The 72,089-nt window shown below is 39.0% G+C and overlaps 1 protein-coding gene across 1 annotated transcript; it reads left to right on the forward strand.

Moving 5' to 3' along the window:
• Window positions 1-24,133: 24,133 nt before the first annotated feature.
• Window positions 24,134-44,323, forward strand: LOC110173216 (protocadherin-17-like). Its single transcript, XM_020939209.2, has 4 exons — window positions 24,134-26,596; window positions 27,955-28,013; window positions 28,134-28,303; window positions 43,746-44,323. The coding sequence occupies exons 1-4, from the start codon at window positions 24,134-24,136 to the stop codon at window positions 44,321-44,323; spliced, it is 3,270 nt and encodes a 1,089-aa protein (XP_020794868.1).
• The last annotated feature ends 27,766 nt before the right edge of the window (window positions 44,324-72,089 follow it).

Consider the following 72,089-nt stretch of genomic DNA (forward strand, 5'->3'; position numbering starts at 1 on the left):
CAACTTTAATGTTACTTCAAATGCTAAAGATACTAGGGACATAATTAAGTCATTTTTCCCATATAAAACGCACTGCTTGTGTATATAGTCTAAACATTGTGATCATCAGTATATGGTAGGTGGCTTTAATATATGTGGAATCTGTATTTATCCTTCCTTTTTCATTGTCACCGCGCCGATAACATCACTTGGATAACCGCGCTGACTGTTCTGTGTGATGTGTTATTAAAAATGCAAAAAAAACAAGCAAACGCATCTCCATTAATATGCAGCTCTACCAAAGGTGCGATTGATTCCATCATCAGCCCAGTTATTTTCATAGCACCAGCGTTGGAACATCAAACGCCATGACCTCCATTATTCCCCCTCTTTGAAATTGCATTCGCTTTATTCGCCTCTCTAGCTCTCCAATACCTTGAATCATTTCTCCAGGGAGGTGTAACCTGCTGCTTCTCTGCCAGTCCTAAGAGCAATGTAACCAGCAATTCTGGTGCACTGTATGTGGGACACGAGGGCCCGCAGTCAGTCCGCAACCTTCACTAGCCCCTGCACTAGTTTGGACCAAGACAAATTTGAGACGCAAAACCCAAAAATAAGGTGGCACACTTTTTTGGATTTGTTCAAAAAATATCGGTCAGTCCATTTTGAGCATATTCACATGGTGCTTGAAGTCTGATTAAAGTCTTACAATGAATAAAAATGAGTGGCGCAGTGTCAGAGAGCAGCCACTCACAGCAAGGTCTCAAGTTCTAATCCCAGAATCAAAGTTTGCACGACTGGGATTCCATTCTTTGATTTTTCCACATCAACCTCCAAACCTCCAAACGATTTTTACTGTGGTACCAAAATACAAAAGTTGTCTTAAGACCATTTTCGACAAAAGCTCTTCTGGGATACACTGTTCATTTCAGATTTTAGTTTGAGAATCAAAACATTTTCAGAGCATGCTGGTGGCAGTGGTGGTAAGAGAAAAGGGTGTTTTAAACCAACTGAAACTGGTGGGGAGGTTTTTGCTTGGAGTAACTAGAGCGTACTGACCACATCAAAAACATGAATGATTGACTAGTCCTCCAGCTAGGTACTGAAGACTACAATGCTATCTGGAGAAGAGTCCCCTCACGCTGCAACTGTTGCCCGCTGTCCTGGACAAATTGAATGGATGCAGAGAAATTACAGTATATCTCCTTTTTAACTGTTGCCAAAATGACAGTCTTCAAGTAAAGGCTGCATGACTTTGGTGAAAGAAAATTGGGACTTTGTTTCTGTGTCCATATTGGATTTGCAGTTTGCAGTATGTTTCCAAATAAGATTTCAGTTCACAGCACACAAATATAGACACATCAATGTTGAGGCTAAACTAATATTTACATGCATTTCAGGAAATGTGTTAGAGGTCTAAACTGCTTGTTTGATATTTCTGACAAATAAGAGAATAAAAAGTGTGTGAAGTGGCAGCACTCGCCTCGCAGCTCGTTGATTTGATTCCTGATTTGTTTGTGTGTGGAGTTTACATGTTTCTCCTCGTGTCCGGGCCGGTTTCCCCCTTCAACTCAAAATATGTTCAATGGGTCAAATCCTCCAGTTAAAGTTTGTCCTGACCCAAACTAACTCAAGATGTGGAGATCCCCGGGGCGCCCACTGCAGGTTGCCCCAGTGGCATTGAAGGATGTAAATTCATTTTGCCTTAAATTGCCATTGGGCTGGCACTGAATCAGAGTGATCCCTCACCAATCTGAGTCTGAGTTTCGGTGGTTTGATCAACTCTCTGTTATTGTGTCCATGGGCAAAACACTTTGCCAATATGACTGCAGCGTGGAGTGATTGGTGGTGGTTAGAGGGGTCCAATGGCGCAAATGCCAGCCTCGCTTCCGTCACTAAACCACAGGCTCACCCCCACCAGGCGTCGAGTGAATGAATAATGACTTTAGCATAGTGCTGTGCGAGGCTTGTCAACCAAATGTGAGACAGTATTACAAGTTTATAGCCAAACACAAAACATTAAGATTAAGAAAGACATTCATGCTTTATAAAACTCCAGTTATAATCTCAAAAAGCCAATAATTTATTCATTCACATTTCGCCTTGCATAATATATATTGACTGTATACCAAGGAGCTGCGGCAGATCTTTTCATATAACTCAGGCTGAACCACACACAGACTCTGGACCTGTTGCTGCTCCTGGTGTTGGCAGTAAATCCATATTGCTCGCAGGGATCCCACCGCTGCTCCCTGAAACTTCACTCAAACATTTCGACGATGCAATCTGCTCCTCCAGCGCTCCTTCTCTAGTCTTTTTGGACAAACGGCCATTCTCCCTTTTCTCTCTTTTGTCTGCTCTCTATTTACTGTGTTCTACTTGTTTGTCTGGCGTTCTAATCCACTCCGGAGTGTCTGTGGGATATGAGGGGGGATATGTAGGATGTACCAGCACAAGCCTTCAAGGATAACTCAGCTTTGTTTTGCTGTAAAGGTATCCAGCGCATGGGCCAGTGTCAATGTGTGTGCTGTGCTCATACGGGACTGGGGATCACAACGGAGGATTCATTATCAGGGTAGTCTGCTCTGGCCCTGAGCATTTAGAGCACAGTTTGAGTTAGAGCCAGACTAAATGTTAACCTTATCAACAGAAAACAGAAATGTCTGCTAAACTTAATCCCTAAACAAGTTGGGGCACTGATACAAGTTGGTAACAATTTAATTCAAACAGCTAAAGTAATGATGTATTTTAAATGTATCACTGCAATTTGAGAGGGGATTGGCTTCCATTTTTTATTTTTTTTTTAGCCTATTCATGAGTTTCAGTTTTCTGTTATAAGATAATTTTTGAGGTCTTTTTCCACATGCAAAGATATAGGGCCCATATTTTATATAATATGTTGTTTCTCTCAAAAAACACAAGAAAATGCTCTGTTCCACCTTGCGCTGTCATGCCATACAAGATGTGCTCCACTGTGTTTTTAAACTCCATACACCTCCACTAGAATAATTTCAATAATTTCAGCCCTGGAATTGTCTATCTTTGCCAAACAAAATGTAAAAAGTAGCTGTTGAAACTTGAAAACTACAGAAAAAAGCATTTTGTGCTTTGGAGATGTAGACAGACTAATAATGAAGTTTTACTCAGACATGTGTGAATGGAACAAAACACTACTCCAGGTGTGTTTCTGAGGATGTAACAGCATTTTAACATGGCTTAAAGTCATGTGTTAATGTCTACAGCAAAAATCCTAAGTTTTCATCCTTCTAAAACTTACGAATAGACTAAAAGGAATGCACACAACTGAGAACATCCACACACCGTACATGTATAGGGTTTCATAAAACTTTATATAAGATTTTTTATCCTTGAACTGATAGAAACCTTGTAGTGGTCCTTCTACATATATATTCTTCCACATGGCTTTGTTACTCCAGGGTTGTTATGCTTTCATTAATAGAAAAAAAAAGACCACTCGATTTATAGTATTATACTGCATTGTGTTCCGGCCCTTACAGCTTTCCATGATACTGTCAACGCTAAGAAGACATTCAGTGTATAAACAACTGTTTAACATAACAATATCAATATTCATAAGATCTCCAGCACTAATGGGCTAAGTGCTCCTGCTGTAATTGTCCACGCCCTCTCAATAAATCAAAACAGGCTCATTTGTGAAGAACAGATCAACATATCATGCAACAACAACAAAAAAATAAATAAATAAATAAATGAATAAAAATCACAGTATCTAATTTCCATTGTGCACACTATGTTCTTTTAACTGGCATTTGACACAGAACAGAAAACTGCAGCCATTTTGAAATTTGAGTGGTTTACTGTTTGATACTTGTGCATGCTGTTTTTCATCAACACAAAAAACTAAAAACCATAAGAGACCCAGATAAACTTTTTTTCACCATGTTATTATCCCAACAACTGTTCCCTCAAAGGATTTCACAAACTGTACATGACATTAATAAGAAAATACACACGGAATACAAACAAGAGGTGTGCCACAAAAGGCTAGTTTGGTTTGGAAAATGGAGCCGTAATGTCCCTCAATATTGAAGTATCAGAGCTATAATGACAGCAAACAATATGAGGTTGTGTTTCTCTTTATTCTCCATTGCGGTGGCTCTCAATGGACTCAGCACCTAGTTTTAATCCCAGATCATTTTATCATGACCCACTTTCACAAAGGTTATTTTGATATTACCAGGCCTTTATGAAACAAATATTTTAAAATAGGTTTCACAATAGTCAGGCTTGGAATAGCATCTGCTTTTAACTTCTCTGTGTCTCTGTCTTAACAGTTTTGTATAACACATTAAAGACTGTTATAATGAACACAAAATACACAGAGATTTAATGAACGAGACTGGCACTCATGATAATACATGTTTTGTTATAGGGTAGTTTAACCATATTTCACATCTTACTTCATCTTGAATAATATAAAAATGGAAATAGTAATACTCACTTTTTTCATATGTTTATGTTCTAATAATAAACATTTTAAAAGTGATGTTTCCTCTAACTTGTAAATGTACAAAATGTAACTTTTGTGATAAAGCTGCTTAAGATGACTATTGCTTTGCCCAGAATGTTCTTTCGTCTGGCTGCAAATTTCTCAGTGGAGATAAGCAGGTCACACCACCAGGTCAAGTTACCAGTCAGATCTGTGGAGAGGTGAGCTTGCCCAATAAATGGTCAATAACCATGGCCATACTGACTTGTCAAAGCCTGATCCCGTCAGATCTCCCATCAGTACTTGGATGGGAGACCAGTGGGAAAATCTGGTGCCACAGGGGGGCGCCACGCACAAGAAACTGCAGTTGTGTCCTTAGGCAAGGCACTTCACCCACATTGCCTATTATGAAATTGGTGTGTGCATGAGTGATGGTGGTGGTCGGAGGGACTGATGGCACTGATTGGCAGTTGCTCTTTTGTCAGTCTGCCCCAGGGCAGCTGTGGCTACACTAGTAGCTGACCACTACCAGGTATGGAGTGAATAATAATAATTAAAGAATAATGCTGTGTAAAGCGTCTTTGTGACATATGCTTGTGAAAAGCTCTATATAAATAAAAAACTTACTTAATAAATGTTTTCATTGACCTGTAATTACATCACCTGTAATTAAATTAGAAAATGCAAAGCAACATAACAGACAAGGCAATACTATTGTCATGGAGACAATGGGTGGCGGAACCCCAGCAGAAAAGTTACATAGTACAACTTCAAGTTACATTTTTAATTGCTACTAATGAAGTCAATTAGCAACCTACCCTCCTTGTGCACTATAATGATGTTACCATAGTTAGAATGAACTGCACATTTTGCATACTTCCTCTACCCTGAAAGCACCCACTTGCGCCCACTAAATTATCACAAATTAGCATGAACAGCGAAAACATATGAGGCCAGTCCTGCATGCGTTACACTGATAGAGAGCATAGCTGTGATAATGCCTGCACTGTGGCATGTGCTGCTATTGACCGCACAGACTGAGAGCTCACTCACCTGCTGCTGCTGCTCGCACACATTTACAGCCCTTCTTTAGAAAGCATCAGTATGATTATAGCCTGGCGTGCTACTCTATCACAGCGGTAAAGTCTTGAGAGTATTATTCTCCTTACAAACTTCCTCCATCTCCAGCTGCACTTACTGTAACTGTGTGACCATCACGCTCCAGTCTCCCTTATCTTACACATCCCCCCAATACTTTTACTCCATAAACCCCGACCTCCGCTTGCGTTTTCCATTGCCGCTTGATATGAATAATGTTTCAGTCTGTTGGCCCACTATTTTTCACCCACTTCTGATTTTATCCCTTCTTCCGCAGCACAAAGCTCCTTCTGTAATTCCAGCTACTACTCTCACAATGTAAGACACAAAACAGCAGAATCCAGCGTGCAAACAGCTAATCAAAAATCTTGATTAGCTAAATTTTTCATATGCCTTGAAGATGTTTATTTATTTCTCAGATATTATTGTGCTGGGACTTTCATTTCAGAGTGTTTAGTGTTAATCAAACGCTGCCCTCTGTGTATGGGTTCAAGTTTGCAGGGAAGTTTTACGGCAACAAATAGCGTGGATGTGCTCAAAGTGGCTACGGTATACGATACAATAGCAAAGCGGGTAGCGCCGTACAGGCTAACAAGAACGGACACGAGGTCATTACCAAGATGAATAATCAATGCATTTCCAGCAGGAGCTTTCTACCTACTGTTGCAATACTGGAGTCCGGCACGAGCCCTTATAATTACATTACTAATGCTCCCAGTCCATTTAATGTGGAGGGAGTTTACGTTTGCTGAAATATTTGAAATGCATTTTGTGTTGCAATATTCTCGGCGGCCAAAGCTAATAGTTTACAGTAATGGATGCTGATTTAGTGTTATAACGTGGTCGATTTAAAGATCCATTTAATCACAAGGCCAGTAATGAGCCAAGCTGTAAAACACTATGACAAAGGGTGCAGACTTACAATGAGAATCATAGACTTAGATCTGGAGTTATGTAAATATTAGACATATTAAACAGCTATTTGTTTTTCATAATAATTACATTTCCATCTGTTGTAATTAATCTGCTCTGAGTCTGGACTTGAGTAATTTGGGACTGAATGACTGAACTGCTGTCTCAGTTAGTTCTTGGGCAATAAGACGCTGAATTGTGTTCTTATAAAGCTGGGCTAGAATAAAAAAAATACAACTGTAATCTGATGCTTGTGAAAATTTATGCTCAAGTAAGAGTAACTTTTTTTTTTTTTTTTTTTTTTTTTAAAGTAGACATTCATAATCATTCAAATTCAAAGAGTAAAAATGTGTTTTGGACAAAATAATACTGAATATTTATACTGTTTATACAGAAAATAAATTTAAAATCTAATGTATGATTTATGAGTTGACCCAATACGACAGCCAAGCAAAACAGATTTTAGAATAGGCACAGAAAAGACACAATAAATACAAAACCAAATCATATCTGAAGGTGTAAGATTTTCATGTTGTCAACATATTTTTTCACTATTGAATAAAATATAGATTACTAAAAGAAAGAGTAACTAAAGACAACCAAGACAAAACATATTACTCAAGCTGAATTTAAAGTATGGAGTCAAGAAATACTAAAAATATTACTTATTTAAGTAAATGTAGCTGAGTAATAACCATAGACAGTATATACCATATAAATGGACATAGATACTCTGTGGGCTGCGTTCCCAATAGGAAGTGAGCATGGGCGTGCTTCTGGCTCCACTGACTTTACACTGAAAAATTGTCACCCCTTTCTCTGTAACTGCTGCAGTGAGTATTTTGGTCTTAAAAGATTCGCATTAACCTGCCCTATGTTATCTTAGTGTTTTTGTTTTACAGTTTTGTCTGTAATAAATTCCTATTCCTAAAAGGGAACTCATCTTGAAATTTGCTTCTATATCTGCTAGCCTCCTGAGCTTCATTTGACTGGAGTTGAACGCTGTGGTTGACATCACACACATTCATTCCCCTTCACTTATTTTTGATACTAACCACCTCTGATTGCGATTCACTGCTTCCCCATTGACGTGCTGCAGCTCTAGGCTCCAACACTTTTCTCCGTCCACTCTCTATTACACTGGTCAGCCTCTGTCATGCTCTGAGGAAGTCTCACGTCGATTTAAAGTTTGTTACCTGTACTAGAAGTAGCTTACCACTTCTGAATGACTAATGTACCAAATTGTTAAGAAGCTTTGAATGTCAAAATATACCAAATAAAAGATCCCACCATGATATGAGACTTGTGGTGTTTCATTTCCGATTTGAACTGGGTCTGAGTTCATTTGGACAGTGCATGGTTTGGATGAGTCACGTTGATGTGCAGAACTGGACACAGATCTGTCTGTACTGACTCAGACTCTGGACTGACTGGGACTCAGTGGTGACACTTCACTACTAGCAACACATCCCATAGTGCTATAGCAGTCCATTTTATATGAAAACATGGCATCCCAAATAAATACACATTGTAGGAGGGCTGAGTGTTGTTAGGGAGCAGTATATTTAACAAAAATGGTAAAAGTACTGAAGAAATACATATTTTCTTTTGGTAACCAGTTTGGTGCCTGGTGGGTCCTGGGAGAGCACTGAAAATTACTAGTTTCAGAGTTGGCATAAAAGGTTAAATACTACAAATAAAATGAAAATGAAAAAAAAAAAAAAAAAAAGATTTATTGATTTTTATTTTTATGATTTTTTATTTTTATGGATTGTGCAGTTACTCAGTAATTAGGGCATTCCCAACAACCCAAAGAGTGACAGTTCAATTTGGCTTTAACCAGTGTATGCTGCTCTTTTGTCCAAGTCTTCCTTCTGTCAGTCTGTCCCAGGGCAGTTATGGCTCCAATAGTATCATACCAGCACTTTCTACGGAGAGCGCATGAAATATGCATGGAATGGTACAAAGACTTTGAAGTCTATTTAAAGCTTAATGCCATATAATGTTTTTTATTAACAGAATACATACAGCTGTGCTCAGAGTAGATTTTTCCTACGATAAGCTCCAATAATCACACACATCACGCCTGAATAATGCTCCTTTGGTTGGTAACAGTGCCTCCCTGAAGCACATCATAGACTTTCTATTTTAAACTTTTACGACACAAGAGACCTCAACCGCCAAAAACAAGCTAGGCAGCGAGAGTGGCCAACAAAATGTGTCTTCGGTACTGGTCTAAAAATATTTCCCATTATCCTAGAATAATGGACTTCAGAGTTTGCATTTCTTTACATTTTGGTCAAATTAAAGGAGCCATATAAAGCTTTAAATCTGAACCACTGACTATAAGACACTTTCAATTCTTATTTGCTCGAGTGACTCAGTGAAGACACCTGCAGAGGAAGCAGACTGCAGCTCTGCTGTGCTTTTTGGAACAGCAATTGATAGTAGTTCCTTGCTTCTTTAAAGGTGCACTATGTAACTGATAGAGGGTCGGCCACTTGCTTGTCTCCATGGAGAGGTTACTGCTCTGCCAATAATGTTCCACAGTATGGCATTAAAATGATCTATCACCATAGATACAAACAGAACAAAATTACAGTTTGGAGAGGCAAGCCCCCACTGTACTTATTATCTCCGTGTTATGGTTTTGCCAATAATGTTCCACAGTATGGCATTAAACATATCTATCACCGTGGAGACAAGCAGATGGCACCACTAGAACAAAGTAACATGATAAGAGGCAAGCTAACATTTACTATCAAATGGATGTTTTCAAGGCATATTTGAGCCAGAGCCAAACAAGATAAATCAGATTAATGCCATACCACAGAACACACAGAAAGAACATCTCCATGGAGACAAAGTACAAATAAACAAGCATCATAAACAAAGATCATTTCCGGGCATATAGGTAGAGACAAGATTAATGCCATACTATGAAACATTCCAGGCAAAGAAATAGTACAAAAAAGTACAAAATAAACAAATATCAGAGAGGCCTCCAGTAGTGAAAGGAGGTGTAGACAGCGCCAGAGAATACAAAACCACGACATTAAAATACGGAAGAGATTTCAACAAAGCAAACTGTACACTACTTCCTAACGTAAACACCATCCAGACACTATTGTGCTGCATTCAAATGTCAGCAACCCCCAATGTGAATAAGACGTTGACATGCTGCTTAAAACTTTGATTGTTATCTGATAAGGGTGTAATAGCTATGGCCTTCTCAAATCCCTTCCTGCTTCGTCCAACTCTCCACTGTGGCTTCCTTTTTAATTTCTCCTCAGTTGGCGTAGGCTCCGAACACATCCCACGGTGGCGCACTGTTTGTTGTCTTGTTGCTCATAATTATATTCATGATTTTGGCCCGTGACGTTTGATGTGAGTTGAATGTGAATTTGGGCTACATCTGGAAGTACCTGTTCCCTGTACAATCCTTACGCGTTCTGATCAGAGCGCTGTGTTCCGGGCTTGTTTTCCAGACTGATTGATGAGCAGCTAATTTGAGACTTTTTAGGGGCTCATTTGCATAAACCTTTTTAAAAAGCGCATTCACTGCAGACTGTTTCGCGATTAGCTCCTTCCACACCCCTAATACAGCTTGGAATTCATTACAAGCTACACAGAGACAGCCTCTCCAAATCTAGCTATACTTTCAGAGGATTTAGTGCAGAGAGTATGAGGGGCTATACCGTTTAGCATTTTGCAGTACCATATAGATTTAGACTTAGACAAACTTTATTGATCCACAAGGGAAATTATTTGGGCACAGTAGCTCACAGATCATAGCATCTTATAATAAAAAAGAGCAACAATATAAATGGCAATAATAAATTCTAAATAAGTACCACAAATAGATACTATAATAAGACTTCAGACTAGCCACTCTATCTCAAAGCTGTTGTAATTAAAATTCTCAATAAAATAAACAACTTAGGATATTATTAATAAAAATCATATTAAAAAAATCAAGACTACCTAATTGTTTTTATGTGTAGAATACTTTTACAATTTATTGTGCCTCAAAATTTTCATTAGTCTTGAGACAAAAACCTCTGCCTTTCTAAAATTTTTGCATGATTTGGCAAAAACCCCACAAATACACAATTGGACCAGAAATAGTGACGCCAACAGTTGCCAGGTGTCGCTGTGCACAAAGTCTGCTGGTACTAAAGTAATAAACATGGTACTTACGTGGGTACATTTTAGTTTCAATGACAAAGTTTATAAAAGTACTTAAAGTAAGTGAGTTTAAATATATTTGCATTCCATTTGGACTCAGGAACACTTCAAGGGGTCAATGTTAACATTTGTACAAGTTCATATTAAAGTTACATAAAAAGAAGATTATTTTTCTTCAGTTCAGTTATTTTGTTGTAGTCCAAAATCACAACGGGCGGTCACTTTTACAGGGTTTCACAAAACTGTTGATTTAACCAGTCAACAAAGGTTAGGAAAAGCAACCAAACAATAAAGCAACAATCACTGGTCAATAGAAGTCAAGGGCAGAGTCACCGACATTTACAGGAGACAAGGAAATGAAAACAAAACCAAAAAAAAAAAAAATCTAGCAAATTTTTACTTTTTCGCAACCTTCTATGGTTTGGGAAATGTAATCTGGAGATACTGTGTCAACAGAATGAAAAAATCTATTGACTCACAGAATTGAGAATCGAGAAAAGGTAGAATTGAGAAGAGGTCCGCAATTTTTTCATTTGTAACATTTCAGATTACACCCCGAGAGTTGTGTAATGGTTATGACATGTGGACTGTACAAGTACTGGTGAGGAATAGCTGCTGTTTCTCAATGATTTTTCAACTGGATGCCCTTCCTTAGTGCAGTAGCCACATTACTGTGATTGGACTGAGCAATGGGTGTGTTTTACTCAAGGTTTAGTAAAATGCTATTACAGACTTAATAATAATAATAATAAACTTAAAAGGTCCCATATTACGCAAAATTGACTCTGAATTTTGTTAGAATTTGTGTGTTAAACCTGTGTGAATGAAACAAAACATCACGCCAGGTATGTTTTTGATGAGGAAACAACATTATAACATAAGAAAATAGCGTAATATGGCCTCTTTAAACATTTGGTTCACTATTAGCGCCCTCCCCACTCATAATAGTTTAAAATTCATTAAACGCACCACACTGCCACTCTGCTCGTCTGACGCTGTCAAAGTCAGATTTTTGAGTTTGGGGATTTTTTTTTTTTTTTTTTTTTTTGTGGTTTGTATTAATGTGCGCCAAACCCTGGAGATTTCGCTGTAAAAAAAAATAAAAATTGAATGAAAAAAACATCAAGCGTTTAACCCCGTACAGGCGCAGGAGCAGAACCCGACTGCTGAGTTTCAAGTCAGAATAGAACTGTCGGTGAATTGGCACGGTAGCCCTTGAGGATTCCGCATTTACATGCAAATCCACATCTGGCCGCCCCAACAAAAATATAATTTATTCCACATGTATCATGATAACAAGGCTGCTAGAACGTGCCGGGCTCCTCCTTTGCTTCTTTGCAGTCAGGGCAGTGGCTGCTTTGTCGATACAGAAGACCAATATTAGTGTCAAACGTCAACAGACCAGAGACTTCCAGAGCGCACGGAAATACCAAAGGCCGTGTACTATGGATCGCCCCAAAACATCTCCCAAACCCAGAGCCACGGCAGGAAAATGTTACAAATTCTAAATGAGCTTTCAAATACATCTCATCCAGGCTATAACATATTATCCAACAATATTATTTCACAGCACTGGGCCCCAAATGGGAATTTAAAGCTCCTTCAAAAAGAACTATTTTAGCTTTTTTTCTGCCTCACTGGTTCTCCTTGGTACAGCCTGTGCTTTATCTGAGCTGTCTATATGAATACCCATCATCATGAAAGAAGCTAGACTCATTCAAATGCCGGAGACATTTGACATAATAATCAGCATTTTTCCATCTGAGATTATTGCGAAGAGCAGAAGCCTTAGCGTTTGTTTTTTTTTTTTTTTTCCGTATTTTCCTAAGCACTGGATTCCAAAACACTGAACACATGGTGAAGGTAGTGGATGTCTGGTGGTGGTGTGAGGTGTGAGGTGGGAATTACACGGAGCATCACCATTCTTAAGTACATCTGCTGAAGTATTGCAACAGGTTGTGGTGGTTTTCTAACATGGCTCTTCCCACCTGGAGGAGTGAGCTGGAATTGGAGCACGGAAAAGATGAGAAATTACGTCTGGAATTTGTGTTGCTCCACGGCACGCCATCACGCCAGCAAATAAGAAGGAGGCTGTGTGTGGGTTTAGTTCTCATAGGAGTTTGAATGTTGTTTTGAGCGGTGACAGGAGTAGCATAGTGTAACAGGCTGCTCTCTCTAAGTCTTGTGTTTGCATTGACATACTGCTGGGACTATATTTTCCTCTGTGGTGACTCTCAGCATTTTAAAGGTCAACTATTATGCCTTTTGCACAGTTTTCCTCTGTTTATACCATCTACTTATAGGGATTGTGCAAGATCTGATGCCACAAGATCTCATCGGATAGAACTGCAGGAAGATTGTGCACACATGTGGAAAATTATATTGTGAGATTTTGTTTACATTTGGCTTGGACAAAAACAATGTGGTGAGTTAAATCTCTCGAGAAGCCATAGTTCCTAAAAGCAGTGCTACTATGACAGCGATATATAAAAAATAAGAAGTGAGGCAAACTGAACCACAGTAACCCGTCACTATAAATTATTCACAAGTCTAAATTAACATTTATAAGTCCTATATTACACTAAATTGACTTGAAATTGTGAGCTTTAAGCCACGTTAGAATGTCGTTATCTTTTCAAAAATATATCCAGAGTTGAGTTTTGTTTCATTCACACATGTTTGAGTAATCCTTTATTAGTCTGTTTACATCTCCAAAGCTCAAAATACTCTGTCCACATCGTAATGTCATGAAGAGGTAGTTTTCAAGTTTTTACTTTTAGTTTAGTAGAGATTGGAAATTCCAGGGCTGAAATTGTGCAAATGATTCTAGTAAAGTACGGAGTTGTATGGAGTTTAAAAACACAGTGGAGCACTTCATTGATCTACATATGCAGGGTGTAAATGTAAAAGTGTGAATGAAACAAAACACAACACCAGGTATGTTTTTGATGAGGAAACAGCTTTATAACATAGATCAGAAAGTAGTGTAATATTGGCTTATTGGAAGTATTGGAAATTTGGAATTTTGGACATAGGACCTCATTTCCTACTTAGCCAGAGTGTGGGAGACATGTGGAGAGACTTTTTAAAATATTCCATCCTGTCCTTGTATTTGCTGAGGTCGCTGGTGCTAGACTAGTGCATGTCAATGGCCATAGTTACTACCACTAAAAACAGTCTTACCCACTCCACAAAGCACCCGAAACAAATCTATTATTACGCCAGACTATCGATGTAAATGTCTGTGTTGATAGAATAATGTTTGAAATAAAACTAACCTTGTATCGCATGAATCGTTGTGTGTTGAGGGACTATTTTCTCATATATCAGTCTGCTGCTGCCAAGCTTTTGATCAGGAAGTACAACTCGCTGCTGCTGCTCAGACATAAATCCTTCAAATGCAAGGTTGCTTTTACTTCTAAAGTTATTCTATCGACACTGACATTCAGTTTGGCGTTATAATTGTTTTGTTTTGGGTGCTCTGGGGAGTGAGTAAGACTGTTTTTAGTGGCAGGCTAACTATGGCCATTGACATGCACTAGCCTAGCACCAGCGACCTCTACAAATATAAGGACGGATGGAATGGATGGATGGAATATTTTAAAAAGTGTCTCCACATGTCTCCAATAGTCTGGCTAACTAAATGAGGTCCTATGTCCAAAATTCTGAACTGTCCCTTTAAGATAATAACACAATAGTTGAGTGGTCACCATATTTGCTTTTATTAAAATGATAATGTAATGTGGAAAAAAACAATTCTAAATTGTCTTGTTACTTTTTTTTTTTTAATATCTTTGATCATGTTTAACTGATAACTGTTTTATCTTTTGGGAAAGGTGTCTTCAAAAGCCTTTTTGGCTTCTGTCATTGTTCATTATACACAGGCATTTTTTATTGTTTGGCTGTCAATCCTTTTTTCTATGAACTATGCTGAATAAATAAATAGACTGTCTCTTTCTTATATATTTCCATGCATATAACATGTGTTTTGTAAATAAATAAATGCATACATACATAAAATCCGATTCAGTCTCATTTTCGTGGTCCCAATCTTGTGTCTCATTTCATCTTCAGGAAATAGTGTCTGGTCCCACCCTTACTTGATACCTAATCATGTAAAGGTGGGCTGCGTAAACCAAGGATATGCTTTCTTTTCACAATACTACACAACGTTTGAAACATCAATCAAAAAGTCTGACGTATTTTACATTCTGTCCACCTTTGATCAAAAACAGTCCAATTTTTCATGAATTAGAATTATTTTTGCTTTTCGGTCCACGCTGTTATTCATCACAGCTCCAGCATTCAGAATAGAAAGGCGAATGTTCTATCTGGCTGCTTAATAGAGGGTCGATGGGAGTAACCTCCACAGTTGGCCAATTACCACATTTGATTTGCTGTTTTCAACAAATATGAACATGCATACGAGGTTTGAAAATGTGGATTTGCCAGTGAAGAAAAGAAAAAAATATGCAGATAAAATAATTTGGGTTATAGTTTTTAAAAAAATCTAATTAACTTACTTAAATGTGGTCCCAGCTGCCCAGACATGCACAGTATAATTTTACACAACTTTCAATTTTCGCAGATGAACTACATGCTGTGGTAGTTCCTGATGAATTTACCAACAGCTTTTGATATCCACAAATTTTTGGCTTCCAAGTAAAAAACAAAAAACATCTTTTACTGTTATGCTCACAGTGGTAGACAGGAATATTAAGCACTCGTTCTTTGAGTTTTCTTGAATAAAAAAAAAAGAAAAAAGAAATGTGCATGTGTGGACAAAACAGCCTCACATTTTATCGATTAATATTTCTAACCAAGACTACCTCCTTCAAGTCTTTTTATCGACCAAACCCCGACACTTTTGAGAGCATGTGAACTGGAAGATTTTGTGTAAATATGTCTTCTCCAACCTCTCCACATCCCTCATTCAAAACTTCCAACCTTTCCAGCTCTACAGGAATTCATGCGCTTTAAAGTCTTTTATATGTGCATTTAGCAGCTCCCCTGCCTGCAGTGTTGATCATGCTTTATATCTATCAGTATTCCGGTGCGGTCCTCACTCGCAGTGCAGGTAGCAATGGGCGCTTAACCAGAATAATAAACAACTTAATCTCAGTTGTAATCGTGGTCTGTTCGCAGTACTAAGTGACTTACATGAAAGAGATGCCAAGATATGTGGAGCCAGAACCAGCACAGTCTATGTCAACCCCACTGGAGCTATTATGGTGTGTTTTTACGCAGGTGGAATTATGAGCTCTCAAGTAAAATGTATTTGTTGTGAAAAAAATACTACATGTTTAAAGGGAATGTATTTTCAAATTTAAATGGCCTACGCTATTTTCTGATCTATGTTATAATGTTGTAGCCTGATTCATCAGCCAGTTTCACTTTATGGAAACAATCTGATCTCACAGAATTAGGATTCATTCACTTGACGGTAGGTGTGTACTTTTTTTTGTTTATTCAATCACTGCTATTTGGTCGTGACGTATGTAATGCACCAAATCCCATTGGAAGAAGGGCAATAATGTCTTTCCCCTTGATAAAATTCACCAAACATTCTCTTTGGTCTGGCCTCAAATCCTCGATCTTGGGAATCGTTGCCAACACAGAATGTATGGCTTCGTCTACATCCATCATGACAGTTTTGTTTACTGTTGTGCTGTACCACAAAAGGGACCCAGACAGGCGCTTGAGTTTGATGTTAAGGAAGGTGCGCGGTCTACAACTTCTGAGCTATTTGCAAACCTTATAGTTTATTTCAATTCCTGACCTAGTCACTAGATAAAAATAAAATTGAGCACTAGGTGGCCCCCGCCTGGCTAATAATGTTGTTTCCTAATCACAAACATACCTGGAGATGTGCTTTTTTTCATTCACACATTTAACCCACAAGTCCTGATAATTAGGCTAATGTCTTCACTCAAACGGAAAACACTCTGTTCCACCTTGTGATGTCATGTGTTAAGTATGTGTGCAGTAAGTGCCCCACAGTATTTTTAAACTCCAAACATTACACTATAATCATTTGTATGATTTCAGCCTGGAATTGCATTCTCTAAAGATAAAAGGTAGCTGTTAAAGTGAAAATTACCACTTCATGACATCCACTTCACTTCATGGAGATATAACAGACTAATAAACCATGATTATTCATGTGTGAGCAAAATAAAGCTCAACTCCAGGTATGTTTTGAAGAGGTATTGGCATTATAACACCGCGTAAAGCTCACAAGAATAAATTTTATGTAATATGGGCCTTTTAAGTATAAAGAAGTGGGCAGAGGTAGAGAGCAGGTGATAACTGATATTTTCTGAGCACTCAAACCTTGAATACTGCACACAAAAGGATTACTCAGACATGCATGAGTCAATCTAAATGAAACACTGACTAAAACAATAATGAGGAAACACCATTATAACAGTTAAAAGCTCATAATAGTTGATTTTACATAATATGCCCCTTTAATTTTTCAAATTTTTTTCCGACAAAATAGACAGTTGGGTTCAGGAGCCAGATGCTGTGGAGTAATTACAGGTAGCAAAGTTGTCAAAGTCACACGCAAGCTTTTGCCCTGTTTATTATTATGCTAATGAGGCGTTTTACATAGCTAACATTTTGGAATTGTTTTGTTGGTGTTATCTGAGTAATTCAGACCATTATCTTTCGCAAAAAATCTCCCATAATACCTTTGTACATTCTTTTCTTTCTCTTTCTGATTGATCACATGCCCAGTACTGTGTGCAACATCTGAATAATGTTAATTAAGAGCACATAGCAGTTACAATTTTGTTGTAAAAATCTGAAAATGCCCATGGAGAAACTAATCATTTTTGACCAATGAATAAAGACAGCTGAATCCCCAGATCTTTTCATGTATTTCTTATCATTTTACAATCTGCACTGACATTTTCTTACTAATAGAAAAATGTATTTGTGGATACTTTGTGGATACCATTTCAAAATAATGTTCCCTGTATTTATTTAAATAGCTTTCTTTATTTTACATTTTGCTCTGTGCATATGAAAAAAATTCATTTAGCAGTCATAAATAGGTCTATTACACCATGTTTACAAGAGTACTGCTTATAACCAGTGTTGGGAAGTAACTAAATACATGTATTGTGAACATTAATGATGAGTAAATGTATTCCAGTACAGTTACTTTCTTAAATTAGAATACATAGCAGTACTTTATCATGTACTTTTGGCTTTGTATGTTATTAGTGAGGGGAAAAAAGAAAACACTCTTGCAGAGGTTGTGTATGCATTTTTTTACTTTTCAAATTAAATAAAAATTAAAGCGACAGTCCAAAATTTTGGACATAGGACTTCATTTCCTAGTTAGCCAGAGTGTTGGAGATGTGTGGAGACACTTTTGTAAATATTCCATCCAGTCCTTGTATTTGCAGAGGTCGCTGGTGCTAAGCTAGTGCATGTCAATGGCCATAGTTAGCCTGCCACTAAAAACAGTCTCACTCACTCCACAAAGCACCAGAAGCAAAACAATTATAATGCCAGACTGTCAATGTGGATGGTTGTGTCGATAGAATCATTTTAGAAGTAAAAAGACCCTTGCATTTGAAGGATTTATTTCTGAGCAGCAGCAGTGAGTTGTACTTCCTGATAGAAAGCTTGGCAGCGGCGGACTGATATATGAGAAAATAGTCCCTCAACATGCGACGATTCATGTGATGCAAGGTTAGATTTATTTCAAACATTATTCTATCAACGCAGACATTTACATTGATAGCCTGGTGTAATAATCGACTTGCCTCGGGCGCTTTCTGGAGTGGGTAAGTTTTTAGTGACAGGCTAACTATGGCCATTGACATGCACTAGCCTAGCACCAGTGACCTCTGCAAATACAAGGACTGGATGGAATATTTACAAAAGTGTCTCCACACATCTCTAACACTAGTATTTCTTTTTCTAAAAAATAATGCAATTTGGCATAAAATTATTCCAAGAATTATTCCAGAATACAGCACTCTGATTGACTGATGTATCAGAATATGTGTGTTCTGTGACTAAACACATTTTCAAATCTTTCTTCCCATAACTGCTTATAATTATATTTAGTTAGGTTTTGGGTCACGATGTGCAAACCTCGAAGCAAAGTTGTCATCTTAGAAAAAAACTACAAAATTCTCACATAAGAACTTGGCCTATTTAATGTGATGGATATGAGCGGGGCCTCTCACAGTTTAGATCACATTAACTGCTATAACTGTGACAATAAGGGACACTATTGTGAGTAGCAGCTCTTTCCTGAGGTTTTAACATAGACTGAATGATAATTAGTTTCCCTTTGTTGTCCTTATCTCTTACCTGCAGAAATAGCCAATTTATGCAGGCTGCACCCTTGGCCAGGCAAAGTTGATGCTCCCAGGAGAGAGGAAAACAGTTGTGTTCACAGACAATGGGAATTTGAACTCCCGGACAGCTCAAGGTTGATTTAGATCCAGACTAACATGGAATTAAAAGGGCCACGTGTGCTTTAGATATTAATAAATTAACCCAAATCGAAACAACAGATGGGGAGCCAAAAGCAGCAGAAATAAACGGATTTTGAAATAGCTACATAAAAATCTGAAATGTGTGTTCTGAGATGGTTTGTTTTAAGATTTGCTACAGCCAAAAGCATCTCTTTGAGTTTCATTAATATTTCAGTTTTTACAAGTTAAGCTGTATCATAGAACAATATTATTTTGTTTTATTTGTGCTGTCGTATTTTGCACTTTTATGTTTTTATGCATATTGTAGAACAGTTTTGAAGAGAGCACTGTGCTGTGACCAGAAGGGAAAACCAACAAATATAAGTAATATAATAGTTACGATACCATATAAACTAATTTTCCACTTGTAAACAATATGAAAAGGTTCAAATTAATAAACACACTAATCGCAAAGCCCACAGAACAACATGTATTAAGTATTGACAGTTTTTAATTTTTTTTTTTTCGCTCAGAATCATTGGTCTCATATGTAGGTCAATGGCAAACCATGGCTACAGAACCATTAGCGATGAGCAAGGGTATCAAACTTTACCCTTTTAATATAGGTTAATGTAGCAATTAGCATATTAATTATCATAGGCTGAAGGCAAAAATAATATTCAGTTTTTTCTCTTAGTGCTGGACAGAGAGACAAATTGGCAGTCAGGTTTATCTGGACACAGCCACTCTCAATTCTAGACTTATTCTGTAAAATTGACTCCCGTGAGCTTTATGGCATGTTATAATGCTGTTACCGGCTCAAAAACTTACATGGAGTTGTGTTTTGTTTCATTCACGCATGTTTCAGTAGCTATTTTATTATTATTATTGATATCACAACATGGAACAGAGTGTTTTCAGTTTCAGAGAAAAGCCTGAGCCTAAATATGCATGTTAAATGTGTGAATGAAACAAAACACAGCTATGTATTTTTTTGACAAGAAAACATAGATTATTAGCCACCTAGTGCCTCCGCTCAATTTCATTTCTCTCCAGCAACTAGATCAGGAATTGGAATACACTAGACAGTTTGCAAGAACCCCAGAAGTTGTAGACCGCGCAGTGGCCAATCAGTGAAGAGCTGTGAAGCCAAGACGTCAAATTCAAGTGCCTGTCTGGGCCCTTTTGTGGTACAGCACAACAGTAAACAAAGCGGTCGAGATGGATGTAGATACATTCTATTTTGGCAACTATTCCCAAGATCAAGGATTTGAGGCTGGAACAAAGAGAATGTTTGGTGAAATTTATCAAGGGGAAAGATGTTATTGCTCTTTTTCCTATAGGATTTGGCACATTACATATGTCATGACCAAACAGCAGCAATCGATTAAATACAAAAGTACCTGCCTACCATCGAGTGAATGAATCCTAATGCTGCGAGGTCAGACGGTTTCCACGAAGTGAAACTGGCTGATGAATCAGGCTAATAGATTATACCATAAATCAGAAAATAAATGTAATATGGGCCCTTTAATTAAATTGAACTGTGGGATACTCCTAATTCTCATTCATTTAAACAACCTTCTTTTCAAATGTATTCACTGTTTGTCGATGGGTCTTGTGGTCTATTGTCTATTTGCCCCAGTGGTCTCTATTAGAACAAGGCGGGGCATCTCAGCTGTCAATCACCACAACCATGATTGATGTGCTGTGGTGTGGAGGTTGGGCATTAAAATTCCACCCCTTCTATTTTTATGATTATTTGGGAATATCTGTCACAGGGAAATGACAAACAAAGGCTACGTCCAGAAAACGTGCCTAATTATCAAAAGAAATTATGCACAAAAATATGTCAGGTTTACCATAAATGCCCCGAAGCCTTAAATTTGCCAGCCCCTTGGCAATATCCAGCCTGGAATTAATAACTTCCTATTCTTTATAATTGAATATTAGCCATTTTAGCCTGACCTTTCATTAGAGTATACACTGGTGTTGTGAGCGGGCCAGTGTAATAAGATGGTGCACCAGTATCACCATGGGATTTCTATGGAACCCAGCCAGAGCGGAGTCACACAGCTTTCTGACCTTGCTCTCTCCCTCTTTTTGTGTTCTGTTGGTAGGAGAGTCAAGCTGGCCTCACTCATTTCCACACCCAAAAAACCCTTTGTTTTGAGCAGATAGTGCTCATGAACCACTGGTTGAATAAAACCAGCTGTAAGTAGGTTAACCTTGTTGGTGTTTTAAAAAGGAGGAATAATAAAATGAAAGGGGAGTTGGTGCCAGGATTTCTTTTTTTCTCCTTTTTACAAGCTAAGGATCATGAACATAACAATGAAAAATTAACTGTATATATTTTTTCATAACAGATGTGTAATTGAAGTGAATGTCTATGGGGATTCTGTAAAATATGGGCCATTTAAAATTCTGTTTGGTTTGTATGAGATCCTTTCCTATAAGGCTGCACTGAGGCTGCCTTCCTGGGTTTTGGCATTGAAGGATGGGTCAAATGAAAAGGACACTAATTTTGAGCATACAAAAACAGCTTAATTATTATATTATCATTATTGCAAAACAACATCAATGCCTTTGGAGAGATCAGTAATTCATTTCATTACTATACATCATCATCATCTTTATTCTGGATTCATGGTCCATTTTTAAAACAGAAAAGGACAGTGACATTACAAACAACAAACATTTATGTTTTTAAGACAACCATTCTAGTGTCTCCACATATTGGACTCATATCTTATTGCACTGAATCTCTTATTTCTGAGTGAAATTATTACTTCATTGTCCGATTTGTTCAGTCTGCAGACAAAACTGTACATTAAAATTCAAAGTGTTCACTCGCGCAGTAACAAACATCTCAGCTGCACTGGTCCATCGTGGCCTCCTCAAAAGCTCCGTAAAGCGTCATTGTAAGCCACCTGCAGTCTTTGCAAACTGGCTTTTTTATAATTAGTCCAGAGGAGGGCTGTGTACAACGGTGTACAATATCATTTAAACAATAGCAACTTTACATCCTTTGTACAAGATCCAGACTTACGCATAAGAGTATTCGCCTGAGCTCAGAGCATCCTACATCCTCTGTGAAATGTTATAATGTTGATTTTCCCTGGAATTTCTCCCCTTAGCTGGGATCAAAAGTTGCCCCACATCTAAAGAAACCACCAGTGCCACCAGGACATATCTGACTCTTCTCCAATATTGATTTATTTGTCATTTTACCCACAATTCAACAGGTCTATGGTATTTGAAACTAATTTCGGCAATCAAAATGAAATATAATCCATTAGAGCTATTCTGTATTGAGACCGTGCCCTCTTTGGACACTGGTATTCTGTCACTATCTCCTATATGGTTGTGCGTCATTGACTGGACAGGAGAAAATCAAAATGCTAATGTCATATTGTAGAGTGAACTAAATGTCATTCCATTTTTTCCCCCAATATCGGCGAGAGATATGAGATTGATGTCCACAGAAGGCAGGTTATACCAACAGCTGTGATATTTGAGCTCTCAAATAAACCTTTATTATATATTCACCCACTTTTATAAGCAAAAGCAACTGTCATGTGTCCTTTAGAGGAGATTATCCTGAAAATACCAAGCAGTCTGTCTTTGGGTTTATCTTGCACAAAAGCTAATGATAAGACGTGCTGCACAGGAGACAGCTGGTATTGTTTTCAAATATTGATAGGGATCTTTAGTTATGAATATCTCCAGCACTTCAGTGATATAGAGAAGTGAGAACCACTACTGCACCTTTTTCAAAACGCCAGCTTTAATCCAGCCGGCAGAAAATGACCACTTTACAAGCACATTTAATCGATCCGAGTCATAAGCCCGTAGCCTCTATTCATTCATTCACATGTGTTCGGAGCAAGAGGAGCGGTAGCATAGGAGCAGCACGTTTCTCCCTGCCTGTGCCTCTGATGCTGCGCGTACATCAGTAAATGAATCACGTAGCACTAGAACAGCCCTTCTTCATGCGATCTTAGCCCAGACCTATTGGATGGTAACACACATCCACACGCGCAAAACCAAGCCTCCAGGCAAGATCTGTCACCGCTCACTCATTTGCTTTGGGAGAAACTATGTTGAATGCGGAGAGGAATAGCAACGCGAGCTTTGGGAGGAAGGCGTCGAGAGGATTCCAGTCACTGCACTAAAGAAGCGAGAGCGAGGGGGCTCAACAGTTGACGCTGGGAAGTGACTGCGCGCGGGCAGCCAGCAGAAAAGCCATTAATTTTGATTATCTGAAATCTTACAGCGGGTTTTTTCCTCTTTTGTTGCTATTTTTCCCAGACAAGAAACGAGAGGAAAGTGTCCGGATGAAGGATGGAACAGCACCGGGTCCAATTGCACTGGATTATGGGATTACTGGACTGATTATAGGACAATCATCGGGCAAAAGTCGCAGCCGTGAGATAGACGCGTTTGAATGACGGCGACACAAAGCTCGTACTGGAGGGAGAGCGCTTCTTTTTGTGATTCTTAGCCCACTTTGTGCGTGAGATGATGGGGAAGAGGCAGCAGGGGCAGAGTGCTAAGGATGCAACAGTGTGCCGCACAGGGGTAAAAGTAAATGCATTGTGAATCGTAACATCGGAGAATGGTGCATGCTGCCTGTGTATAGCCTAGGTGTAGATGTCGCATGAGGGCAATGCGCTTTTGTGAGCCCCGCGCTAACCTTCAGCCGAGAGAGATCCAAACGCTTTAACCTTGGACGCAGTGGGGAATATTAATACTTTATAGTCATCGATTATTCATTAGCGCCCTTCAGGAAAAATAAAAACACAAAGCCGCTTCTTTGCACAATGTTGGAATTTGATGTTTAATTCATGCGTAAGGTGTCGTCTGCCGGTCAGCTTTGTTTACAGAAATGATTAGTAAAGGGAAAGAATAGCACTTATAGAATTGATGCGTAATTAGAGAGCGGGCTGCTGCAGAGCACATGTCTGCGTAGGGTTTCAACAGGTTGAAAGTCAACGAGGATTTTTTTCTTCTTTCCTCCTGTCTGCTGCCAACAGAAGGGATGCGTCTCTGTGTCACTGTTTTCCTCTTGTTGTGGGTACAAGCCCTGACATTGAAAAATCTTAATTACTCCGTCCCTGAGGAGCAAGGACCGGGCACAGTGATAGGGAACATAGCAAAAGACGCTGGATACGGGACTGTGGAGAGAGGTAAAAAATTCCGTGTACTCGAGAATTCCGCGCCACATCTCGTGGACGTTGACCCGGAGAGTGGACTTATCTTTACCAAACAAAGGATTGACAGGGAGACGTTGTGCAGGCGCAACCCCAAGTGCCAGCTCTCTATGGAAGTATTTGCCAACGACAAAGAGATTTGCATGATCAAGATTGATATACAAGACATCAACGACAACTCACCCACTTTCCCCGCGGATCACGTTAATATTGACATTTCTGAGAACGCGGCAGCGGGGACGCGTTTCCCCCTCACTATCGCGCATGACTTGGATTCAGGGGAGAACGGCATCAAGACATATCAGGTCACAAGAGACGATTACAATACGTTTTCTTTGGATTTAAAAGTCAGGGGTGATGGGACTATTTACCCGGAGCTGGTTGTTCAGAGACCCCTGGACAGAGAGGATCAGAGCCATCACACCCTGCTGCTCACTGCCATAGACGGAGGGGAGTATCCAAGATCAGGCTCCATGCAAATTAACGTGAGAGTGACTGACTCCAATGACAATAGCCCTATTTTTGACAAATCCTCTTATGTCATAGAAATCCCTGAAAACTCTCCTCCAGGCAAAGTGCTCATAGATCTCAACGCCACTGACCAGGACGAGGGCAGCAACGGGCAGGTGGTGTACTCCTTCACTGGATATGCATCTGACAGAATACAAGATCTGTTCTCCATTGACCCCAATTCTGGCGTCATCAAAGTCCAAGGAGAGATAGACTATGAAGAGAATCCAATTATAGAGTTTGACGTGCAGGCCAAAGATATGGGCCCCAACCCAATACCGGGTCACTGCAAAATTACTGTCAAAGTGCTGGACAAAAATGACAACACACCAATAATAAGTTTTGTCTCCGTTCGGCAGGGTGCAATAAGCGAGGCAGCTCCCCCAGAATCTGTCATCGCACTGGTCCGGGTGACAGATAAAGACGCAGGCAGGAACGGTCAGCTCCAATGCAGGGTGATTGGTAATGTCCCGTTCAGACTTCAGGAGAACAATGATAACTTCTACACGCTGCTAACAGACAGGCCCCTGGACCGAGAAATGAAAGATGAATATAATGTGACTATTGTAGCAAGAGACAATGGGATCCCTTCTTTGAACTACACTAAGTCCTTTACTGTGAAAATCCTGGATGAAAATGACAATGCTCCCCGCTTCACAAAGACAGTCTATGTTCTACAGGTGCCGGAGAACAATATCCCAGGGGAATATTTGGGATCAGTCTTAGCCCACGACCCGGATGTAGGTCGGAATGGAACTGTGTCCTACTCCATTTTGCCTTCGCATATAGGAGATGTCTCAGTTTATACTTATGTGTCTGTCAATCCCACCAATGGAGCTATATATGCCTCACGGTCCTTTAACTATGAGCAGACTAAATCTTTCGAATTCAAAGTTCAAGCGAAAGATGGCGGGTCTCCTCATATGGAAAGCACCTCTATAGTCAGGGTCAACATACTCGACGTGAATGACAATCTGCCTGTTATTATTCTTCCCCTACTTCAAAATGACACCGCCGAAATCCCTGTGCCGAGAAACGTAGGTATAGGATATATTGTTGCCACGGTGAAAGCAGTTGACCACGATCACGGGGAGAGTGGCCATTTGACCTATGAGATTACAGAGGGAAACGATGACCACCTGTTTGAAATGGATCCAGTGGGAGGAGAGGTCAGAACAGCTCACGCGCTTTGGGAGGAGGTGACGCCTGTAGTGGAGTTGGTGGTGAAGGTAACTGACCATGGCAAGCCCCCCTTATCGGCCGTGGCTAAGCTCATCATTAGGGCCAACATGGAGGCGGCGGCGGGAGGGGGGTCCAGCACCAGTGGAGAACCGCAGCACTGGGACGTATCTCTGCCCCTCATAGTTACCCTCTGCATTATCTCTGTCATGCTCTTAGCCGTCATGGCCGCCATTGCTGTCAAGTCCAAGCATCAAGATAAGGAGACTGGGAATTATAACTGCCGCATGGCTGAGTACTCCAATGCCCCAGTGGGGAAGGGCAAGAAGAAAAGGATCAACAAGAGTGACATCATGCTGGTGCAGAGCGAGATGGAGGAGAGAGATTCGGCCAGTCGCATGAACGTGGTGAGCAGCCCCTCTCTCATCACCTCGCCCATTTGTTTCGACTACCAGAGCCCGCTGCCCCTGACCCTCCCCAGGTCAGAGGTCATGTACCTGAAGACCACCCCCAACAGCCTCACAGTGCCCCGGGCCGGCTGCCACTCCAGCTTTGGCGGACTCAGCGCAGACCCTACAGCCAATAGGATGTCAGTGATACAGGTAAGGGTGCCACAACTGTACTCTTTATCTGCCCTTTTATTCTGCCTTATCTTCTCACGCTGCTTTGCAATACAAATCTGACAAAGAGAAAGTAATCGTCTGAAAGGGAGAACTCTGTCATAGCAGACATCATCATTATTACTTTTCTTCTTGGCCACCTTATCACTGACTAATATCGCTCTCATAGGAAGCACAATATGTTAGTGTCACAGGGGTTTTGATGGCATAAACAGCATTTTACCAAAGACCGATGCTCTCTCGTCCACACCAGCAACAGCAAGTCCAAATCATTTCAGTCCAGGCTTCATTGTAAGTCTCCTCTTGCAAAATGGTACAGGTGGTCTGCATAATCAGAAAGTCCTCGCAGTTAGACATGCAAACAGTGTGAGTCTTGAACAAGGCTGCTGTGACCCTGCCAGACTCCGGAGCTATAGAGTGAAAACAAAACTGGGCCTTGAAATGTGGGATTGGACAGGTGTTTGAGCAGCTTGTCCGATCACATTACCAAACCAGTGTGCACCACAAAGCAGGAGCGCACACAGCATAACCTTACAATCGCATTTCTCGCACTGCACAAATATGGGCCATAGCCATGCAGCCACATCCAGAGTTGGCACCACCAGACCATTACCGGTGTCCAGCCTCGCCTTGCGGTGATGGCGATGGCGGGTGGGTGCACGCAAGCCAGCAAACATGCTAATTTGACAGCATGGGCCCGGCGTAACGTTTAGCCCGACAGAATTAGCAGTTGTAAAAATCTAGGACAGTCTCGGAGACAGTCTCATTTGGAGATGATAAGGCAGATGACAGGGCCTGGCACTGTCACCAGTCACTGGGGTATGTGGGTGTGATCAACACAAACACATTATTCTCCAGATAGGGGGAAAAACTGAAGCCGATGACAGTAGCTAATGCTGCGCCCTTTCCCCTGCCAACAAGCCGCATATGGCAACATATGGGATTTATGTCAATAATGTAATAGATTTGGATCTCTTCTTTAAATAAATATGTAAAAATAGACACACGCTGTTCATATTTGAGAATGATCACATGACAAGATGTTTACCTTTTTCACAACAAACTAGCTGTATGCACCAATATTCAAATAAATAAATGTTAAATAATATATACAGTATTGTGCTCTTATAAAAGTACCTTGTATGTCAAATATAGACTGCACAGTATTGTAAAAATGCACTTGAAATATGCGGAAAATGTCAGTATTTAAGCAGAATAAAAGTTTGGACACACTACTCAGAAGCTGGACTTAATCAAAACTTGAGACTTAATTATGTCTTATGCTTGAAGTACATATTTGAGCTGATCACTTTACCATATTCTTCTCTTCTCGTTTCAAGACTGAAAATTTCTCCTCTGAGTCCAATTACGCAGGCAGCCGGCAACCATTCGTTCAAAGGTAAGCACCACTTGACCACTGAATTTGGATGTCTGTGTTCTCTTTGTCTCTGACTGCCTCTCACTCTCAGTTAATGGTAACTTATGCGCATGTTTGTCTTTCTCCCGTTTTCCACTGCAGCTCCACATTTAAGGATGCAGAGCGAGCCAGCCTGCGAGACAGTGGCCATGGTGATAGTGACCAAGCTGATAGTGACCAGGATACTAATAAAGGCTCACAGTGCGACACGTCTGCCAGGGAGGCCCTCAAGATGAAAGCACCAGCGGTTAATGGGCAGCCTTTTGAGCAGGGTGAGTGGACGCGCTCTCTTCCTGACATGTTGAAGATGACTCCAGCCCGGACAGCCCTTTTGTTTTCTCTTTATGCATCTTAGACCCACAGGTGGTCAGAGCAAAGTCATAGAAACCTCTGATCGCTTCCAATGAGAAACTATAGTGTGACATTTTTGGGCAATGTTGAGTTTTGTTTATTGAGTGAAAACACATGATGAGCTCTGTCCACAGTCAAAATATCACAAAATCATTTTGAATCATTTTAGTTATATTGATTAAAAACAAACAGCTGTGTTTGAACAAAGGATTGTGCAGGGCAAAAGTACTGCAGACTTCTATTGAGAAATGCCTTCAAAAGTTAAAACAAAGGAAGAGTATGTGACTTGCTTCAAAAAGAGTTCATATCCAACTTTATTTCTTCAGCTACATGTTGCTCAAAAATAGCTTGAGAAAAAAGCAATTCTTATTCATTCTAGCTGTAAGTGGGGTCTCCTCGCCACAGATCTAAACTGTAAATTGACCTGTTGGCCTCACTTACTTCTCTTCTTGGAAACATGGAGACAGATATATTAAAATCCTTACTGTGGAACATTCCAGGCAAAGCAATAATATCTCCAGGCCCTCACCAGAAAACTACTATGACTACTAGTGTTATTTAGAGCACCATTAAAGAAAGATCAAAAGTGTTGACTTTTCTGGGTCCTAAAAATGTCCCGTACACCTTCAGATAACCACAGATCTGTCCATGCAAATACAATGCGTGGGGGAGTCTGTTCAATGGTAATAACAAGAGCTCATACATCATTTATGAGCTCCCACAACATATAAATAGAGTCTATAGTGGTTGGAAAACTACTCTGTGGTAAATAGTTATCTGGCTATTGTAGTAACAGTACGCCAGTTTTTCCAGTGGCAATGTTTGTGGACAGATTTTATCATTCATTTCGTGACCCACTTTTTAACAAAAACATTATCTTTACATTTTCAATCCATCAAGTTGCCAGAACATTTAAGGGTATCTTGACATAAAAACACATGCAAAATCAGTATGTAATTCAAGCTCGAAAGTGACAGTGACAATCCCAGAAGAGATGGGAAAAAAAAAAAAAAAGATTTAGCTGTGACTTTTTCATACATGTATTTTCTGCTTCACCATTTCAATCATTTACAATCATCAAACAATCTTTATGCTTCAAAAGACTGAAAATTTAAACTATATCCAACCTCTTCATGACCCACTTTGGAGTCCTTGGGGTCTGAAACTGAAAATCCCGTGTAGTCTGCTTAGCTCCTGGATCTGTCAGGGTTTATTGTGATATTTTTATCACAGGACCAAATGACAGGGCTTTATTTATTTGGGGACATGAGATGATGAAATCAAAATCATATTGGTAGCAATCTTAATGCATGATTTATTTGTTGTTCTTGAAAACAGCTGGCCGCTCCGTCTTACACTGTGCTCTTTAATCTGGTCACATGAGAGGATTGCATGTTGTGTGTTGTTCAAATTTGCAGTGATCCATACCAGTGTTAAGGGTAACCCCACCTTTTCATGGGGTATTGGCACTGATGTTTAGTGGACCATGATGACAGGAAAGCCACGCCCCTGTCTTTTTAACCCCATCCCAAACGCTTGCTTTCTAAAGGTCAAGGCCTTATCCTTGAAATCAACATATTTCTGCTTGGTCAACTCAGACTGTCAGATGCTGAGCACTAAAACAGCTGTCTTTCACATCAAATGTCATATTCCATTATAAAGACTGTTCAACCGCACTGCATTCTTCAGTAATACATCATACATACAGACCACTATACATTCATACTTTTATTCATTCACTTATAGATAGATAATTCTGACTATTGTATTACTGTAATTATATGAATGGGAGATGACTAAACTGCTTCTTAACATACTAATGGTGCGTATAAGTGTGTTGATGATAGGCCAGTATGGAAAGAGAGATAACGATATTTGGCTAATCTTCCTTATAATAATTTTGCTATTAATATTACTTTTTGGCTTTATTAGGCCAGACAAGAAACAGTGGATGAGAGCTAAACACACTGCACATACACACGTACGGCTGTGCAATTAATTGAATTTTGATCGCAATTTCGATTTGTGTGTCAAACGATCTCTCATATAATCAAGTTGAAACGATTAAACTTAAATATAGAGGTTGTAGAACAGCTCGATTTGTTTATTTTGGATGCATTTATGTTTTTCTATGCCTTATTTCATGTTCAAAGTATATTTTGTTCATTTTATGTTTTATACATCGCAAAATTGCTCTTAAGTACATATTCGTAGCCTATATTTATTTTCAGTTTGAATGTTTTGCGTAAATTATCAATAACAAAGTGGTGTTTTGAGAGAGAAATGTTGAATAAATGCATCATGTAATAATCGTGATTTCAATATTGACCAAAATAATCGTGATAATGATTTTTTTTACATAACTGAGCAGCCCTACACACACACATACACATACATTGTCATCTTTAAAATATTCTTAAAAGTATGTTATGGGTATTCATAGTATTAAAAGTTTGAACAATACTTTCTTGTCATGGAAGTCGAGGTTTCTGGAAGACAATAGCCTATATGGGAAAAGTATTTGTCAGAACTGAGACTAGAAATCAAAACTTAGAGGTGGGCGATATATGGTCTAGTGTACTGGGTGAAATGAAAATTGCTGTTTTGAAAGAATGCAAAACTGTACGATTGTGAGGAAAACAGTTGAAAAGCTGCAAAAACAGTCGACAAAAACTAAAATCCAAACTTTGTGTGTCTATATTTATAGTTGGAAATGAACCAAAACAGCAGGTATATTTGAGCACATTTCTGATGGATTGCATATATTTATTTCGACTATTTCTGCCAACTACTTCTTTGGCGTGTTTTCTGTTTTCTGGGGCTAAGGCCAGACTATATATACACTCATAATCACAATATGTATAATATCGATGTATAAGCGCATTTTCTTCATAAAGACTGCTCTTACTCTGGCCCTCTCCACAGCGCTCCCATCAAAGCAACCTTGAGCCTATCATTAAGAGTTAGCCTTGCCTATTCTCAAATCATAAACTTGGGTCTAGACATTAGCGATTACGCACCGCACCTTGTAATACTATTTGCTTCGACATTAGCGCGAGTCACAGCTGTGTTCCAATGGGCCACATGAAGGACTTGGTTGTGCAATAGCGAGATAGTCGTCAAGGAGGATAAAAGGGGCCATTGGCTTAAGGTAGAATCTTCAAACATCTCGTGTCTGATTTAAGCATCAAAAGGCCCCCCTCATATGCATGCCAAAGTGTGCCTCCATCTGCCCGCCTTTTGATCATGTCTTTATTTGAACACCCCTTTTCACCGTTACACTAAGACGGCTACGGCGAGACAAGGAAAAGCATGGCAGCCCCTTTGCGCAATGACAGGTATTTCTGGCGAGATACATGACACCAGATTTCCAAACGTTTTGCCGGCGGTTGAAAATAGACAGCTTCGTTTTTTATTAATCACGGGATAGCTGTCAGTCAGACGCAAGACGCTAGCTGACCTGGCAGAGGCCTGTTATATTTAGCCTGCCTAGATATATAAAAAAAATAAATAAAAAAACGCTCTTGAAAGCATCTCTCGCAGGTATGATAAAAGATAATGGCGGGACTTGAGTGTGGAGTGGAGATGTCTTTCATTTCGGCGTGCGAGAATAGCTGTGGTCATCCAATCCCAGCGCGCTACTTTCCACACCATTTACATTGCTATGAAGTGTTTGTTTGCGGCTTGCTCTTGGGGAGGGCAAGAGATGGGAACACTCTTGCAGCTTGCCAGAGAGGATGTGCGAATAGCGTGTGTCTGTGCCGCTAGGAATTATGGCAGACCAAACTTGACTCTGTAGGAGGTGTAAATTCAATCACTTCTTTTTTTTTTCTCCACTGCCGGCCAAACACTTTCAGAATGCAGTCTGAGTCTTTAAACGCCAATCACAGGGATAGATATTGAAAGCGATGTCTTGTAGCATGCAACAGTGAGCATCCGCGTGGACGAATGGCGCGAGTGAGAGAAGGAATGCAAGTTAATTTATAAACCTGCATTGGTAAGATAAGAAGAATGCAAAAACGACGTAGTGAGGCGTTGCGTTTAATATTAATGGGATGTGGTAACGCGTTGCTGTTTATTACATATGGAAAAGGTAGTTAAAAATAAGTCAGATTGTGTTGTATATGAAAGGGTGACAGTAATGTTGAAATCTACATTATGCGCTGATGAGACAACCTTGCATCCCACGCAATCCTTCTGTTCGCGCGCAGATTATGAAAATGGATTTAAAGCGCACATTTTTAGATCTGTGTTTAAGCTTTTTTGGATGAAGTTCCTCTGCTTTTATGTGTTTTACCTCACACTTCCTTCTACTCTGTTGGCTGCTTTGATACAGGTAATGTATGCACCTGTGCAGCTTCCTCCATCACGCACATGGAATATTTATTTATTCTTTCAGACAACAGATGCACACACTGGGTTATGTTGCTAGGCTTTCTCCCTCTTTCAGTCTATTTATAATGGGCAAGCTCACTTTGTATCCGCCAGCCCCATAAGATCACAGCCATTATGTCAGATTGTCATGCTTCTTTCATGCTAATATGTAAATGTTTAGTTTAAGAGCTATTATTCCTCAGTATTAAGTGGTGGAAATTGAAAATGGAAATGCAAAGCTAATGGCATTGACAATAACAGAAAGCTCTCATGCGTCTCTCCACTCCTACAGCTTTTGTTTTTATAATACTGTTTACTACAAAGCACCTATGAGGAAAGCTTAACAAAATTCTACGCAGGAAATCTTTCTTTAACACAATATATGATTACTGGGCTGTGTCAGACACCCACTAAGGTAGCATACATGTTGTTACTTGCAATCGTGGAAAATTGCTCTTATGTAAGCCCATAGCCACAATGTTTAAATTACCCAGTGACACAGAATGGCAACAAAGGCAAAAATACCAAGTGTGTTTTCGCCAGACCTCCTGAGACCTACACATCTCTTTACATCAACATCACGCGCAGCTTCCTCTATGTGGTGATAGGTACCATGGAAATGAATTCAGCATCCCCACCGCCTCTCTCTTTGCCTAGGTTCATTGTTCTGGTCTTGTTTAGCTTAAAAACATACCCGGAATATAAAACACATATAACTGTAATCTGGGTGTACATTCTTCAAAGCGCGACATTTTTAGTGTAATTCTGTATTACGTTCTTGCCAAATCAAAGCCGGCGTTTAGTTCCCCCCTTCTTTTGATGTAAAATGCGCAGATTCTCTTGATCCTAGGCCTGACAAAGATAGCGCAAAATGAGTTTATACAAGAATAGAAATGGTGTAAGTGTGCATAATAGGGAACATTATGTGAATAAATAGCAACAGCAAATTACGCTCGCGAAATACACGGAAAGCATTTTTAACCAATCTGACATCTTTTATCGGACTGTAATGGGTGAAGCTAAAAATGTAAATCAAATAAGACGCACATCTTGGCTTTTTTGTTGTTATTAGCGGGCACACTCGTCAACTTAACAAATCCCAAATAAAATCTTGTCATCTAGTACTCTTATGCAGTTCCATACTTGCGTTGATATACAAAAGCATATGCAAATATTTTAATCCTTGATAAGTTAATTGTGTCATTATCAAGACAGTAAATGTCACGCCTTTCTAATGATTGTGTTATCTTAAGACAACGCGAGCCCTTATCAGCAGATAGCAGAGAGTGATTGTCACATGAGACAAAACAGCAGGCCTCTTATCACATGTTTATCAGTGATATAGGACACCAGTATGTTGCTGCATTTACTGTATAGAGGGCAAGGGTTCAGAAGGAATTCCCACACCAACTCAGCACAATCAGTTTTGTTTTGCTTTTTGTCTGATTTAAACTGTTTACTTATCTATGTTATAATGTTGCTCCCTCATCAGAAACATACATGGAGTTTTGTTTTGTTACACATGTTTAACACACAAACCTGCATATTTAGGGTGAGTGCTTCTCTCAAACTGAAAACAATCTGTTCCACCTTGTAATGTCATGTGTTAATTCCATACCCCATTCACTAGAATCATTTGGATAATTTCAACCCTGGAATTGCCAGTCTCTACTGAACAAAAGGTAAAAGGAGCTGTTAACTTGAAAACTACCGCTTCATAACATCACAAGGTGGAACAGAGCATATTGAGCTTTGGTGACGTAGACGGCCTAATAATAAAGGGTTACTCAAACATGTGTGAATGAAACAGAACAAAACTCCAGGTACGTTTTTGATGAGGAAACATCATTCATGGTTTAAAGCTCACAAGAGTCAATTTTGCCTTAGGAAGGACCTTAAATATTTATTAACTGACATCAGAAGCTTGATGGTCTATTGGAAATATCGTCAAAATCAATACAGTCAAAAGTAGTTAGTCTCACATCGATAAGCCTCTATTGGTGGATTGGACAAGACAAGAATGGTAATTTAAAACATGTTGTTACTGATTTTAAATGTGCTCTTCTCCTTTCATAAAAGCATGTTTAGTTTTCTAATTTAAAGGTGCAATACTGTATGTATCTTTTGCCTGGAATTTTCCACAGACATTCCATAAATCTATCTTGGATTTATTCTATTGCAGGTGTTTTATTGCCAAAAAATACTATTGAAAATCATGCATTCTTACTGTGATGGGGATCCCCTATCCACAGATCTGACCCGTAATTTGGCGCAGTGGAAAACCCTCCACCAGAAAAGTTACATCATCATCATCATCATCATAGTTTGGTTTAGCTTCAGGGTGCTTTGTCTTGTGAGTGGTGACCTATATTTCACCTGACCAGTGGTGGCAGTGTTGCGTGACATGTTCTGTGGTCTATAGTGATGTTGGAGACAGTCTACACGCTTTTGGAGTGACAGGGAGAGCTCACTCTTTTAGCACTGCTCCCATGTGCCTCTGTCTCACTGGTGAAGAGGCCATGTAACTCTTTCCTTTACTGAGAAGAGATGGTCCAGTATGATGGATGTATGGATACCAAGCCGATACAAACATCGAATATTTGTGATCGATAACCAATATTTGGACTGTTATTAAGGTTTAAAAATCCATTGCAAGACTAGCACATTTAAGCTATAGTAAAGTTCACAAGGTAACTTTTCACTTTTGTAAAAATAACAACATGCAGTCCTCATATTACACTGCTTTCTGATTTTTGTTATGTTTTTTCCTCATCCAAAACAATCCAAACCTTGAAGTGTGTTTTGTTTCATTCAGACATGTTTAACAAAAAAAACTTGCGTATTTAGGCTGTATTCTTCTATGCTTTCACCACCTCAATGTCAAGTGGCAATACAGGAAGTGATCCACTGTGTTTTTAAACTCCACACCTTCACTAGATTTATCTGGATAATTTCAACCCTCGAATTGCTAATCTCCAAGGGAAAAAAGGGTAAAAGATGTTCATATGAAAACTACCGCTACAAACCATCACAGAGCATTTTGAGCTTGGGCTGGAAATACAGATGGTTTAATAATGCACAATACTCCAACATGTGTGAATGAAACAAAACAGAACTTCAACTCCAGGCATGTTTTTGATGAGGTAACAGCACTCTAACATTGCATAAAACTCACAAGAGTCAACTTTGAACAATAGGACCTTTAATATAAAACAGCTTGTTGCCTGATTGTGTAAACATACAGACATATTTTCATCCTAATTGCACATTTATTTCCATTTTGACTCATCAGTCTGTTGAAAAAGACAAATCTGACTGGGGACAATGACACAAGGGCACACAAACTGGGGCAATGCAGAAAAAATACCAGTGCCAAATATTGACTGCATTTTCAATCCCTCCGATCTTACTGCTATCGATAACCCTAACACCACAGTGAGTTGTAGCTTCCAAGTGATTATGGAAAGTATTTCACTGAAAGTACAAATGCTGATTATTTTATTGATCCAACATGCCAGCATTTTCTTTTGACGCTGACTAGTTCATTATCATGTTTGAAAACTAGCAGATCTGTGGAGATATACTGTAATGTGGCATCTCTCCATTCCTGTCAGTCTCTCGTTGCATCTTGGAGTTTGAGTGTTTCTTGATGTTTGCTTGACATATTTTCCGCTTTAATTAGCTGAAATGTCCCCAAAACACAGCAACCTTCCAAGGAAAAAGAAAAAAGAAAAAACTGTCAATCAAAAAGTACAAATTGAAATATTTTGATATAAGCAGAAGTGACACAAAGTTCAACCCCAGCTCTCTCTAGGACATACGGTTGATGTGTCCTTGGGCAATACACATTCCACATTTCCTCCAGTGTCTGCGTATAGGAATGTATAAATGTACAAGTGAGTGGGTGAATAGTTCTTCGATGTAAAGCGCTTTGAATGGCCCATGGAGGTAGAAAAGTGCTATCTATAAGTGAGATTTTTACAGATGTTCTCCTCTATACGTAACGATTTCTCAAACAAATGACATTCAGCTGGAAAACACTTACCTGGTTGTGTGAATGTATTCTCCTCTTATGTGGCCTTGTCTATACCTCTTTTTCTTTCGCCATGCATCAGACAAGCATGTAGTGGCTCAGGTATTGAAGTATAGTCAGTAATGGGAATACTTTGAACATGTATTTATTTACAAAATACAGAACATCTGAATTAAAATGTATTACATGGGTCAATTAAACTACTGTATTCTGAACACTCTGAATACTTTTATACTGAGTTGCATTATATTGGCATTATAACCAGCTTTATTTTTGTTGCTCAGTTTGTTGTTATTAAGAGATGAAAAATCACTCGCACATGAATTACAAGAGCACTGTTCACTTTTTTCTCACTAATAGCATGCAGTTTAAAGCCAGAATTGCATGATGAAGTAGCATGATGAAGTATGTACTGCTTTTATTATAGGAAAGTAACTGTATATATAACTGAACATCACTAAGTGAAAAGTAACTGTACCACAATACAGTTCAGAATATGAAAAGTTACTGTGCCGTTATACAGTTCAAAATATGAAAAGTATAATACAGTTCGGAATATGAAAATTAACTGTGCAGGAATATGAAAAGTTACTATGCCGTAATACAGTTCGGAATATGTATTGTTGGGACATGTACTTGCATTCAGTTACTTCCCAACAGAAGTCTGTCGTAGAGTAATGCCAGGAAAAATTGGTAATCTAAATTGTTCCCTCACTTCATTCAGTAATCCTCTGTATTTAAAAAAAGAAAAAAGTTCTTTGCCTCTGAACCACAGAGAATATGCGGCTTTAATTTTCCGAGGATATTTACGTCACAGGTAGACTCCCCGCTCAGTTTTTAAATGCATAAATCATCACCAAACTTGTTCAGAGCATTTCTTTCATTAAATTGCATTCATTCCCACTGCCTGCTTACATTAACATGTCTGGGCATGTTGGTTATGACCTGGTTTAAATTTTTCCTCCATGTTAATTCCCTCTGCCGCCTGTGCATGTCGAGCTGCATCAAACTTCAAGTTGGGAACTGATGTGTGGCCAATATTTATGTTTTAAAATATGAAATGCCAAAGCCAAAGTACTCAGGAGCGTTTAAGAGCCAATAAAAATAGAATCATCTCCTTTATTCTTTAAGTATCTTTAGAATGAAACTTGATTGACTGAACACTATGATACAATACAACAATATTTATTTATATGTTCACTTTTTAATAAGTGATTTTATCTGCTGACAGCTTCCGCTCTTGACACATCAGCAATAACATATACGGCACCACCTCGAGCCATTCTCCCCCCTGCATGTATCAAATGTATATTGTTCAAAATGAGCAGGCAGCTTGAACTTGGGCCAGTCCAGTCGGGGAATAATTAACGTTGGCTGCGTGGCCCGTGGGTGTTTGTGTGGGCTGGGTGTTTATAGACTGGAGCTTGTAGATAGCAAACGCATCTATTTTACAAATGAACTACAAATGCATCTCGGGGGGCTTGTGGCATGAAGAACTTTGTATCTTCCCTCTCGCTCCTCGCGCTGGGTGTCCTACATGAGTTCATATTAGATGTTTGCACACATGGGTTTTTCCTGGAAGTGCCTTGGTGTTCCCCGCTATTGTTCCTCCATGAGATAAAGTGTCTAGCTCCTCTCAGTTCTGTTGTCTTTGATATGCCAATGTGACACGATCCACGCAAGGCTTTATTTATAGACCAAACTACGTGAGGATATTAGCCTAGTATTGAGTTGTAGAGTAATTGGACACATCTCTCCATAAATAACAGCTGTAATGGTAGTGGAAGGTGAGACGACAGAGCAGGGAGGTGATAATGCACTGCTGGATCCAGATTTGCAAGTTTTCGTGTCTTAATATTTTGAGAGAAGCATTCGTCACCTGCTAAAAAAAAGAACTGTCACTAGGCTATGGCGAGGCGCAACAGATATGCAGCCCCTAAACAAATTACCAATTCCATTATTTCATTTGGTGCCATATCTAGGTAAAGAATGACATTACAAGCTGGTGTTGATGACAGCAGAGGAAGAAAACACATCTGTTAACAATGAAGGAGTCAAAAGCGCAGGAGAAAGATTAGGTGGTGATAAATGGCACATATAAGGAATGCACAGGGGCTCGTCATTTACAAGCAATTTGCAGGAGACAGTTTTGACATTTGGCGCTGTGCCCTTACACATTAAGTGCTTTAGTATAACTTTGTCACACTTGTTTTGATTGCGCGCCGTAATGATTTTGGAGAAAATAAGAAGTGGAAATTGGCTTGTACGTTTTGGTTTATTATAACACCCCGAATAACAGATGCACACTGTAAAAGCGGAAATCTAGCCAAGTTAAGATTACTTGGATTAATAAAGTTTTATCAGGGTTTGAGTGAATTTCCCTTGACAAGTAAAATTGTATATCATTCATTATAGATTAGAGATCGATGGAACTGGAACTGGAGACTTGTTGTAGTTACAATATGAACATACGTCTTGCTACACTTAAAGGTGCATTGTGTAACTTTTCTGGTGGAGGGTTCGCAACATATGTTTGTGCATGGAGATCTGACTGCTTTGTCTGAAATTCTTCACAGTATGGCATTAAACCTTCTATCATCATGGAGACCAAACCAGACCAAGTTACAGGTCAGATCTGTAGAGAGGCAACTCCGCTGACAGTCAGATTGCCCGTTCTTCTAAGAATTTTTATGCTATAAAACCACCTGTAACTGAATAAATGTAAGTTAGATCAGTTTAATGTCATATTGTTGAACATGAAGAGCAAAAAGAACAAAGACATATCCATAGAAACAGTTCATATTAGATGTTTGCGCACTTTGCTTTTTCCTGGAAGTGCCTTGGTGTTGCCCGCTATAGAAACAAGCATGTGACAGATCCAACCGACAAGTTACTTAGTGCAAACAAAACAACAACTTTTTGCACTTAAAATAAGGTGACAAAATTTAATGTTGCTTGAATTAAGAAAAACTAAAAAGAAAAACGAGAAAAAATGTATAGATCATTTTAATTGTCAAGCTGAATCTATTCAAATCAAGCAAAATGTTCATAATTGAAGTCATTTAAACTTACCTACATATTACATTTTCCAGTGTAAGGTTTGATGACAAAAAACAATACAGGAGCAAATAGACATGTTTATGCGCTCTTTTGTTTGGGGGTATTTCTGTGTTTTGTAGTACTGTATCTAACAAGGTGCAAAGGGAGTATCAGGTCTAGTTTATGCTGGGCACTCTGTAATCTGACCTGCTACAAGCTAAAGAAACCACATGTTCAAATACAGACCATATCTTAAAATGTCTTATGTTGTCTGAGAATTGGGTCTGGTACTGTGAGCTTATCCTATTAGCGCTAAATACAATTAAGACCACTTGCTAATAAACCCTGGTATTCTTTGGAGATGTGCCAATACTTGAGAAATGAACATACCTTGAGTTGTTTTCTTACAAAAGAAGAAGAAATAGTAAATTGCTCTAAAAATGTTCTTCAGCGTCTTTCAGATAAAAAGACATTTCGTACATGTGGTTTTGACAATGAATAACATTACTGAGGTGTGTTCTCGAACTGTACGCACTTGTGTTGACTGAAAAAAAGGTGTGGCAATTAAAGGGATGAAAAACTATAGATGTGTTTATCTCGGAGCAGATAAACACAAAATAAGTAGGATAATTGAAAAAAGGAGCAATGTTGTTTTTGTTAATACATTTTAACTTAAAGTACACCTATTATGCAGAATTGACTTTCACAGCTTTTAACCATGTTATAGTTATTACCATTTACCATCACTTATTTTCAAAACGCCATGTTACTGCTCAGCCTTTGTTTTCAACACCACTGACATACATACACTAGCATAATTCACCAACCGGTTTTACTTCATGGAAACCGTCTGGCCTCACAGCATTAGAATTCATTCGCTCAACTGTAGGCAGGTACGTTTTTTTATTTTTATTTAACCAATCGCTACTATTTGGTCATGACATATGTAATGCGCCATTAAGGGGGGTAGCTGGTATATTAAGCTTTTCCCAAATGCCATAGGAAGAAAGGCAATAACGTCTTTTCCACTGAAAAAAATTACCAGACATTCTCTTTGTTCCGGCTTTAAATCCTTGATCTCAGAATGTATGGCTTCATCTACATCCATCTCGACCGCTTTGTTTACTGTTGTGCTGTACCACAAAAGGGACTCAGACAGCTGCTTGAGTTTGATGTCATGGCTTCACAGCTCTTCACTGATTGGCCGATGCGTGGTCTACAACTTCTTGGGTTCTTGCAAACCATTTAGTGTATTCTGATTCCTGACCTAGTCACTGGAGAGAAATGAAATTGAGCAGAAGCACTATCTGGTGCCAGCCTGGCTATACACACACTGCTCTGTACTTACTTTGTTCTCAATTAGATTTTCTTGATCTGTGATATGCATAGGATTCAGCAGCATCACATAGTAATTTTGGTAAAATGAAAACAAAAAAATCTGCTACTCACTTGCTGATCTGTGGCTATTTATTGGAGGTGCTGACAACTGCACGATTCTTTGTTATGATAATGTGCCCACTGGGCAACAAAGTTTTCTAACGTGGAAATCAGCAGACTTGTTTCCTTTATGAAGTCGTTTTAGATCACTAGTACCATTTAAAATATGCAAATTATAACATAATGATCCACGGGTGTCATAGATTATAACTATACAGCAGGCTCAAGCACAATGGGCCTTCTTTAAAAGATTTCAATATCCTAATTCATGCGCCTGTCTAAAATTGAGTCCAAAACGTTATCTATTTTTTATTATCTTTTTTTTGTTAACATTAAGCAGAAAATGACTATTTTTATGTGCAGAACGTGTGCTTTTTGACAATAATGGAAAAAATGAAATAGGGGTTATGGAGGTTGGGGAGAATAAAAAAAAAAAGCTCAAGGGTGATTGTGAATGGATAGTGAAAGAGAACATTGAAACAGTATTAGTAATATGAGTCTATAAAGAGCTACAGGTCGAAGGCACTAGGGGTCTGTGTGGTTGTGTAAGGTTTCCTGACAATGGTCAAAGCTGAGCAAAGTGCATCATCAAGGCTTTCAATCCTTTGCAAGGAATTCCCATCACTAGCTCTTTACACCACTTACTCTAGACGTGAGGGACTTAACACAGTCTCACAATGTTAAAACATACACAAATGGCTTTTACAATATAAACCAAGGGAATTACATAAACCACAATTTTTTGCTTAGTCTCATTGTGGAACACTGATTGTGGCTAGTTTGTTGAGATATTTTTGAGGTGTAGTCCTGCTCCCAAACTTCCATTAATGTATTAAGATCTTTAAGTTTAAGTAATAATAGCCTTATAGGTGTATTGTGCATTGTCTGGCGAAGGGGCTGTCAAATGTTTTTCTACATGGAGATGTTATTGCTTTGTCAGAATTTTTTCACAGTATGGTTTAAACCTTTTTATCTTCATGGAGATCAAACCAGATCAAGTTACAGGTTCAGATCTATGGAGAGACAACCCTGCCCACAGTGAAAATGCCTGTTTTTCTAGGTATTTTTGAGCTATAAAACCACCTATACTTTAATAAATGTAAGCCAGAGCTGTTTAAGGTCATACTGTGGAACATTTCAGGCAGAACAATGACATGTCCATAGAAAGAAGATAGACGGTGCACCTTAAATCTAGAGAAATATGACAATAATGCACAAAAGGGTGATTTGGGCAAAGCAACCCAAAACCTTTCTGTAAAATTCCATAACAATAACCTCATATAAGATTGTAACATTTCAAAATTAACATGAGACAGCTTTCAAATAAACTGGGAAGATTCTTTGGCTGACAAGTTGTACTACGCTTCATCACAAACTCCCCCCAGCAGCTCTGCCCACTGCTGCTCCCCTGCGCTGGACACACATCTGGCCTCTGAGCTCTTGTTTCTGTTGGTCCCATATTCTCTGGGTGTCACTCAGCCCCTAGTCCACAGCAGCTGTACACTTGTGCATCAGTGAGTCATCATACATCCATCACACAGTAATGAGGGCTGCTCTCCTGTCTCCTGTCCACGGCTTTATTAGTGCCATATTCTAGCTCCACTCCCTCGGCCGCGTGCTGTGGCTGCTTCACTAACCAAACTGTAAGAAAAGCTCACCGCCTCAACTGTAAACAAGGTCCTCGGGTGGCAAGGACAGGCTCCTTTCACCAGTCGGGAACCTTTTTAGAATGCCGTAAATCTCGGTTAATCTCTCCTACATAATGCATTAACTACCTGTTTTTAAACGCTGTAAGTGTGTGTTTCTCTGCTTTTAATTGGCACTGGGAAGAAGGAGATGTACCATATTGTGAGGAGTCTAACTGGCTTATATCTCTGCGCTCTAATCAAAAAAGTGTGAACATCTCACTTGTTTTGCTGTTTATTCCACACAAACTGCTGCTCGCTGCAGCAGCTACAAATGCAAAACACTTGTGCTTCCTCTGCACCAGATGATATTTTGCTGAAAACACCTACACAGGTTGTTGAGAATAGCAGAGGGGAATGCAGGGTTTCATGAATAGGTTAACGCGCTGTTGTGATGCATTGACCACAGATTTAACTATAGCAGAAAATGAGCAGCTTCTCTGTGTATGTTTTATTGTGGGCAGTGCTGTGTGGTGATATTAAGGTTAAACCACGTGAGAGGCACGGACAGACTCTTGAGGAACCAAAACAACACAGTTAAATTTACACTCTCTCTCTCACTCTCTCTCTCTCGCTTGTTGAAAACGTGCTTGGTTCATCTTATATTCACAAGGTCCTGAGGATGCATAATAAATCTCTCCTTTCAGAGGGGGATAGAATCATTGGGATTTTAAGACGGGGGCCTTGAGTTTGTTTGTTTCATTACTGAAATGTGATTTACATCTTTTGTGTTGAGTATCTTTACTCTGTGGCTGCCCAGGCCAATAACAAGTGTCATTTTGTGTTTTTTTGCAGAGCAAGACAAATCAGTCCACTGCACGGATGAATGTCGCGCACTGGGACATTCTGACAGATGCTGGATGCCAAAGTTACGGGTAGGAAGCCAAGCAGACAGCGGCGATAATCGCACCAACCTTTTCATCCCTGTGGGAATGGATGCCATGGTAGAGACAGAGATTTATGGCACCATCAGCTGCGGCAGCGGGAGCAGCAGCAGAAAAACCCTCAGCACGTTTGGGAAGGAGCAGCGGGACAGTACAATCCAAGTGGCCAATGTCAAACCATACTTCAAATCTCAGCGCGCTCTGAGCCCGCCGCTGCAGGAGACCCAGGCCAGTACTAGTCCTACTAAGACAGAGCCCTCTCCCCGGGACCATGAGGCCAAGCACGAGCCCAAAGAGGAGCGGGAGGGGGGCCCCGACAGCAGTGCCTATGGCCCTCCGGACGGCCAGTGCTCTCCTCTGCACACGGTGCTGGAGGAGCCAGCCTACGTCACCTCTGAGCTCAGGCCCAAGTCTCTGTCCAGCAATCTGATTCACAGCCCTGTCATCAGCCAGGAGTGCCCTGTGGACCCACGGGACTCCGGGAACTGACCAATCAAGTGCAGTGCTGCCCCATGTGTGAAGTTATGACCACACGTCAGTGACCAACAAGTGTTTTCTTTTGTCCAGACACACATTGTATAACCAAAAACCATCAGCTCTGTCTGTTTTCTTTACTCGTGACTTGTCGTGTTTCGGTGATCCGTGTCCTTGACTGCTGTGACAGTGGGGGAGGGGAGAAAAAACAGAGCTTAAACCGGGCTTCAAGTGTGTTTCCATGGTGTACTGTACCTGTCAATTTAGATGTCTGTATTTTGCACATTTCAAGCTCCAACTTTGTGAGGCTGTTGAACAAATTGCTACTGTTAAGCTATTGAGTCCTGTCTGCTTTTGTACAGTGAAGCTTTCTGTCTCCATTTAGTGTATAAGGTCCATCTCTCCAGTCTCATGACCACTCCGATACATATCAGTGACGTTCCATACAAAAGTGAAGTGTCTTATGAACTGTTCAACGGTGGTGCAACAGGGAATGTCCCTTTTCATAAACATGTTGAGTTTCTTACAAACGTTTTTTAAGAATGTATTTGTATTTTATTGTTGTCCTCTTCCCGCGGTTTCTGTGAAAATAAGCTGAGCTTACACGTGAATGTGGGCTACTGTAACTGTTGTGATTTTATTAAATTTGTATACACTGTGTGCATGGATGCTGTTCTTTTCACTAGACTTCACAAGCTGTCTGTTCATGTGTGAAAGAGGTACATTTATGTCTACAGGTGCTTATTACATGTGATGAACAAAAGAAGCGCTAAAACCTTTAGCTCCACCGTAGACAGTAGAGAGTGGAATGTGGGTCGTTATGCTGCTACAAAACATTTTAATTTCTACTTTTTCAAAATAACATTAAAGATGGAACTGTCTCCAGTCGATGTGTTAGCGCCATTCTTGACAACACACTGTGAAGCTCAGCGCGGGAGCTTCACAGGCATCAATATCTAACATCAGCTAACATTGTCACGCTTCATTGTTCCTGCCCTGTGACCTGTGAACTTTTTCACCCTTTGCACTCGTCCAGCTAATGGCCACCAAAAATAGCATTCCCAAATTAAAAACAGCTTAAGCTTTCCAACCAATCTCTTTATCTGCCTGAGTAGCCAGGAGTTTCCCAGGAGAAGGCCATTTTAGACTTTATGATGAAACAAGCTGAAATGATCTAAGTAGTAGTGCAGGAAAGTCTGACTTGACATAAAAAAAACAATTGAGATACCCATCCAGTGCAGAGTTTAGTCTGATTTAAAATTGTAGCACCTCCAAGTAAGACAGATGTTGTGGAATATGAATTTCTGTAGTCAAAAAATACAGCATATGTGGGGAAAAGATGCTAAATTGTACCTAATCAATCTGCACTGCTGTCATCAATACATTCAAATTTGGCAGGATCAAGCATTCCTGAATATACAAAACAAATATTATGTGTGAAAAGTACTAGAAAATCAGCTGAAAAGAAAATACTGAATGCTAGAGAATAAGAGATAAAAATGTTGTGATCTCTTGGCCCACTTGTACTGAATAGCAGAAATGTAAACGGGCGCTACTTAAGATTTCAAAGAGACACTTCAAAAAATACAAAAGACAATCTGACTTATGCTTCCCATCAGTGACGCAAAAAGTGATTTATTTCTACAAAATTCTTGAAATTTTAATGAACGTGATGCTGTGTTGTTCATTGCCAAATTACAAGCCAGAAATATGCTGCTACAAGGTTACACAGGCAAAGGGAAAAAAATATATTTCACTGTCATTCTCCCAAGGTTGTGTGGCAGGGGGACTTAATAAATAGGGAATTTTACAGCATTGCAACCAGCCCTCTTTTCTAATAAGAGTCAGAAAGAGCCAAATGTGCTGTGCTTGCTTTCATTCAGTGTAGTGACACGGGGCAGACACATTAGAGGAGCGCAGATCATTTTAGCGCCTTAATGTTTATTTATCCCAACCCAAGACTTACGCACAAATGTTGCAACCGCTGCGTAATAGAGTTCTGAAAAAAATTCCATCCTATTTGCAAGACACAGTGTCATTTAGCATAACCACACATTTGCTTAATATGTATTTGCCATCTCAGAAACAATCACACTAAAGCTTTTCTTACTTTAGTTTCCCCATTTGGAGAGGCTGACTTCTGTGCCCTATTCTTTGTTATTGTAGGCCTCTAACTGAACGCTGTCATCTACAGAGAGCTGACTCCATGCGCGTGCAGTTCTTCCTCAGGGAAAACACATTAATTTGGATTTTGATTTGCATTTGTTTTGGTGGCGGTATTGACACAATTCCAGACCTAGATGTCTCATCTCAGCAGGCTGCTCTGATGAGCTCATCTGCATAAGTTGAAATACTCTTTGAGACAGCGCAGGCTGCGTGGGTCACAGCCACTCATTCCATTCAAACGCATACACAACATCAGGATTTTACATGGGGATGTGTCCTTTTACGGCACCTGACACACAGAGACGAGGCAGGTGACGAGACAAGAGACAAGACAGGTGAACACAGTGTCAAGTGTATCAGAAAATTCTAGTCGTAGGTTCAGTTCCTTTAACACCACATCAATTAGACATGTAAAACAGTTACACTTGTGTCAAGCTTGGATGCAAAAGCCCTGTTTAATTAACACTACAGTACAGCAGCACCACACAAAAAGTGCAGTGTTTTTGAATGCAGATGAAGGACTGGCAGCCTGGCGCATGAATATGACTTGTCTCTCCGAATGATTACAGTCACACTGAAAGGGAATTACAGACAATGAAAGCGATCTGCGTAATACCTCCATTCTTCTTGCATTTTACATACACAAATGATGTATTCAGATGAAAATGGAATGAGCAGTGTAGCATTCACTTGTGAAAAATTGACACGCTCACCCCGAGTACTTAAGCTTTTAATTCAATAATTCAATATTGCAGGCGATTAAGAGCTTGTCTTCCCTACCTCCGCCCCAGTGCTACGGGTTGTGCTCTGACAGTCCCCATCCAAGTCAAACAACAAGAGTAAACAACTGCACGGCAAAAGAGCGTTGAGTTTCGAGATGTCATTGAACGCAGCGTCAAAGCCTTAAGGGCAGAAATATTAAAATTCAGCTCCCAGGTCTATTTGCATGTTTGTTTATTGCTCTGGATGCAAGCGCTCATAAAAATACATAAACTGAAACCAATTAGCAAGGAGCAAACCTCAGTACGTTGCTAAATACTCATTACTATTACACACAGCCTTAAATGTACTACTTTCATTAAGAAATCGAAGTAAAAACATGCTTGAACGTGGTACATCTATAGTAAACAGCTAAAAATTACTTTGTGCCAGTGCGTTTTTAAATTATTAAGTAATTACCAAAAGTATCACCCCGAAGGCTACAAATTTAGCAGTGTTCCTTGGAGGTGTGGGTGATTTATCCTAGCATAAACACAAAGCAAAGCGTGAATGAAGGAAAATACTTTGAAGTACAAAAACCTACAACAGCATGTCTAAATTAGCGCTCCTAACTCATATTCAAATTATTCATTAAGGCAAAGTCAATTTCTGCATGCAAGATTACACGGAGACGACAATAAGACCATTTTAATGAAAAGTCAGAATTAGTGGTTTAAACATGCGCTTTCAGAATGGAATAAGCTATGGTTGTCAAGGGTAGCAATTATACCGGATTCAATATAGGCAACTTCTCATTCTATAGGTCGGAATTGTTGGTCGACAATAAATTATGCAATGAAACAGATCTGCATTCTCTACTCCTCCATTCACTAGTCCATGACCTTTTCGAGTACTCGTCTTAACATCTAGAGAGAAATAAATGAATCTTTAATCTATGCAGGGGTCTATTATAGTTCATAAAAGGGAATAAAAGCACCCTGATCATGATCCTGGCTGACCTTAAGACAGATGATAAACAAATGGCCAATTTAAATATAAAAAAGTAGTGTAATCTCAACAGCAGGGCATCGCTTTGTCTGTACTTTGTAGATTTGATTGGTCAGAGCCACAATGTCATTTCAGATTTCTTTATAGAAGCTTCAAAGTCTCTTTCAAAGTGTTCTTTTTGAAGCAGACATATTAGGCAGAATAGACTTTATGAGCTTTGGACCATTTCGTAATTGTTCCTCCACTATTAGCTTAGTTAGAGTTGTACTTTTACTGACGCATGCAGGTCTTCACTGTGTATTCAGATCTTACTGTTATTTGAACCCCTGGCAACATACTTAAAACAGATACATGTAAGAATAAAAATAAATTGGTTGATTGATGTTTTAGTTTTGGCTGTAACCGACTGATGAAATTTGAGGTCAACTATTAAGTATCTCTACGTATCTGACCCAAACTGCTCTCACTAGTCCAAGCTGAACTACACCCAACACCAATCAAAAACAATTATTTATGGGGGAAAATGTACAAAGAAACATTGTGATCACGAAGAGCTCAGAATGCCATTTCCTTATCACAAACATATCTGGAGTTGTGTGATGTTTAACACAGACAACCTGCATATTTAGGCTGAGAAAACACTCTGTTCCACCTTGTGATGCAGTAAAACAGAAAGTGCTCTACTGTGTTTTTAATCTTTGTACACCTTCGCTAGAATCGTTTGGATATTTTCACACCTGGAATTGCCAATCTCTACCAAACAAAGGGTAACGGTAGCTGTTACCTTGAAGACACCACTAAATATCATCACAAGGTGGAAGAGAGCATTTTGAGCTTTGGACGTGTAGACAGACTAATAAACGATTACACTATGTTGTGTATGTTTTTGAGGAGGTAACAACATTATAACATGGCATAAAGCTCCCAAAAGCCTATTTTGCGTAATGCAGGACCTTTAACCTGTTTTTTTTTACATCTAAAACATACAAAATCTTCAATTTGAGCCTTGAGTGTTGCATTTCTGTACCCACTTACACCCCTGTACTACCTTGTAAATATTGTACAAAAATCTCCTTTCGGGTCATATACAAATATTCCAAAATGTCAGACATTAATGGTAGTACATTTCGTTCTTATTGGAATTAACACAAAAAGTGTCTACTCTTAGCACAAAAGTTTAGTCAGCAAGAATCATTTGATGTCCCCAGATTGAATAGCCTAATAAAATTGTATGATTGTGTATCGTTAGAAATGATTCGGCAAGATAATTTCAACTCGGGATGAAGGAAATTAAAACATTATTCATTGTCCACAAAATTATATACGCTACTTTGGCAACAGCAAACATTAGCAGACTATATAATCAACAAAGCCAGGCAGATGTACTTTGTGAATGTGTTTGTGCCTGTTAGTTTTCAATATTTAAAGACTCTGTAATGAAGTCCAACTACTAGGACATTGTTGATTCATTGGTTGGGTAGGGCTTTTTAACTTCATGCCAGTTATTGTTCATGTGCTTAAAGGGCTGATATTACGCAAAACTGACTCTTGTGAGTTTAAGTCATGTTAGAATGTTGTTCCCTAATCAAAAACATACCTGGACCTGTGTTTCGTTTCATTCACACGTTTGAGTAATCCTGCTTTATTAGTCAGTCTGCATTTCCAAAGTTCAAAATGCTCTGTTCCACCTTGCGATGTCATGAAGAGGTCATTTTCAAGTTAACAGCTGCATTTAACTTTTTGTTTAGTAGAAGTTGGAAATTACAAAGCGGAAATTATCAAGTAGTGATGAGGTGTGGGGTTAAATGCTTAGTATTCCCACATGAGCATTTTTTCTGTTTGAGAGAAGAACCCAGCCTAAATATGCAGGATGTGTGTGTTCAGTGTGAAACAAAACACAACTCTGAGTATGTTTTTGATGAGGAAACAACATCATAACATCATAGTGAATAATAAATAGTATAATATGGGCAGTTTAAGACATAATCAAATTTTAAACTTTCAAAGGCAGCAACAAAATGTCCTAAAATGTTGTCAAATTTGGAGAAAAACCATGAGAATGAATGTAATATAACGCTATACTGATCAGTTTGCACAATGGCTGAATACTAAACTTGAAGTTGAGCTAACAGCAGCCTCTAAGCATCAACTCAATGTACAGAAAGATAGATGGTTCAAATTGGCATGCAGATGTCTACGAAGACGGATTCTCCGACCAACCAATGGAAGGATGATTGCTTCTATTACAAGAATATCTCCAAAGCCTTGAAATAAAAAAACGCAGTCATTGAACCAACAGCTTTGTCAGGAAATTTTTCAAAATGACAACAACAAAAATCTGAATGATTACAACCCTCAAACTTTCAAAATTCCACAGTTTTAACTCCATGTTCGACCCCTTGACAGTTTGTTTGCTGCACTCCGGCTCTGGAAGGTCGTCAGAAGCATTATTTAGATTACGGTGCTGAGTTCTCCATAAATACTGGGTGTCATGTTTCCGTGGCGATAATGAGGTATAGCAGGCTGGCCTCTTGTAGCGTAGTATTCCCGTGCACGGCTTGAAAGCTTAGACGGGCTCCAGTGTGTTTTTTGAAAATGAAAACAGAGAAGTCGTATTGACTCACCTCAGAATACCCCGCTGGTCAGGAGAAGAGGGGGATGATAGAGGAAAGAGAAAAAATATACCACAAAAACAAAAGATGAAGAGGGTAAACGCTTTAACCAAATTGATTAATGTATTTTTAAATTCAGAGAGACCACTGTGACAAGGAAATAAATGTAAATGCCAGCTTTCTCTTTTCGGTAATGATTTTCTTAATACGGACACAAAGTAGGGCTGTAATGATATGCAATAGCACTTTCACAATTTATTCTTTCCTTTGTAACTGGAGACAGACTTGACAAGCCAGAAGTGGGAAGTCTTTTTTTGCAGCTTTTTAGTCAAACATTGGCCCTTTTTAAACATTGTTCTCTATCTGTCGACACTGAAAAGTGCTACACTGTTGACTGCATTTACAACTCCCATTTCCAAAACGTTGGGACACCATGTAAAACAAAAACATGCATTTGAAATTATTCACAATATTACGAAAATAAGTGATTCCGATGTAGTGGCAGGAGCACACCTCAAATTGAAGGAAATTTGTGGAAAGCAGAAGAAACTGTTAGTCATGTGAACAAAAATGTCAAAAATAGAAGCCAAGTTGTTCCAGGGAAGACAGCAATTTATATGGATCATGTTCACAAATTGATCTTTGGTGAATGATACAGCAATTCTAGCAAGAGAGACTTCACCACACACACAAGTTCAATGAATTGTTTATAGCATACAAAACTTCAACCTTTGGCAACAAGAGTTCAGCAAAGTTATTAGAGAAAAGGATGGATTTGTTACAGAAGGTACCACAAACTTTGGGCCTGGTTTTAGTGAGGAAGAGAAAAAAATATGAGGTGAAGAGGCTACAGATTTTACTGCTGTAGTATTTTAAAAACATTGACATTAGCTGAGAGCAACAGATAGGCCTGAGTGACAAGAAAACAATAAAGGGGAGGTCTTATGAATTAAATCAATAACTGTGTTCGAAACAAGGACTGTAATTAGTAAAAGTCAAAATTTTACATAAAGCACTTCTGTCCTTTATTTATATTATGCAAAACTGACTCTTGTGAGCTTTTAGCCATGTTTGAATGTTATTAGCTCCTCAAAAACATACTTGGAGTTCTATAACTTATTGAGTTCTTTTTAAAGACAATACAGTAAAGTGTGTTTACCTTGTTGACATGTTTGGGGTGTCGCCTGCAAGCCATCTTCAGAACTGTCCCCGGTGTTGGTGGTGACGTGTCGTATATCAGCTGTTGTTATTTCCTGTAGGCGTGGTCAACCCGATGGTCCTGGCAGGTCGCTCAGACTGACCACACCTCTTGTCGCCCGGTGTTCTCTGGAGGATGGTGTCCCAGGTGTGTGAAAGGAGGAACGCTCTGTCATCACGGTTAATGCTTTCCATGCTTCATTTTCTGATTTCAGTGGCCTCCCTGATTCAGCGTTTGAACTTGTTGTTTTCCGATCCAATGACCCGTGACCCTACCATGTCAATCAGGCTGACCACGCCTACAGGAAGTGACAACAGCTGATATACGACACACACACACCAGACAGTTCTGAAGTGACAGTTCTGAAGATGGTTTACAGTTAGCAGCCGAAACATGTCAACAAGGTAAATGCACTTTACTGTATTGTCTTAAAGTTATAGTGCATAAGAAGAAAAAATGAACATCTTTTGCTTAGTTGGAGTTTTGTTTCATTCATACATGAAACAAAATGCTCTGTTCCATCTTGTGATGTCGCACAGTAGTAGTTTTCAAGTTAACAACTACCTTTTACCTTTTGATCATGAGAGATTAGCAACTCCATTTCTGAAATCATCCAAATGATTCTAGTGAAGGTGGATGGAGGTTGTAAACACAGTGAAGCACTTCCTGTGTTACAACATGACATCACAAGGTGAAAGAGTGTTTTCAGTTTGAGAAAAGAACGCAGCCTAAATATGCAGGGTTTGTGTGTTAAACATGTGCCAGTGAAACAAATCACAACTCCATGTTTGTGATGAAGAAACAACATTATAACATAGAATAGTGTAATATGGACCCTTTAAGTTCTCATTTAAGGTCCTGATCTTCTGGAGACCCAATCCCCTTATGCCTTAGTGAAGTTACCAGCTATTTTTCTTGGCAAAGGTTGTTATTTTTGTTTAGATGATGAAAATCTTTTCGAGAACTTTTGGTCTTTAATCTGGAGCGCAGCTAGCTAGTGACTGCACAAGCACTGAGACAAACAACCATTCATCCAACATAGGCAATATAGAGCCACCAATTCACCAAAAACCCAGGCATGTTTTCAGATGGTGAGAGGAAGACAGATTACCAGGTTCGAATCCTCTGTAACAGTGAAGATGTGCAGACTCCAGCTAGATAGATTGTGTAACAGTGACCTAAATTCAAATGTGATATTATTTTTCATGATCACAAAAACTTTGCAACACCTTTTCAACATTTTTGCGGTGATTCTGTTCCCTTTACCATTCATTTAATACTTCCATTTTTCTTCTTGGGCCTGAAGTTTTTGCAGACGGAATTAACAGCTCTTTTGTTGACCTTCTCTTGATATCAAAACTTAGACAAGCGTCGGCGTGCTTGTTAAAAACATGTCACTTATGGCGTTCTCCGCTGGGACAGGTTCAAATGGGCTCCAATCTGTCAATCAAACTCATTCATGTGCGACGGAGAAACAAGAGATGATAGCATTGGCACTGAAAGAGGGGGCTGATCCGGCAGGACTTCACAGGTTTTCGCTACATGTTACTAGGTCATGACACACTTTCCTTTCTCTTTTGCATCGGGCAAAAATAGTCCTACTTTTTCTGTTCTTTTCTCTCGTTTTTTTCTAAGTGACAAAGTGGGCCAATAGCTGCATAAAGTGGCAAAGCTAATGTGCTCTGTCATGTGCTCTGAAAAGGTTTAAAAAGCGCTTCACCCTTTAAGTGCTTTTGTCTGCCGTTGCAAATAAGATGGAAAATTTGAAGGTGAGACAGAGCATAAAAGGGAACACAGGGGAGACAGGGGAGAGAGAGGGGGTATAAAAAACATAGCAGGCCTTTGAGGATCGATATAGAGTTTATTGAATCAATGCACAGTTTGGCGCGGCACAAAGGCAGGGCTCTTTATGAAATAGCACATGTTGGACAGGATGGGCCTATTATGTGTCATGTAGCCAGTGTGAGAACCAGCTCTCCTTTTGCCTTTCACACACGAGCCCAGACAGTTGAGTTGTCTGACTGTCTGAAGGTTATATGCTAACACCATTACATAGCTCCAAGTGAATGTTCCGCTTCGGGTTTGCACCTTGACTGAAGGATATCTGCTCTGTTTTTCTTTTCATTTTTTTTTTTTTTTCCTTTTTAAGCACATAAGCTAGTAGGACCTTTGATTCTGCCTTCCTCTAGGCTTCAATCTATATCAATTCATTCCTCTAATCACTTTGCAAAGAGGCTCTCAGAAGATGAGTGGCAGAATTTCATTGTCATTGTCTGCAGACGTCGCTTCAAAACAAGCCTTTGTTTGCCATCTGTGTCTTCGATCCATGGAAGATGTACTGACATCAAGTGTATGCATTCTCCTTATAGTGGGCCCCAATTGAGAGGACATGTGCCACAAAACCCACATGGTAAAAGCAGGAAAACATCAAAGGTCAAAGTACCTTCAGAAGGTCTCTGGTGATTGTGGTGAGGGATATGGATAATCAGGACTTTTTTAAAACAAAAATGGTCCAAGAAAGGAACAGTGTGAACTGGTGATTCAAACAGAAGCTCGTTGGTGGTTTGATCAAATGACAAAAAAGTAACTCAAAGGCACCTCTGCAGAATCACAATGAGCGATATCTGTGTACACACTTCACCTGCCTTGGTGCTAGTACCATATTAGCTCTTTGTCACAATTTTGTTTTGGTGTGCATGCAAATGTGTCACAGTTACTTTGTATTTGAAGGTATATTTAATTAAGTCTTTTAATTTAGTTAGAAGGTTTTCACATTTTACATAAAACATTTTTATAGGTCTATTTTGAAAAATTATCTATATTTTAGATACATGTTCTTATTCTATAGACTGTGTTTACTTTGTTGTTTTTCTTACATTTTTGTGTACTTAAAGTATACTGTGTGAATCCAGGCAATGCAGGTGGTCAAAAAATAAGATATAACATAAAAAACATCCCTGTGGATGGCAGTGCTGTGCCCTTATAGAGGTCTGACGCCCTCACACTCCACTTACCACCAATGCAGGTGTTGTTTTAGTAGATTAAAGCTCTTTTCTGAGGACTGCGTGGGCTGTGTACAAACCATTGCTCAGCTGACATCTCATCTTCACTCTCCCGTTTAGTTTTATTGCACCTGCTCGGGTCAGTCGATTTACACCTTGATGATTATTAGTACACAGAGTTTTGGGAACCCGAAAATGGCCGTTTGCTGTAAAACTCCAAAGTGTAAATACAAGCCAAGCAAACATGAGAAAGTGGAGGGGAGTGCTGAACCCTTTTATATGTGAACTTCAATGGAGGCTCAGCTCTGCAATGGGAAGTGTGGGGCGCACGTTCTCTTAAATTGCATCAGTGAGCACACAGTGTTTCCTTACCTGCTGCTTCTAATGAACTCAAGGCAAAAGAAGGGAACAGCTTTAATGCCTTGTTGAGAATGGAGGCAGGGGGTAGCTCTCTTTTTAATATCACTCAGGAACACTGCCTGTTGCTCAGGTTCCATATCTCAAAGGAAAGTAATATACATGTTTGGTTTACTGCGTTCAGGTCCAGTGAGTCATATAATGAGTAGGCCTCCTAAAAAAGCTCAGGTGTTTATTTGAACAAACAAAGAAATAATTACCTGGTGGGTTGTGTTAAAAATGCCAACCAACTGTTCCAAAATGAAAACAGTTTCACCCAGTTTAGGAAAATTACAGTTTAGTCTTGTAATGACAAGAAATATATACAGTATATTCTAATAACCTTTATCATCAAAAGGAAAATATATATACAGTTTAATGATTTAAAGATGTACTCTGCAACTTTCTGGTGGAGGTTCCACCACCTGCTTGTGAAGACATTACTGCAGTGTATAGAATGCACCATTGTATGGCATTAAATTAGTTAATCTTGCATTTATTAAAAGAAAATGCATTCTTCATGTTGGCAAATTTATCATTCCATAAATGTTTACATGATGGTATCTCCTACTTATTGCTATGATCTAAATAAGCTTAATGCTATACTGTGGAATATTACTGGCAAAACAATGATATTGCAAAGTTACATAGTGCACTTTTAAAGGCCCTGCACCTGATTCCAGTTCATTTTCAACAATTTTACAGTAATTTAAATGTGTTGCTCTCTTTCCTTGTGCGTTTGGAGAATCCTAATTCCTGATTCTATTCACTGCAATGAGTTTATAAGTTCACAACTTTCACAGAACAGAGCAGAGTTTACTGCCACGGTAAACTAACAAACATTATCAAACTAAGAGCTCTCTATTAGATGCAGACACTGGTCTCATTTTCACCCTAAGAGCTGCTTTTACTATATATTAGTACTGAGGCACAACAGAGTTTATTGTATTCCATGAAAAGAATTAGGTACAGGCATTTTAATATGCATTTATTTTAAGGCACACCCACTGATGTAATCACAAATGGAGTCCTATTGAAGTTGGAGGACGTATTTATTGTTGTATATATCTAAGTATTGCTTTCAACAACAACCTTGTGAAAAGGCATCATTACTGGGAACAACAGAGATGTTCCATAGGAAGAAGAGTTTGACTATAGTGTTATATTGGGGTGATACATTATCTTGTTAGCGTATTAGCTTCACTCTGCATTAATTTGCCATCAGTCAGTCCCAGCAGTTCATTATTCACAAACATCAAATCCTGAATATCTAATGCATTCCTCTGGGTCTGTCATAACCATCAGAAAGCAAAGGTGTAATTTGTGTAAGTGGCAGTAAAGTAACCTGGTTGTACAGATGTGCATATTGTCTCACAGTGCGCCTGCGTTTGTGCTCATATAATGTGTCTATTAGAAATACGCTGCCTTGGGTCCCAGGTTAAGCTGTTTTCACGCAACTTTGATATCCCCCAAATGAGCCGAGCAGTCGCATCCTACATAAATGAAGCCATAATAACCGTATCCACCTATGGTTGTGCTGCTGTAGATATAAACAAGCCTTTTGGCATGTGAGGAATATGAAAAGCAGCTGCCAGCAACAGCTACCCCCCCCTCTTACCCATATATACCCCACCCCCTTGTTCTGGTGAAAAGTAGGTTAACATAACACTATGCCAGTAAATATTCTACCAACTAAAGTCTGTTAACCTCTTTAAGGGCCTACGTTACTCTATTTTCCAATCTATGTTATAATTTTGGTTCATCGTGTGTTTTGTTTAACACCCTCTTGCATATTTAGGAAGTGCTCCACTGTGTTTTTAAACACCCTACACCTTCACTCAAATCATTCGGATGATTTCAGCCCTGGACAATCTCTACTGGATAAATGCTAAAGTAGGTGTTAACTGGAAACTACAGCTTGATGACATCACAAGGTGCAACAGAGGGTTTGTAGATGTAGACCAGGCATGTCCAAACTATGGCCCGTGGGCCAAATGCGGCCCTCAGACAATTTTTTCTTGGCCCTCAGGCTTCCAGGTGAGTTGGCCCCAATGACCTTGCATCAATTAAAAATTTACTTTTTATTGTGAGTTTTTTTTGAAAGTCTACCTTGATAAAGCTAATGTAGAATATTTTGTTTGTGCTTTTAAGGATCTTAGCGTGAGTAAAGACTGATGGATCATTCTAACGTGTTAAACATGAACATATTTCAATTATTCACTGTACTGAGCACCAGTCTATGTCCCTCGATCGGCCCTCTGCTTCATCTGTGTTTAGATACGTGGCCCTTGATGAAAAAAGTTTGGACACTCCTGATGTAGACAGACTAATAATAAAGGATTATTCAAACATGGTTTTGATGAAGTAACAACATTCTAACAAGGCTTGAAGCTCACAAGAGTCAATTGTGCGTAATAAAGGACCTTTAATGAAAGAATATGTCTATTTAAATGATTATAGCCCTGTTAAACCTGACACCACAAGGCAGGTTACGCAAAAAACATAAGGAGAAGTCAAACTGCACTCTGGCATTGGCCCACATTTAAATATATGGCCGATGTTAATAAAGTAGAGCATTTTTAATGGGCTGGGACTCCTGTTGTAGCTGTTCTGGGCACTCAGGAGTCTAAACCTGATGGGACAACAACTGTTTAAACATCAATACACTTGATTAGATGGAAGGAACATTGGGCAGAAGGAAGACTGCTCATTCTTACTAGGTGTTGGTCGTAGGTTTTTGTCTTTTGGCAGCCTGACTCGGGAGCAAGATAAATGACAAATAAAAATGAGTGCTACTTAAGTTAAAGTAGATGTTCCTCATCACTCAAGTGTGCACAACAAAGATTTAAAGGTGCATTGTGTAATGTTTCTGCTTGGTGGAGTGCCCGTCAAATGCTTTTCTCCAGGGAGATTTTATTGCTTTGTCTGGAACATTTCACAGTATGACATTAGACCTTTCTCTCATCATGAACCCCAGTTGAAGTTACACAATATGAACTTCAACCTCCTTTTGAGCACCAGAAATGGTCCCAAACATGTACATGTACATACCCAGTTTACAGTCAGGCAATGCATAAATGTTTCTCTAAGTATTTTTGAGCTATATGTAAGGTAGAGCTGTTTAATGTCACACTGTGGAACATTCCAGGGAAAGCAATGACATATCCATAGAAACAAGCGGTGGTGGACTGCCAACCAACAAGTTACATAGTGCTTTAAGAGTGGAAGAGTGACACAGAAGATGAGGCGTCCACCCACCAACCGAAAAGTCAGAGGTTCAAACTCATACGTTGTTAGTGGCTCAGGGCAAGACACCTCCTCCCACTGCTTACTGAATTATTGCATCTGACATAATGAAGTATAAAAATCACAGCATGACCTTGTTAGTATGGAATCTGCCAAGAAAAAGAAAAACTGTATTAATGAATAAATAATAACAACAACAACAACAATGTATGAATCACTTTGCAGTTAAATGGATTTTTCATACTCTGCTAAGATACACAGATATGTTTAAAAAGTAAACGAACTTGGTCCTCCTACCTTGAGATATAAAATGCACTACTACTACTACTACTACTACTACTACTACTACTACAGACTACTATATGAGTTTAACAGCTAGTGCCAATATTGTAACTATCACTTTTACCACTGCTGCAAATGTCAAGTTCTTTAAAGAGCCAATATTACGCTATTTTCTGACCTATGCCATAATGTTGTTTCTTCATCACAAACATACATAGATTTGTTTTGTTTCATTCACACATCTAAAACAAACTGCACATTTAGGCTGAGTTTTTCTCTCAAAAGGAAAACACTCTGTTCACACCTTGTGATGTCATGTGGTAATACAGGAAGTGTTTGACTGGGTTTGTAACCTCAGTACAACTAGAAACATATGAATAAGTTCAGCCCTGGAATTTCCAATCTCAACTGAACGAAAGGTAAAAAGGAGCTGTTAACTTGAAAACTACCACTTCATGACATCACAAGGTGGAACAGAGCGTATTGAGCTCTGGAGACATAGAAAGACTGATGTGGGAATGAAACAAAACTCAACTCCAGGCACGTTTTTGATGAGGTAACAACATTCTAACATGCCAAAACGCTCACAAGAATCAACTTTGTGTAATATAGAACCTGTAATAGCATAATTATAATAACACCTAATCCAAACTGAATAAGGCACGGATTTTTGAAACAGCTATTTTGAATCATATTTGAATGTAACTACTGCGAAAAACCACTGGTCAAAATGTTTGTCCAGGCTAAGGACCTACTTCACCAACACTACCACTCTATCCTTGAAGTTCTCAATAGTCGTTAGAAGCCCTCGTCTTTGTTTCCTGCACTTTTTAACAAATGCGTTCTCACCAATCAACATTTTGTATTGCCTCAAGAGCTCATGTAATTACACCCTTCTGTTGTCCATCATATGCTTGTGTTTTAGTCATGTCCGCGCTAGTCGAGAATTGATGTGCATGTATTGATGGATGCGTCCAATGACCACGCTTTTTTCCCCCTTCCCTTCTCTCTTCATTTTTAAACAGCTCCTTAATTACGACCTCTTGCAAAATACATTCATCAACTTCCACCATCTTCCTTAGCGCGCCTAGCCTTAATAATGCTTGTGTTGTGCTTTTGCAAACATTTATGCCCAGATTGATTACGAATGCGCTGTGAGTGATTGTGGCCAGGCTTGGGAGAGGTATACTAACAATGCAAGCACCAAAACAAAATAGTATGACCTTAGCTGCGTATAAAATTATGATTTGTTTAAAGAAGTGCGTGACAAGGTGCTATGCTTCTTCAGTGGATTAGTGTACCCCTCCTGGGAAATCAGCCATTTTCAGCTCTTGTATTGGTCCCTGTCTAATTGCGTACCATGTTATTATATCTTTCTCTCCTTTGTCATTCTATCATCAACCCAAAAAGCAATGAGGACAGTTTTTTTTTTTTTTTGTCATCAAACTTGAGTGCCCTTGGAATGAGACTATAGTGGGCAGTGAATACAGAGTCTGTTTCTCTTTATTGCATTCATTTTGCTACACCATCCAATATTTAAAGGTGCTATACAATATAAAATGTAGTCTTTAAGCCATGTAATAATGTTCTTACCTCATCAAAAACATATCCAAAATTGTATATTGTTTTGCTCATACATAATTGAGCACTCCTTTATTATTTGTCTGTTTACATCGCCAGAGCTCAAAATGCTTTGTTCCGCCTTGTGATGTCGTGTAGTGGTAGTTTTCAAGTTAACAGCTCCCTTTCAGTTTTAGTTAAGGGGAGATTGCCAGTTTCAGAGCTAAAATCATTCAAGTGATTCTAGTGAAGGTGTATGGAGTTTTACATCTTGGACCTCATCCAGATTTACACACCCGCACCTGCTCTGAGGTCCGAGGGCCAGCTCCAGCTTGTGGTGCCTAAAACAAGACTTAAAACCAGGGGACTTAAAACCTTCTCTGCGGCCGGCCCCAAATTCCCCAAACTTGAACGCTCTGCCCCCCCTCGTCCGAACAGCCCTCACAGTGGAGAGTTTTAAGTCTCGTCTTAAGACCCACTTTTGTTCTCTGGCTTTTAATACCGCATGAGTTGTGTCGTCCTCTGTGTCATTTATTTATTTATTTATTGTTTTTATCAATTTTATTTTTTTAGTACTGCTTTTATGTATTGATTGTATTAGTTTTGTTCATTGATTTTATTATTATTATTATTATATTGATAGATTCTATTAGTTTCCTTATCATTGGAACATAATTCTGCATATTTTATTTTATTTTTTTACATTGCTATGTAAAGCACTTTGGAAACTGTCTATTTGTATAGCAAATTTTACAAACAAAAGTTGGATTGGATTTTAAAGCACAGTGGAGCTCTTTCTGTGATATCAAATGGCATCACAAGGTGGAAGAGAGAAAAAGTCACCCTAAATGTGCAGGGTTTGTGTGTTAAACATGTGAATGAAACAAAACCCCAGGTATGTTTGAGGAAGCAGCATTATAACATAGATCAAAACACAGCGTAATATGGGTTCTTTAAAAGAAGGGAGACAATGCAAGGTGTGGCGATAGGAGAGATACTTAGACTAATTTCTTTTTTGTTATATGAAGAGACAAGCGAATGAAGACAAATTGTGTGGGGGCAGAGATTTGGTGACCTTGGTGTTTATCTAAAATGGTAATAATAGCTGATAATTAAACTCAGGGCCCAGAGTGCTTATGCAATGCTACATTTATTCTGATAGGAGGTTAAAAAGGTCTCATTTGTGACCTGCATCTACAATGAGTTGGCAGCAGATAGAATAAAATTACAGTATCGACAGGAATGCTTAATAAATGCTAACTGATCGATAGCCTGAGATGCTTCACAGTGCCTCGTCCCAGCTGGTGTTCGGTTGGGCCATCGTTTTCGGCAGGGACAGGAAGTGAATGTGGTTAAGTAAATGTTTGGATCAGTGGGAGCGCTCGGATCAAAATTGTTTGTGTTAGAGTGGAGGCCTTGTTTGCATTATTGACCTCCAGAGCCGTGACTACAGTGAGACGCAGCGGACACTTCCTCTTTTCTCAGCACAGCGCAAGGGCCAAGTTTGGATAAACACTTGTTTTCAGAATACTATGTGACAGTATATCACAGAGTATTTACAATTATTTACAATTATAACTAAACAGTGAACTCCTTAATTCACTTTCATTCATATTAGCATCATATTAGCAGTTTGCTGAGCTAGAATGTGACCAGCTTTATGAAATCAAACATTCTTAATGATAAAATATTAATAACATAAACTGACATAAACTCTTTTTAAAACATTATACATTTAGGGGTACATTTTAGTATATCACTGAAAACTTTTGTCTAACAAATCCAGAATTATATTTTTTTTATAAAGATTGATCTCAGTCTGGTCCCCACCGTCTCCATCATGTCTCCAGCCGGACCAAACGTGATTCTGCAATCAGATTTGTTTGTTTCAGTGACTCATGAAACAAAGCAGTTCATTGGTCACCCGTCATTTACAAATACAATTCTCACCTCAGATTAACAGAGTTTAGTGCTTTGCTGTTTTTCAGTCCCCTGTGATAATTTGTTCCTTTATTTTTTCCAAAATGGACAAAGCACGTGTGTCCTCCATCAGCTAATCCACCTGTCAATCATGCCCATTTGACAGTGGGATTCACAGAATCCACACTTCTCTACTTTCATTAGAGAAGTGTGGATTCTGGATCCCAGGTAATAAAAACTTGCAAGTAGCCAATTTCAAGTTTTGACAATTATATAATATCTAATATCTAATAATATCTAATATATTATAACAAAATCTTGAAATACTGCCAAACTAAAGGATACGCATGGATGTTTGCAACTCAGTTGTGATAATTTTAGTACAGCTTTTGCAATTAAAAAAAAAAATTAAAAAATCAATTCAATGGGAAAATTCTGGAGGTTTTTAGATTCTATAATGTGATGACTGCTTTTCCTGTCAGTTACACTGTATTCTCATAAAAAATGTCCACAAGGAAATTTCACATGCTGAACCCGGTTACTTCTGACTAGACAACCTCCTTGTGTGGCCAAACCTCTTTGTGAAAGTCTGATCTCGTCTGATCTCAGAAGCTAAGCAAGGTTAGGCCTTGTTAGTACTTGGATAGGAGCCCTCTGGGAATACTATGTGCCAGGTAGGGAGGGCATCAGTGGCAAAAACTCTTAAGGCATTTCACCCACATTGCCTAGTATGAAAGAGATGTGTGCTTGAGTGCAGCTGATGGTCAGTGAATGCATGAAATGATGAGCTGTCTGGAAAAGCACTAAATAAGAAAGAGTTGTTATTATCCTCATTACAAACATACCTGGAGTTGTGTTTTGTTTCATTCACACATGTTTAACACACAAATCCTACACATTTAGGCTGAATTCTTCTCACAAACAGAAAACACTCTGTTCCACCTTGTGATGTCATGTGATAATACAGGAAGTGCTTCACTGTGCTTTTAAACTCCACATACCTCAACTAGAATCATTAGGATAATTTAAGACCTAAAATTGCTTCTCTACTGAACAAAAGGTAAAAAAGTATCTGTTAACTTGAGAACTACAGCTTAGTCAATGAGAGTTAATATTTAAGAACCTTTAGAATATTTAGAACCTTTAAGAATCACAACAGAAATCTGCAATGACAACACGTATCTGCTAAACAATATGTATTTACCAAGGCAGCGTCTGTATAACCTCAAAGTCACTGGTCTATAAAATGTAAACTGTGATACCATCTTAAACTGTGTGTCGAAATGAAACAAAACACAACTCTGCCAGATGACAAAAAACGAGCAAGAAATAATGACAGAATTCCATTTCAATACCAATTCTGTTTGACTGCAGTTCCGGTGAGGAAAATGGAAGCAGAGGGTGAACTGTTTTGTGGTTGGAGGGAAAATGGGCAGCTTGAGTCTGAGCTTGATTTATGGCACATCAGTTTGAAGACACTTTTGGACATATGGCTGGTTATATTTAAAATAGCCAACAGAGGAATTCTACAGTTTCAAAATCTTAGACATTTCACAGTTTCACTTTTTAGTCTCTGGTCCTTTTGCTTCCATAAATACCTAACTTTTTTTGAGAGCCTTGAGGCGTGTAAAGAAAAAATGATCTGAAACCAACTTTACTTGTTTGAAAAATGTTTTTATATAAAGCCACATGAATAGAATATATTGATGCTGAGGTGTTTTGTAGTCAAGACTTGAAGACACTTGAAGACACGCTACAACTAGTGGATGCAGCCATAATGATCAACAACACAATTTGTCATAGCTCACTAAGCACAATCGGTTGTGTTCAAGGGACATCACAGCATTCAAAACTGTTCTTAGTTTGAAGGTGAGCTGGAGGGCAAATTCTTTACTTTTGCTATTCAAGGTCAAACGCCATTGTAAGGACTTTAAAAGGTTCATATTACACTATTTTCTGAAATGTTACAAAATAGTTTTCTGATCAAAAACAGTTGTGCTTTGTTTCATTCACAAAAGTTTAAAGGTGCTCTGTGTAACTTTTTGGTTGGGGGACCATCACCTGCTTGTTTCTATGGAGATGTCATTGCTCTGCCTGGAATGTCCCACAGTATGACATTAAACAGCTCTACATTACATTTATTCAATTGCATGTGCTTTTATACTTAGGAAAACAGGATTTCTGACTGTGAGTGGGGTCGCCTCTCCACAGATGTGACTTGTAACTTGGTCTGGTTTGGTCTTCATGAAGAAAGAAAGGTTTAATACCAGATTGTGAAACATTCCAGACAAAGCAATAACATCTCAATGGAGAAAAGTGTTTGACAGACCCTCCACCAGAGAAGTTACACAATGCACCTTTAAAGGGACAGTCCAGAATTTTGGGAATAGGACCTCATTTCCTCGTTAGCCAGAGTGTTGGAGACGTGTGGAGACACTTTTTTAAAATGTTCCATCTAGTCCTTGTATTTGCAGAGGTCACTGGTGCTAGGCTAGTGCATGTTAATGGCCATAGTTAGCCTGCCACTAAAAACAGTCTTACCCACTCCACTAAACACCCGAAGCAAATCTGTTATTACGCCAGACTGTCGACGTGAATGTCTGTGTTGATAGAATAAAGTAAAACTAACCTTGCATCACATGAATCGTCGCATGCTGAGGAACTATTTTCTCAGTAGCAGTGAAATTTTACTTTGCCAGTATGATAGGTGCCACTGCCAAGCTTTCTAGAATAAAAGTCACTGCTGCTGCTCAGACATAAATCCTTCAAATGCAAGGTTGGTTTTACTTCTAAAATTATTCCATCAACACAGACATTTACATCGACAGTCTGGCGTAATAATAGTTTTGCTATGGATGATTTGTGGAGTAGGTAAGACTGTTTTTAGTGGCCGGCTAACTATGGCCATTGACATGCACTAGCCTAGCACCAGCGACCTGCAAATACAAGGACTGGATGGAATATTTTAAAAAGTGTCTCCACACATCTCCAACACTCAAATGAGGTTCTTTGTCCAGAATTCCAGAGTGTCTCTTTAATACACAATGCTGAGTTCTTCTCTAAATTATAAAACATTCTGTTGACTTTTGACCTTGAGATGGCATGTGGTAATTCATGGAGTGCTCCACTGTGTTTTTAAACTCCATACACTTTCACTTGAATAATTCTGAAAACATAAATACAACAACTTTGTGACATTACAGGGTGGAACAGAGCATTTTGAGCTTTGGAGATGCAGACTTAAAATGCACAATTACTCAAACATGTGTAAGTGAAACAAATTCTAACATGACTTAAAGCTCAAAAGAGTCAATTTTGCATAATATAGGATTTTTAATACAAAGTAGGAAAAAAACTAAGGCTCTAAAAAGTACAAAATAATTAGAAGCCTTTAATACCACATGGCAGATAAAATTTAAATATTATTAAATATAATTGCAGATACAGAATTCACAAAATTATATAACATGTACGTGACCTACTGTATTTGACATGCAGAGGAACAGACAATGTTTATTTTCTTATCTTTTATCCCTAAAAGCACAACATAATGAAACACCTCTATATATGTATTATCCTCACATACCTCGCATCAAATTTTACATTCATTTTAGGTGCTAAAATATGAAAATGAGACAGCTCAAAAGTTCCAAAATACTTTCACACTTGCTCACCTTGGAAGAATTTTTCGTCAGGTTCTGTTCTCATTAGATTTAACCAACGTGAGATTCGAGTTGTTTTAGCAATCAGCCTTCAAATCATTGCTAACAACTTGATGGTGTTAGAATGAATAAATAACCTTGCTAACTCATCAGTGAGTCTGTGAACAGTCAAGTGAACAGTCACACGTTCGGGGACAAAACGCACACGCACACATTCCACATTTCCTGTCTCTCGGCTCCAGCGAAGTAAAAATGATTAAAAGTGAGATATTTACTTAAAGTCTCAACAAAGGCTTGCGCAAAATCGGCGTCAGACCTGTGTGTTTAAACTGCCGGTGACTAGACTCCACCTAACTCAGTGATGCAATATCCCTCCTCTGCCCATTCCTCTTCTCATTTCAATTCTCATCGCAAACTGTCTGCAACAAGGACGCAGCCACTACCCCACAAAAACAGCACCTCCCCAGCTCTCCTCTCGCCTGCCACCGCCGATAATTAGACAACTGCCAATTCAAGGTCACTTATTTCAACAGATGGGAAAAAAAAAAAAAACTCTTGGAAATTCCTATCTTCTGAATCACAATGGTATGATGTGGCATGCTTTCGATCAGCTACCACCTATTTCCTTCTGTATCAAACTCTGCATGTGCCAGATGAAATTGCAGCCAAAGTGGAGTTTCATTCTAGCTTAGAGGAGGTGAGAGAGCATTTACATTCCCTTGATCCTTGTATTTTTCACAGATTTTTTTTTTTTTTCTTCTTTTTTTTTCTCTCTCTCTTTGCAAGCGAGGGGTATCCGTGGTGCATGACGTGATTCGAAATCCCACATCCAAACAGTTCTGGCCGGTAATCTCCACAAACAAATGGTAGCACTGATTAAAACCAAATGGAAAGATATTAATACAGGACAAATTAAAAAGTATAATTATTCCAAGTTTAATTACATGGGAAGGCCTTGGTAGCAAAGGGGCCGCAATTACAGTGAGCCATGGCGCCACATGGCAAACCTGTTTCCTGGTATGTGATTGGTGTGGAAGTGCACCCAAGGTACAATAAATGAGAAAGCGAACAGCCTTGAACAAATTGAATGTTTATGAGGAAGTTTCCTTTGGGGATTTAGTTCTTGCACCAGAGGGTGGAGTGATTGCGTGGGCTTGCGTGATCTTTTATTTTTTTCTTCGATTCAATATAAAGACTCCTCCGTCATATGTGATCTGTCGACCCGGTCATCTTGAAAAATCAGAAGATGAGACACTGGATCTGAATTTCCAAAGTGGCTGTGTCCTTGTTGTTGTTGTTGTTATTTTTATAGCAAGGGGAATTTTCTTCTTGACCTTGACGGGAATGACACTCGAGAGGTCAAGAAATACGGAAAGCGGACATCAGGCTCGCAGAAATTACCGAGATAAATGAAGGATGTGCGCGTAATAGGACATTGTGTGTGTGTGATGATACATGAATGTCATACCTGCATAGACTTTCAAAACAGTCAAGGAAGGACATACTGCTCAAGTCTTGTCCGTTTTATTATTCTATTTTCTGACCTTTGTTATAATGTTGTTTCCAAGTCAAAAACATACCTGGAGTTGTGTTTTCAGTCGCATATGTTTAATATGTGGTAATACAGGAAGTGCTCCACTGTGTTTTTAAACTCCATATACCTTCACTAGAATCATTTGGATCAATTCAGCTCTGGAATTGTCGTTATCTACTTAACTACATGTAAAAGTTAGCTGTTAACGTGAAAATTACAGCTTCATGACATCACAATGCGGTCCACCTAATAATAAAGGATTGCTCAAGCATGTGTGAATGGAATGAAACAAAACACAGCTCTAGGTATGTTTTTGATGAGGTAAAAACATTATAACGTGGCTTAAAGCTCACAAGAGTCAATTTCAGTAATATAGGACCTTTAATAAGGAAATAAAAGTGTGGTTTTCTAAGACATAACATTGTGGCCACCAACAAATGAAGTGCATTGATTTTTTTCTCCATCACACCACCTGTTTGTTGGTTTAATAATATATTGACAGAAATTCAATTCATTTTTGTATAGCCCAAAATTACAACAGCAGCCGCAGGACTTGACAAAATTGTTGATTTGAAAGTTCTATATTACACAAAATGTATTCTTGTGAGCTTTAAGCCATGTTGGAATGTTGTTACCTCATGAAAAACATACCTGGAGTTGTGTTTTGTTTCTTTCACACATGTTTGAGTAATCCTAAATGATTAGTCTGCCTACAAATCCAAAGCTCAAAATGCTCTGTTCGACCTTGTGATATTAAATTAGCCAGGGCTGAAATCTTCCAAATTATTCTAGTGAAGTTGTATGAACTTTACTGCATGATATCTCTCTGTTTGAGAGAAGAACTCAAGTCAAGATATGCATGTGTGAATGAAACAAACCAAAACTTCAGGTATATTTTTGATGAGGAAACAACATTGTAACATAAATCAGAAAATAGCTTCATACAGGCCCTTTAAGCGGCAGTAAATTAGAAAATCAAAGAGCGAAACAGCCGTTGTTCACACAGATAAGACAGAATAACACATGGATTAACCAATATTCACAGGAAACACACACATGAATCACTGTACCAGAGCACTCCCTTTGTCCTTATACCCTCCTTCTCTACAAGAAAAAAAAAGATAAAAATTCGAAACCTTGAGGAGAACCACAGTGAAGAGACACGCATACCAAAGTGATCATTAATACTCAAAAGTTCACGACTGAAGCGAAATTACAGCAGTGAGAGGATTTGACTCTGTGATGAAGGTCAAATTGTTGCGGCCAGACGAATGGGTCAGAGGAGAGCACCTGCCTCTTCAGCGGTCAGGATCTACGGCCCAAGAACAGAGGTGAACAGTCCATGGATGAAGCACGAGAGGATCAAAGGCTGGCTTTTGTTCAAGATGCAAATTCAATAGACACACTGGAGCTCAAATGCTAAAGAATATAAAGCTTGTTCTGACAGAAAGGTGTCAGAATGCACGGCACACTGCAGTTTATAGTGTATGGGGCAGAATATTGAGCAGGCAGTCATATATAACATTATATTACCACATATACTAGTCATAGTGAAATACCTGATTGATGTAAAGGGTTGCACTGATTTTTACTTCAATAAAGCTTCAAAAAGCCACCTTAAGAACTTTATCTGAAGGCAGTTTAGCATGGAGTACAGAAGTCCCAGCTTTGCCTCAGCCCCGTAATCCATTTTCTTTTATCGGCTTTCGGAAAAAAATAAAAAGCGTGCTATGTGATACTGCTGTTTCTCTGTCAAATATTCCACTCTGAATTTAGTCTTAGCCCAGATTGCATCACCTCATCTCGGTAACTCAACAATAAAGCAGTGATTATTTTGTCAGCGTTCAACAAATGGTTCTCCCATGAGGCTTTGATAGCATAGCAGTCCTTGATGCGTGCAGCTCTCCTCCCCCCTCCCTCCATATAGAGCACAAACCTATATCAGCAACACTTAAATTGCCATTCCAGTGGATAGAAATATCATTTATTTGCGTCACTAGATTTTCTCTAACCAGATCTGTCAATCTACGCCAATGGTATACTGTTATAACCTAAGCATTGATGGCTGGCTGCTCAGAGAATTCCATTTTTAAGCACTACCGGTTATGGTGGAGTAAAAGCTGACCTGAAAAAATGAGATAAAACTGGCCAATTTTATTAAAAAGATTAGTCATCTCAGCTGTCAAATAAAAGAGGCCATATGGAACAAGAAATAACTAGGTATCAATGACACGTTCACACACCTTTCTGAAATATTTTCAATACAGTTATTATCATGCAGATTGAAGAAGCACAGAAGAACACACTGTACTGTACTATTTATTTCAGAATGAGCTGGTTATACTGGGAGAGAAGTGCAAGCAACCAGGCTGGAGATGGACAGTGTTTCTCACTAGACAGAAAATTCACACTAGAAAAGTCATGATATTTCAAGTTGGAAAATTTGGAGAAGTTTGTGTTTTGGTCTTTTATCCGCTCCTCTTAGACAAAATTCTGTCTCCAATTTCTTTCGATCTCCAAATCTGCGGAATGAGTCATTGCTTTTGCGAGTCAACACATGATTAGGTTTATAAAGGAAAGTGTTTTGTCTGTCCATGCAGGCAAAATGGTGCTATATATAAAGAAGTCAAATTGGCTTTAATGAACTGAAATAAATGTGATGTTTTAAAATGAAAAGCTCTTCATTTAGGTTCTAGTGTTGAAAGCAGGATTGACCAATAATACAGAAGCTATATTTCAATGTCATTTCACAGAGCGCATAAGCTGTGTGTGGGCTGGATTACTTAATATGGATTTATATAATATCCATGATGTTTATTGTATATTTTACCTTAATCTTGGCTTAGAGGATTTTGAGATATTTTTGCAAATCAGTCAGTTTCAGACCAAATTCACTGCAAAATACTCTTTTCTGACTACACATACCATAGTCTCATTGCAACAGCTCTGCAAGAGTTTGTGTGAAGCAAAAGTGAAATTCTTTATTTGTCATCATACAGTTATGTCATTTGTACAATGAAATTACGTAGATCAGATGTTAGATCAGATGGGTGGTTAGTGCTGAGCTGTTGTGACTCAGCGTGCCTTTACTTTGAGCCAGCCTGATCAGCACTTTTTTAACTGGCTGCTCGAACTGCTGTAACAAGAGTATACTGCATTTTGATACTGAGTCTCTCCACAGATCTGACTTATAACTTGCCTCAATGTGAGTTTCTTTCTGGATCAATAAGTATCTATCTGTCTATCTATTTATCAATGGACATAGACGGCTTTAATGTCATACTAGGCACATTTTAGGCAAAGCAATCACATGTCTGTTGGGAGAAGCAGGCGATGAACTCCCACAGACTGTTTATATTAATGGACATTGCTCACTCGCTTACTTGCCGAGTTTCAAATAGGAAGTGAGCATGGGGTCAGTTCTGGCTCCATCGACTCTAGCTCCAATTGACTTTACGTTGGAAAATTGCCACCCATCTCTCTGTAACTGCTGCAGTGAGCCTCATCATTTTGGTCTTAAAATGTTCATATTAACCTGCTCTACGTGACCCTGGTGTTTTTTATTTTGCTATTTTGTACATAAATAAATTCCTATTCCTAATATGGACCTGGCTCCAAATTTGCTCCTATAACTGATAGAATCATGAGCTTCATTTGACTGAGGCTGAACGCTGTGGGTGTTTCCACTCTCGCTTAGTCCACTTCCTTATACAGTCTATGTGAATCCCCCGCCAGAAAAATGACAGAGCACGACTTCGAAAATCTTGCATATTTTGTTTTGAGATTTTTTGTTTTGTTTCGCAGTTTTCTATAAAAAAAAACATTTCATATTTTGCCAATGTTTTCCCATTTGCCAACAAAAGACAGATATGAAAACATATTGGCTGAAAATTCCCAAATATAATTTTCAACACTTCACCAAATCCAAAAAGCCATTGTAATTAAAAGTGTGTCTTAAAAGCAATATAATTAAACCGAGACTTTCATAGACTCTGCATGATCCTCAGCGGCACAAAACAGAATTAACATTTTCACCACAAAATGCGACAACATCCCCTCCTCATTAAGACCACCCAATCCTCCCATTACACTTGTAATACACTGGGCTATTAGCCATATTAAAAGATTATATATATGAGGATTATATATGTGAGGATTATATATGGGAGCTATAACATCTTTAATTCTGCATCAAATGTAGAAGGACGCCATGGAACGTTGATCTTCTCTGATTGGAATGTCATGTGATGGATGGCTCTGCTCTCCACTTGGGCTGTTTGCGCTTCCTTTTCCCTCGCGAAGTGCAGGAAACAACAGAGAATAAATTAGCCGCAGTTCAGAGACAAGATCTTTGCTGAATTGTACTCTATTTATCTGTCATGCTTCGTGTGAGAATTCCCCAGCTCCTCTTTGAAAACACAGTCGCAAAATAAAGGCATAAAGGAGTACTTCAAACCTTATATGTCAAAGTTATTGTGTTTGACAGTGGTTAATGG

This window comes from Boleophthalmus pectinirostris, unplaced genomic scaffold (genome assembly GCF_026225935.1).
Source record: "Boleophthalmus pectinirostris isolate CB_2022bp ecotype Guang Dong unplaced genomic scaffold, ASM2622593v1 HiC_scaffold_1, whole genome shotgun sequence".
Classification (NCBI taxonomy): Eukaryota; Metazoa; Chordata; class Actinopteri; order Gobiiformes; family Gobiidae; genus Boleophthalmus; species Boleophthalmus pectinirostris.

Coding starts and splice junctions, on each gene's coding strand:
- LOC110173216 (XM_020939209.2), top strand. CDS start 24,134: ATGCGTCTCTGTGTCACTGTTTTCCTCTTGTTGTGGGTACAAGCCCTG. Junction 26,597..27,954: donor ATAGGATGTCAGTGATACAG/GTAAGGGTGCCA, acceptor TCTCGTTTCAAG/ACTGAAAATTTCTCCTCTGA. Junction 28,014..28,133: donor CGGCAACCATTCGTTCAAAG/GTAAGCACCACT, acceptor TTTCCACTGCAG/CTCCACATTTAAGGATGCAG.